Raw genomic sequence first — 72089 nt, 5'->3', positions numbered from 1 at the left:
TAAATGAATGCCCTTGAAACAGTATGTAAACATTCAGTGTATCTCCAGCTATTCTTTGAATAGTTTTCAATTTTAAAAAAGAAATTTAAATTTGTAATTTAATTTAAAAATATTTAATATTTCGTTTTTTGCAGGAGTGAGGGTATTTCAGAGTTGAGCTTAGCATTCCATTCTTGTTTCTCTAAGGTAGTGTACAAAGTATTTATAGGCTAATTTCTTCCGAAACCTTTTAAGTTCTTTTTTATGGCTGTTAATACATCCTTTAAATAATTCTCAATGTTCTCAATAGGTATCTTTTAATTTTATCTTTACATTTTAAATATTACTATTATGTTAAATAATTATTATTCATTTTGATTTGCTATATATCTACATATATATTTGAAATCAATTATGAAACATTTTAAAAAGAAAAGCTTTGCCTATTGCTTGTATGGAATAAATGCATAATGCTGTATTTCCGAGTATTATTATACTTAAAATATTTAGCATTCTTGTATTTTTAACAACTATCTTTTTTAATAATAATCTAACATTTTACAAACAAATTATGTATTTTACATACAAATTATTCTACTCTGCATTTGTAATACAAAGTCAGACTGCTTTTAATTTGTATTAAAGTCATCGAGCATGCAAGTAATGCAAAGCATGCAAGCAATTCTTACCAAATTATTTTGCACATTCATTCATGCAAGCGCCTCCCTTTCTAAGGACAAATTTATTACTCTTCCTCAAGTGCTGTTCACATATGAGCGTAAATTGTTTGCTTGTGCATCCATACATTTGAGATTTCAGGCTCTCAAAAAATAATTTAAAAAAAATACTGCCCAGAGATAACAAAAAGAATGATTCAATGTGGCTGAAAATGTAGGTTGCCAAGGCTAGAAAAATATAAGTCCACCATTAGGGCAGCTCAAAAATAATAAATAAACATCTGCAGGAAAGAGGACACAAAACAACGTGCCTCTAAAAACAAACTCTTTGCAACACATACACATACAGAAGCCTAAAGTTATGCCAAAATAAAAGCCCCAAAATGTCCTGCGGCTAAACAATGTATTAAAGTATTTTGGCATCGCCGACACCCACAAAGTGTTCCTTTTTTTATGTGGCTGTATGCCACTTGGTTATTTGTTTTTTTTTTTTAATTTTTAGATTCTTTCCATAAATTTAGGAGTGAACATCCTGTGGCGTTCTCATTAGAAATACTTCGGCTGTGTGAATTTAATTTGACTCCGCAAAAGTTGATACCAATGGCAATAAAACTCAAAGCAAATAACTTTGTGAATTGCAAAAAAAGAAAATAAATTCATGGCCAAGCAAAGTTTCACTGTACAAATTCTTTTGTGGTGCAACTTTTATTAATCTTGCCATGGATATACATAGGTATTAAATTAGAAATAAGCAAATTTCAATGACTTGCCACAAGTCTCTTATTTGGCTTTCTTATGAATTATCGCTTGTCATTCTTGGCTCATGATTATTCATGTTCAATATATGCCTTAGTTTTCAATATTCCGACGTCATTATCGTTCTATTTTCATTATTACTTTGGCAACAAATATGTTGTTAGACAACCTATTCAAAAACCATTTGTGGGCTGCTGTCGAATCTAAATACTCATAACGCTAAGAAGTTAGGCAACACATATTTCTAAATCATGCACTTGAACATAAACAATTTTTGTGGGTCTAGAGGCGAGGGTTTGTGTGTTTGCGTGTTTGCGAGGCACATTAATTAAAGACTCTCGCAGCTACTGAATGCAAAAATTAATAAGCACAACACGTGCAATATTTTGCTGAGCTGAACAAAATTTGTTGCCAGGACACAAATACAGGCATGGACATGAGCCTGGACTTACAGTTGGCAGCAGCGGTTCAGGCAAGTCGGCTGTTGGACAGTGCGCAGCACAAGTTTGTTGTGCAAAGGGCTTTGAAGTCTAATAGGATTAGCTTTGGCCTACACTTGGTGGTGTTTGTACGCCCAGTGTGCGATGGCAACTGCTGTGGGTGTAAATGTTAGTGTTTTAAAGATGGGACTGACGACGATTTCCAACTTAGTTTCGATATTCACGCATGCTATAAAAAGATATGCTGATATTCGAAATTGTTGAACTCTTTCGCTAACTAGCATTTTATACAATGTATATTATGTTTAGAAGAAAGAATTAATTTTAATTTTAAAATTGCATTCCGGCATTTTATGCATAATATATTTCTAATACTTGTATATATTTACTTGTATTTTAATTTAAAAGAAAATTGTATTCATTATGTCAATCAATTCATTTACCTTTAGTTGTTATATCAAATAAATATTTGTAATTTTCTGCACTTTTCACTATTATTAGCAAACAATGTTGTTATTATTATGCAAATTGCTTTAGATTTATGCTCTTAATTGACATTTCGTTTTCCCAATTAACTGTTCCATATCTATGGCTTTTATTCATTGTCACATGATCTATAATATGTATATTCATAAGAACACAGTTTTATGCAAAATCTGCTAAATGCTGCAGTTTGAAATTCCTGCTCAATTTTCTTTCAATGTCCAACTTAAAGTTCAGCTCATGAACATATAGAATGAAAGAAGAGCGAACCTGGTTTCTTCTGGTATATATTGGATAGATATTAGTAGTAAATATATTATAATCCGGGTTCGTAAAGTGTGCTCACGATCTACGGCTACCCACGGTAGTTTTTTTCGTGGGTCCAAATGGGTCGTGCTCGCATTTTACGAACCCTGAATGTAACAAAAGAGTATAGCAGAGGTGTCATACTATTCATATAAAGATAGTTTATTAATTCCCATAAAATGCTAGAAGTACCTAAAACAAAGAAATCACATTTATTACTTTTTACTAGAAATGCAATTACCTATAGAGTTCCCATTAGGATGTAGTTCCAAATAATGATGGAGTGGATGCTTTTTAAAATGCTCTCAGTGCTGTCAACCATGATGGTTTTTGAGTTTCTCGCATGAGCCGTGCTCATCTCTAATCTGTAAACTTTGCAGGCGGCTTGAAAGGCATGATGAGCAAGTATGCTGAGCACACAAATCATATTGCAATAAATATTATTCAATAAGGTATAGCGAACAAATTGTAAGCAAACATTGCAAGGCATTTCATTTTTATTGCAGCTAATATATTTATCTATAGAGTATATACTATGAGGTGATTGGTGAATGTTGGGTAGTGCATAAGTGGGTCAGGGATAAGGTTAACGCAGCAATATAGTTCCGATAGTGTTGCTTAATTTTGAATAACTCGGTCATTGAAGACAATTTTCAAATCGGTCTTGGCCATATTTGAAAAGGTGTTGCAAAGGGCGTTCAAATCGTCATTGGGCAAACGCCTGTCGAAGGGGAAGCCCATGGTGCGCTTATCTGGATAGAGTTTGTCCTTCAGTCCACAGAAGGAGTAGGCGTCGTTGCACGGATTGGATGGGCTGCAATCAGAAATATGCAAATGTGGCGAAATGTTATTCCATGTAATTGCATTGCGAATAAAGCACTCACGTATTTGGCTGCTGTACTTCGTCCTGTGTGTAGTCAGAAATCATGACGAACAAATCGAATAGCATGCCGCCATCTTTGCCCTTCGGCAGCAGCAAGTGCTGAGGCCAACCGCAACCACAGAAACGGAAACGAGCCAATTCATCTGAGTCCGTGGGCTGATAGCTAGCGCCCACAGCACGGAAGGAGCGCTCAAATGGTATGGCAACTGACGAGCTAGTTGACTCACGACGAATCGTGTTTGTTCCTGGCATCACTGCAAGGACAACATGCAATTTAATCGAACAATCCTATCATTAGCAGAACTTGTCGCTTACATTCCACTTTGAACTTGTCCATCTCAATGGCCAGTAGGCGCTGCTCCTCCAGTCTTAGCGGTGTGTTGCGCTCATCAGCCTTGGGGCAGATAAAGATACGGCAGGTACCGGTACGTTTAGCGTTGCCGGCATTGGTCACATTAAAGCTGTAGGTGAAGGGGGCGTTTTGGAGATGCGTGAATGAGGCATAAATGTTGCCATTGGGGCCAAAGTCAAGGCCAGCTGCCAGGTCGGCGCTGGATTTTTGCAAATAGGTCAAAAGCGTGTTGGGGCTGGCATTGCGTGTACCGATTTTGGCCTCAATGTAGTTCACGGTAACTCCCTGGAAGCCTAGTTGCGACTCGTTGTATGGGGGCAACAAGGTCTTGAACTTGTTAAAGATGTCGTCAATGAAGCTGTGCCATCTGTAGAAAATGGGATCGCGCATGGCAGTCGTAACATCACCCATCACTCCAAAGTCTTCCAAGTGACGGGCATCGGGATCGTGAGCAAACGAAATAACGGTGTGGCCCTGGTTATGCAAGTTACCATAAAATTGACGATTGATGGACAACGAGGAAGCCTCGATCATGTTGCCAAGGATATCAATGCCCCGCACTTCGTCCAGCGGTATACGCGTGCCAGAGGGCTGAAAACACAAAACTCTTAAGAATTTGAAGTCACGGCATTAAGTAAATGCTTTAACTTACGTCCTCGACATAGCCCTGATCGATGGCGCCCAAAACGCGATCACGCCAGCGTTCCAGCTCGGACACCTCGATGCTGGCATCCTCGCGGCTTACATCTTGCAGCACTTGGTTTGTAACACGAGCCGGATACGTGCGATTCTGCACGCTGGCCAAAATCTTTGGGAAATATCCTTCGGGCACGGGTGCACGCAAGTTGTTCAGGGATTGAACGCGCTTCAGATTATTGCAGAAACGCTCCACATTGTAACGGGCAATGATCTGATGATGCATGTAGTAGAAGAGCTCACCACGGCGATCCTTGTCTACCACCTGGCGCGGACCCTCCGTGGGATAAACCAAGTGCCAATGCCAATGATGACTGTTTACGCCAATATCCTCGCGGAAATAGGCCAAACGCTGCTCGTATTCGCGATCCGAGGCGGTGTAGTTTCGTGGTATGTCCACATGAATGCGATCGCCAGGGTTTGTTATGAGCGACGCTTCCTGGCGTGCATCCTGGAAAACAGATGGTTCCACAAAATTGGTTGGGAAAACCTGCGAAATGTTGGGAATGGGCACTTGTTGAGTGTCCGGGCGATGGGAGATGGCCACAGCATAGCAATATTGAAAGAGCACAGGATTCAAGCGATCCCTAAGTGTACATGAAAAATGAGTTTTGATATAAACATCTCTATTCGAATCTCACTTACTTGGTATAGGCAGCTAGTGCCACAAAGTTCTGTACATCAGGCGAGTCCAAGTAGAGTTGAATCAACTGGCTGGCAATTTCCTTGTGACGACTGTTGAACAACGAGAACTGACTCTTGCGTCCCAGTTTCTTGGCAAAGTCTAGATTTGGCTTTTTCGGCAAATCGCGCAGCGGTATCTTCAATTCAACATTATCACCGAAACGACTCTGAAGCTCCACATTGTTGCCACGATAGCGCTCCGAATAGAAGCTATCAGGCAAGTCAAAGGCAGCCTTGCCCTGGTCACGCGAGGTGAATACAGGCTCCAAAGGACGCTGGAAGAGCAGCTCCAAAGCCTTAATGTCGGTGTTGGCCATTTCAATCTATAAACCTCAGATGAGTTGAGTTTACGAAAATGTATAGAGTGTTGTCTTGACAAGCTGACTCTGTCGACTGTCTGCTTTAGTTCTGCATAAACGCCCATTTATAGTAATAGTGCCATAACCGCAAGAATTCCATGTATAGAGATTAGCGCTTCAATGACCACAACGGGGGCATAAGTGTTGTGACAAGGCAAAGGGTTGTCCGACTTGTGTGCCACACTTTAGCAGCAAATGCTGGCTTATCTTTTGTTGCGGCAGACATATGTTAGGAGTTTACGAAAATAGTCTGTAATTGCTTTCCAAAACCTTATCTTTTATAGTAAATAATAATAGTTTTCAAAAAATAAGTCACATAGAATATACTCTCATAAATGTTCATGTACTAACTAAGAGTTTAAAGGTGGAATCATGTGTTTTCTGCTTTTTTTTTGGTGACAAGCTACGCAGATTTTTAGAATTTGTAAATACATGAAACCAATATATGTATTTGCAAACTAGTTTTGAAAGAGAATAACTTTTGAGTGAATTATATTGTTATTATTAATTTAATTACTTTCCAAAACCTTATCTTTTATAGTAAATACCATAATTTGGAAACAATATAGACCACTATTTGCATGTAGAGCTATGAGTTCAAAAGTGGAATAATATTTATTTTATATTTTAATATTAATAAATCAACAATGAGTGCTGTCGATACATATTTTAAGAAACCCTAAAAAAAACTGCACAATAACCTCTATTTGGCTATGCCCCGATTTACAGCAGAAAGTGGTCAGAGATACCTATAAAAGATACATTTTATAGAATAGAGAGAGTTGAGGCACCCTAAGAGCGCAGAGGACTCTACCTCACTGATAACCAGTTTGTGGAGAAAAACTACTCCAAGAACAGTCCTGCGAATTGTTAATGAAGGAAGGTTTATAAGCAACAGTCTGCTAGAATACGATGGCAAGCGAAGATTAGGATCCCAGCTAAGACCACGTAAAGCAAAAACCAAGAATTGCTTCTGAACAGATCCAATACGTTCCTCATGCTTTCTATACTCTAGACACCAGACACAAGAGCAGCATTCAAGCACAGGGCGTACTAGAGAAGTGTAAAGAAGTTAAGTAATATAAGGATCAGTAAATTCCTTGGACCACCGTTTAATCAATCCAAGTACACCCTTGGCTTTATTTATGTTTACAAATATATGTTTATATATGTTTCTGTTTTCATCCTTTTATTTATTTTTTATTTAGTTACCCAGATATTAAGAATTTGTAAATACATAAAACCGATATATTTGCGAATGCAAACTAGTTTTGGAAGAGTATATCTATTTATTAGTGATCTACATAATCTTCTTCTCATTATTATCTTCTTCGTAGACACAAGTGTGTGTTCGGTGCTAATGCTCAATTCCATTATTATTTTATATTTTAAAATAAATAGAATGTTTGGGCTATGAAGTTATTGATATTTAAATATTCTCCTCAGCCTACGTAATAAAATCATCTAATTGAGTGCTTAAGCGCCTTAACATATTAAAAATATATTATTAAATGCTTACATAATTCATGAAATTGCTTGATAATAAATTTATAGTTCAACCCACATATTAAATACCCACAGAATATTTAAGTAGAGCGTTAAAACTTTAAAAAGCTTGATTTAAGCATTTATTAATAGAACTATGCATATGTGAAGTGTTGCTTAAATGGCTGCCTTTAAAATTGCATTTTAGCATTGGGGAAAAAGAAATATGTTTTTTATTTTATGAATTGCCTCAAAGCTTGTTGACTAACAAAAGGGAACATAAAAGGCATAAGTCTTTGGGACAAACCATTATGAGAAACGATTCGCCTCTGTTGTTATTATTGTTGTATATATGGCTGTGGGTTTTATGGTGAAATCCAACCCTATGCCCACTGGCTAGAAAATAAATTAGGGAGCATATTTTGTGCGCCGTTTGCCCGCTCACTGTTTACATACATACATACATAACTTAAAGCACTTGCCACATAAATTTATGCGAAACACAATACCCACAACTCGCATATACATTTAGGTCTGTCAGTATCTGTGTACTATGTTTGTATGTATAGAAGGATGTTTGTGCATGTATATATGTAGTAGTATAACGAGCTGAGGCGTTGGTGATTAAAATAACAGCACTGTAAATCAATTTTTGCGCTTCATGGCCAGACCAAAAGTTTGACCAATTGTCAATAATAAATATCTGTGGAAGTGTGGCTGGACCAGGCTGCTAAACTTAGACATCTGTGTGGGAGATGCGTGCGCATTAATCTGTGAAATTGACAGCGTCAAGAGAACAAAAAACCAACAGCAAACAGCAATTTGTTTTATGCATAGTACGAGCACGCCATTTTGCTGCACACCGGCTGTTGGGGAATTGAAAATATGATTTCTCACACTTTTCTACTTTGGCCATAACAACATGAAAATGACTTTTTGTTTTGGCCTAGACTTTGGATTGGTTGTTGACTTTTCGCCCATGGCGCTTGAGCTCTGCACAATACGTATACATTTATTCAAATTTTTCGCTATATAAGTGTTAGTATTTTAAGTATTTTGCTGTATCTATAAATGTTGCTTAGCAACTGCAAAACTAAAGCCATCCTTCATTTTTAATTCAATTCAAAAATTTGTACAAGTATTTGAAAAATTGCACGTATTCGTATATATGCATATATAGTATAGTATATAGTATATCCATAAACATACTTGATTTGCTGAAAAGTGAAGAGCATAAAAGCTTGTTGTTTGCACGTGTCTACGTGCAAAGTTTAACTTTGAGTTTAATGGCGCCGTCCATGTTATTAAAAGTTATTACCAAAACTTTTTAAAGTCTTAAAAAGCTGAAATTTTGTGTGTCTTGCTTAAAGAGCCTTAGCTAAACCCAAAGAGATATTTAAGTCATAAAGTATATGATAATGTGGACTCATGTGTATTATAATAATGGTCAGACATTTTATTTGCGCAAGAGCCTTGCTTAGCATATACTATACTATATGTTCCAACGAATACTATTTATCATGTGTTTGACAACAATGGTGCATTTTTATTTAGAGCCAAGTGGGTGCTATTGTGGCTGCAAACTATGGTGAGGTGCTGATAGTGTGTACATGAATCTTTTAAGCACGATATATATACTTTTTGCTAGATTTTGAATTTAAGCTTGATGAACAAATTATTAAATTATATGTTAAATCCCGTTTGAGGATTTGTGGAACTGATAAAAAATACGAAAATCTAGATCCAAAAAATTAGATCAAATATCTTGTGCATAGAAATACGAAGCTGAAAATTTACAATGGAGACATATTTTAAAATATATAATCCAAATTTTATAAATATATATTTTGTTTTTGTGAACGTTTCAGTGTGTAATAATATTTTGGCGTTTTAAATATTTAATTTTTTGATGATTTCAAAATTTTGTGAAATGATATTTATTGGGAACTAGAGAAGGGAAGATAGATAGCTAGTTTGATGATCTATATGGCATATGGTCCAACGGATCAAGTCTTTCCAGCTTTTTGTTGGTGGTACCGTTTTGAAGTAGATTTATGACCAATTTGTTTGGAAATAAGTAAATGATTAAATGCATATAAAATTCCACAATTTTTGCGTTTGATAGATTAGTATGCTAGGGATGTAAAGAGGCAGTTTGCGGCAATTCAAAGTACACCTAATTCTGTTTTTACACGGTACGTTTTTACACGGTTTCCATTTAACACTGTTTGAAAATTAAAAATGTTATATATGGTTACACGACTTTATTCCATTTAGAACGATTCATTTCATATGATCAGTGTCTTTTTTTACACGTTTTTTATTTTAACACGACTTTTTAGGAACCAATCTACCGTGTAAAACCAAAATTAGGTGTACACAAGTATACAATTTTTGTGTTGTACTTTTGACATTGCGATCTAGCTCATAGCTATGTATACTATATTGTTTGAGAGATATCACTTGAGAGAAATTAAAAAGCTAACTTGATGTTTGAATATTACTTGAAAGAAATTTAAAAGCTAATTGGAGGGTTAAGTTAAGAACAGAGATACATAATTAAACAAATAACAAGTAAAAAAAGATAAAAATATAAATTTGTTACCAGGCTGTATATTTTATGTAATACATTTTACTTCAAAATAGCTTGAAAGGCGGTTAGACAAATTTTTTTCTTTGCAGCTTCAAAAACCGCAAGCATTTGGTTTTCGCGGTTTAGATAAGTGCGCTGTGCTTATCAATAATTTAAATGCTCGTGTCGAAGTTCACAAAAACAGAATTCAGCACAGTTAATTAAAATTGTATGCTCGAAAAGTATTTGCCAATGGGTGAGTTGTTAACAATATTTATTATGCCGTGGAAGCGGCTATTAACTCAAAATGAGCGTGTAATGAAATACTAATGTGTTAATATATAGTACGTACTCAAGCCAGAGTGTGCTGTTGCATAAATCAAGGCGCACAGATGTACGGTCAAGACAGTTTGCCACAAGAATGCACAATGGCCACAACATTAACAGGACGAAGCAGTGCGGAAGCCTAGGCTGCTAGCAGCCACAGAAGACCAATTAATGTTTTTACATTAATTGGCTGGCTGTGTTCGGTGAGGACGAAAAGGGGTCTATTTGAATTTGAGGCTCTGTGGAAATGTTTGCAATGTTTGTTCCATGTGTCTATTAAAGCGAACTTTTCTGTTCAAGTTTTTTTTTATTTATTTATGTAATGCTAGCCTAAAATTTAAATCTTAAAACTAACAGAAGAGATTATGCTATCAATGGCTTCTAGGGCCTTCAGTTAACTTTGTATGTACATTTAACAGTATTAAAGAAAAAAGTAGGAATACATATGTATGAGCAGTGGGCTTAGATTTTGTGGTAAATGTTTGTGGCTTTTAAATATTTTAATATGAGTTTAGAGTTGTGTCGTCATGGGTTTGTAATTAAGGTGATGGGGTTAATGTTTGGGAGAATTGTCTGCAATGTTTAGTAGCGCTTTATTGCAGAGAGGGCAGTGTTTAGATATAGTTTCGTCCATGTAATGTTTCTGTTAAAGTTAAAGTTGGTGTAAATGCTATAAAAATGTACAGAAAATCGATGACAGTTTCGTGAACTGCTGTTCGGGCATATACTTGTACAGTACATGTAGTTAGCTTTGCGACAGCACACACTGACAGCTGGCTCTAACAATGTTAATTGTAATGAGCACACATTCACACCAGTACACACGAATAGACAACACACACATGCAAATCTCTGATGTCTAATTAAAATGCTATGCACTGAGCAGGTGTGCTGCCATTCCGAAAGGGTAGATGGGATGCTTGTAGCTTTTAATTGTGCTGCCACAGTGGCTGACTGGCAGAAACGAATCCCATGTGCATGTAACGACCATTGTGATAAGTTAAACAAGGTACGAGGGAGCGCGAGTGGCGGGCAGCTTAACAAATCATTAAGCAAACATTTTTACTTGCCACGCAGACAACGTAGTCCACATGTAAAGGATTGCTCGTGGAATACACATAAAAACATTATTAGTTGCTGCTGCCGCCATGCCTTGTCCGCCAAATGCACATATTAGTTGAGCCATATGTGCAGACAGCCAACAATTCTCAGTCAGCAGCCGAGACAGTCAGACAGACAGACAGACACACAGGCAGTTAAATATGTATGTAGGCAGGTTGGGGCTGCCATGTTGTGTGCCAAGAAGGTAATTGAACAGCATTTGTTGAATGGCTTGGAACAAATTGTGAGATATTATGAACATGGCAGACAGCTGGGTACAGATGCCACGAGCTGACTGCTTACTGTCTACTCTGACACATTGACAATTCGCCGGCAACTCATATTTTCACGCACAAGGACTGCTCGCTTATTTTTTGCAATATTCAATATTCATTGTACAGTAAAATTTCACATAATTGGATAACAATTACGAAGTTGCCAGCTTAAAATACTCCTTTAAAGTGCGATCAAAAACTTTGAAATAAAAGCGCTTGCAAAGTTATATATAATTTTGTTCAACTATATGATATTGGCAGACATTTGTCAGAAATAAATAAATATAAATATAATCAATGCTAGCAACTGGTTTGCTAATTACATGCTCGAATATAAAATAGAAGAGAAGTGGGACAGATAAGAAGTTCAGACAGAAGTGAAATATAATAATAAACAAGCTAAGAAGTTATCACATAAAGGATTGCTTCCATTGGCTTCCATTAGCTGCTCATCATTGCTCTAGGGTCTACATTAAACTAATATCAAATTTCAAACAATTTTCCACTTACTCCACGTTTGTGAAATCTCTGAAAGATTGTTTTATTGTTTTTATATTAGGACTTATTTCATAGAATACACTTTGTTAGGTTTGTGTAAAGTATAAAATGTGCCATGCAGGTCCACAAAGTACATATAAAAGACGAGTCGATTTAGTCGTGTGTGTCCATCTGTCCGTCCACCTGTCCTTGTGAACACTTAGATCTCAGAGACTATAAGAGCTGGTGACACAAAATGTTGTACACAGATGTCTTATACTCCTACGTGTGAGCTCTGCCAGTTTATTTAATTTTTTTAATACTCCATCCTCCCTCCCTTCACTCCTCTGACATTAGTGATTTTCTACAACTCCCGTAATTCTTGAAATTTTTAACTCAAATGTGGCGAATACCTGCAGTCAGTGAATATATGTTCGTATGCCAAGTTTAAAAGTTTAAAAGGTTATAGCCATAAATGTAATCTCTGCCTAAGCTCTGCCAGCAGCACTTGTTGTTGCTGATTTGACATAAATACATAAATACAATTGCTATTTAATTGTGCAGTTCCACCCTTACGTGATTTCAAATACCCAAGAATGAATGTTTTATCAATCAAACAATTTTGGTTGAATATTACAATTCCTTTACTTTTTTCTAAATGTTAGTAATCCTTTACATTTTTTAAATTAATCTTCTCATAGGTACAAGTATGTAGGTAGTATTTAAAAGTACTTTACTTTAGTCTTTTCGCTTCTTATAACATCATTACCATAATTTGGCAAATGCACTCGGGGCTATGTAAGGCTTAATGGGACTCTCTGCTGAATATAATTTATTTCTATTGTTGTTCTCGAAAATTAATTCATGTAATAATACATTTGGTTAAAATAAAAATATACTGTCTTAAGAAGAAAGTATTAGAAAGTATTTTAATTTTTACAAAGCATTGCAAATATTGTTGAAAGGGCTTTAACGAAAAATAATCAAAATAGAGCCATAAGATTTAAAACCATAGCGCAATGATGTAATAAGAAACATTTCAAAATATTTTGCTTATGATGTATCCAAAAGCTTGTGTATTTGTTGGTAAGCAAAAAGTTTGTTTTGGTAAAATCAACTTTTCCATTGCTGTTGGTATGTTGTTAAGAAGAGTGTTCGTTATTGAAGTTGGTCCACTATGCGTTTTGCAGATGTTGCTTATGCAGAGTAGCAATACAATTTAATATGATTTTTCTTGGAAACATACATACATAGTAATATACAATATCATGAATAACCACAGCATAGAACTAAAACCTGATTCCATTTACTGCTTTTTCTAAGTCTTATTTTTCTTCCGGCTCTTATTGTTGTTGTTGCTATTGGTTTTGAGCTCAATACGTGCTGTTAGGTATGCCTTCAGTAGATACATGTCCTTCACGTGGTAGCCAAATTGAATGTGCACTGGCGTTTCCATATTTACGGCCGGTATTAGGCTCAGGTCAAAGCGGAAGCCGCGTATATAATAGGTTTTGTCTTTTTCAAAGGGACACTTGCTGGGGTAGTTGCTATAACGTCGGACCAGGTTTCGCGCCATACTGATTAGAGGCACCTGTTTCTTATTGGCCAGCGTGTTGCAGCCATCACCGGTGACATTCAGCAGCACAAAATCTTCTCGACTCCTAGGCATCACAATTGCCATGTAGTGCTCATGTTGGTCCAGTGGTTTCCGCAGGATGAATTCCAAGTTAAAGCTGCGTCGTCTGACATTTTTGCTGAGGCCACAGCTGTAGTTTTTGAGGTGGGAGAGAGCAGTGTCATCACTGGTGCAGGTGAAGTTCTCAAATTGTAGCTCAAACTCCGGCTAAGGCAGAAGATTATTAAAGTACAATTAACACAATACTGTGTACAGATATTACGTATACGCACCTTTGCCATTACATTGTTTAACAAAGTAACACAAATTGCTAGCAATGGCGCGTACATATTTACGCTTAAACCTTAAATGGAAGCTAAAGGGCAATCGTGCCTTGATTGAAAAAAAATGACCATGTTAATGTTTATATAACGACAAATAAATGCGTTGATTATTGAAGCGTATCTGATATAGGCGCGCGTAATAAGTGAGCTGCAAATTAGTTTTACATCTGATTTAACAATTTAATGTATTTTTCATTGCTTATCATGTTGTATGCAATGATTTTGTGGAATTTCAAAAATAATACTTTTATTATTTTCTCATTAAATTAACATAATTTTAAAATGTTTTCATTTTCCGCGTGATATAATACCGTGGGGAGCATATTTTGCATCAGCTACGGTCATTTTCAATTCGTTCAGTATATTCACGTACTTGATCAAGAACTTAATGCAGAGGTAATGCTGGTTAATATGTTAAAACATATTTTTTGTAAAAGTATAAGTCTTAGTGCTGATACTCTGAAGCAATCAGTTGTAGAGCATTTTAATAACCTTTAATTTTATTTTAACTTTAGTTTAACAAATGGAATTTTAATTAACACTCTTTATTTATTTTTTGTAATATTTTGTTAAAAATTTAGTTCTCAAATATGGGCAGAACCTACAAACTCTAAAAAATATTTAGTCGCATCTAATGAGTAAATATTATACAAATTCTATGCTCTAATGTAGTATGTTAGTTAGGATATAATTAATGTGTTTATATGGGAAACAAATTTTAATATTTTTAATACAGCAATACAATTGAGAAAACTTAATTGCAGACCCATTCAGAAATAAAAAATAAATGGATCTGTTGTGGGACATTGTACTTCAAGTTCGACTGCCCTACGAGCATTGAACATTCATGAACCGATAGTTATGAATGATTGCTAAAGCCCTATCTGCTCAGCTCAAGCTATAGTGTTTTTTTCTATTTTATTGTTGTTAAGCCACTTTGTCTTTCAAAGGGTATACCATGCTCTTACATATGCTAATTACATTTTAGGCATAATTACAATACGAAACGAAAATGGTAATTAGTGCGCATGAATACTGTGTGGTTATCCGTTTTGTATAATCGAAAAATCTGTTATTGTTTAGTCAGTTGGGCCGAGTTGGGCAAGAGAAACGTAAATCAAATGAACCTGAAGTTGACGTTTACCATTGTGTGCCTTTTTTACGGCTTACTTCATACATACAATGTTGATGCAAAGGTGGGATATCTGAACTGAATGGAAATTTCAATTATGAACATTTTAATTAAACAGAGTGAGATGGAAATGACGTTCAACAATTGCACGTGCAGCATGGATGATCCTGAGAAGTTACTTACCCATTTGCGTTGCGGTATCAGCAAAAGCATAAAGCGGCGAACATTCTCTATTGAGATAAAATTCAGTCAACCTGTCACCAATTTCTTTATAAACCTGCGTATGGTATTGCCGCGACGTGCGGGCATGGATTTTACAGTTTTCAATTTAACTGATATCGAAGGATGTCGTTTGCTATCGAATACAAAACAAATTCCAATTTTGCAGGTTGGACGCATCCATTTAGATCATTTTAGCAACTTACCAAAAAATTGTCCTTGGAAACCGAATGTGATGTACTATATACGCGGCTTTCGCCCTAATATGGAATCGATGCCAGCTTTCAGTTTTGAAACGGACTTAAATTTGTGGTTTGATTTTGTTGTCAATCATAGTAAGATTATAAAGGGCTTCATGGTCGGCCATGTACAGCGACGTCAGATTGGCAAGAAAACATAAATCTATGCCTGTGGCATTTGAAAAGTTACGCAAATAAACATCATAAACTAAATACATGTCCACGAAGTTTCGTTCGGGTTGAGTTTTCAGATTTTGCGTTCTCTCCTTTCTGTTCAGTGAAGTGTGCGCGGAAACAGATGGATATGATATACTTGTATGTATGTTCCCTCGACACACATGCACATACAAGTAGACGAGCATGTACCTATATAATTGTGCTTTTGGGCATTTTTCCTTTACCGGCACTGTTTTTTTATGTAGCACGTGCCACTCACAATCGCCATATGTATGTGTGTGCTGATATACAAACTTACTTACGAGTATGTAAGTGTATGCTTGAGTATCCCCGAAATTAAAAATGCCACGCGCGTTTTGGTGTTACAAGACATTTTGGCCACTTTAAGTCTAATGTGAATGTTAACGTCGTATTTGGGGCAAATTCTGCTCAAAGTGAAACGTATTCAGTAAATATTTTCCAAATTGATGCACCCAAAAGCCCCGATCCATTGCCTTTGATGTGCATGATTGCATATTTATTTATGCAATTTATTTTTACTGATAAACATTTTTATAGCCAGTTGCTTTTTAGAGAATGCAGGCGAAAGTAATTCAGGTGTACATTTTGATAAATCAATGAAGTTTTAGTTTCTTTGAAAGTGCTGAGTGACACAAGAATAAAACTTGGCAAGAAGTTTGCCTTCAATTTGTGTTATTAATTGCTTTTGGCAGTTAGAAAGTTTTGACTTCTCGCTGCATGCGCCCCAAAGACTTTTCTCTTGTTCTTATACCACATAATTGAATTAAAAGAAATAATCACATACACATAACATACGATTTTATACACCTCCTTTTATATGAACAATTTATTTCTGTCAATTTATTCGTCCTAACTGTTTGTAATGCAGTTAAAGGATTATCACTTTTCTTAATATGTAGTCCTTAAACTGGTCTCTAAAAAAGGTCGACAGCAACAGGAATAAATACATAGATTTAAGCTTAAGATATTCTAATACCCATTTGTGTAAAAGGCATTAAGATGTTGGTGGACCATTTTTCTTCCCAGTCAATAATTTGTGCAGAAAATTATTGTTTGTTTAATTTTAAGAGTAATATTCATGCAAATATTTAAATATTTAAATAAACTTCTTCTTTTGAAGTCAGTTTAAAAATGGGTTTCGATGCTCAAACCATTTATATAATTGTAAATAAAATTCTAAAAGATAAAACTATATTTAACTGAATGTACTTCTTGCAATTTGCAATCAATATTTCGCATCTAATTTGTCGGCAAAAGATTTCTAAATCGTCCATAAAACACATCCAGCTTTTATTTTATTTGTGATTTGTATCCGAGAGAGGATATGTGGTTTGCATTTTATATGCTCATGTAAAATGAGTGTTTTTTTCAAATCACGCAACCGGGACCAGAGTATCATCAGTCTAATCAAGTGAAATAAGCGGAAACGGAAATTACACATACTATATAGTCGTAAATAGTGCAGTCATGTGAGTGCGTGTGTCTGCTTAGCTCAAGCTTCTTGTGTATGTCAATTCATGCAACATGTGTGCCTGGCAGGCTGAGTGTCTCCTATCTGTGCGTTCACAGATTTTAGCAATCATACATATGTTAGTGGTACTTGACTGGTTTGTTGCCTCTGACCGCTTTGCGGAAATGCTGGAAATTCGCAATTTGTGGTTTGTATATTTATGGGCATGCTTGTGCGGATTTTTACTGGATGCGTCGACAGCATAATATATAACATATAGTATGTACGAAAGGAGTGTATAGTAGAAGGAGAAGTTTTCTTAAATTTAAATAAATGTCATGCAAATTGTAAAAATGCTTAGCTTTGAATATCAGTTGTACATACTTTCCACCAAAGTGTTAGGATGTATATATTAGATCGATAGTCAACGATATTGATATTTGATCGTATGTTGATTTAAAGAAATAAGTTTAAAATACAAATATATATGTATTGTTAAATTAAAACACAAATTTAAAAAATGTATATTTGATTTTCCTTAAACTATAAAATACTATAAAAAATATAATTATATATTAGGTTATGAGCCATGACTTCTTATTTAACAAGAGCAACAAACTTAAATAACTTTTTGCTCAGGCGAGTTCTCCCTTCTGAAATAATGTGTCCAGCTTTACTGTGAAATCTTGTAAATAGTCTGTCAATGTTTTAACCCGCTAAAATCCCTTTATTAAATGTACCTTTCTCGCCCTCGTAATGATAAATAATAATAATAAATATAATTATGGTATATTAAATATTAATGAACTCCGTTAAGAAGCTTAACGCAGCCTGAGTTGTGAGTTCTGGACGCCATTTTTTAATGACTCGCTGGAAACTTAGAGTGGGAGGTTCAGATCATCCACCATATAGGTCGGATCTGTCGCCAGCCATTATTAGCTTTTTTATACTATTACATATCGTAACTAAAGCAATCCCTATTAAAAAATTGTGAAATAAGGATGAAAAGGGATTGGATAGCAAAACTAATATAAACAGTTTTGCTGTTTTACTGTTTATATTAAATGTAAATATGTATATACATAAATATATTTTTTGTCTTTATTCCAATGGTTTACACTAAAGATTGAGTCGCAATATTGCGAAGGCTTTCAATAGATTAGGCGTTAACTTATAATATTTATAATCATTACTTCTATTTCAGAGCTTTATTGACAAAAAATAATTGCTGTAATAGTTTATAAGATATAAATATTTTGTACCATATATGTGGGACTTAACATGCATATTCTCTATTTCCACTTGTTTCTAATAAATGACTCCCAAGAAGCAAGAATACTGTAGCTTATGAGAAAGAAAGAGATAGCATTAGAGGATTCGTAAATGAGAGTTTGAGTTTGACTTTTATCTTCGAATCGCATTATATAATTATGATATTATGATTAAATATAAGCCGACATTATATTGTTATAAATAGTAGAAAACAATAATTTGCCAAATGTTTTAAATATTGAATTCTAGTTATATTTTCATGCTGATCGATAGATATTTCACAACAACCCTGCGAGCATGACAAGATATTACCTTACTGACAGCATTACAGAACACTGTTAAATTGGAACTTGCTGGCTCTGCAACCATTTCTCATAGAATTGCGGGAACATGTTGGAAGCGGAAACTCAAATTAGATAGATCTCAGGTCCAATATTATGAGTATTCGGGACTCACCAGTTATTAGAAAAAAATACTAACCTTTCCCAGCTGCAGCACACAAGGAGGGAAAAGTCTTGCGGTAGGGGAAGGTTTGAGTGATGACAGAACCGACAAACCACCGCTTATAGCAACCTAAATACTTATCAGACGTACCTCGTAGAGCAGTATTGATAGGTACACAATGTGCACATTTGTATGCGTTATATACACATGTGGGTATACTATATAGTAAGTAGTTAAGCTTTTATCAGCGCAAATTTTACCTCTTCTGTATTATTATTATTTTTTCGTGACTGTCAGTTGGTGGTGACGGGCGCTATTGACGTTTTTATCACGGCAGCTGCTTTGAGTTTTTGCAATCGCCATTGGTTTCCAATATTAAGGGCGCCCCGAAGCTTTCGCTCACTTTCGATTAATTTAATAAAAGTTGGCGTTAAAGCGACATGCTAAAACGCAACAGCTGTCAGTTGCTGTAGTTGCGGTTATTGCTTTTGTTGTATTTGTTGGTGAATCCGTTTAAAATTAACATGACCGCCACCTGAGTTGTTTGTACGAGTATTGTTGTTGTTGTTGTTCTTGATGCTGGTGGGGCTGCCAGCAGCTCATTCGCTCGGTCAGGAACGTTTAGTGTTATACAAGCTCCTTGGAGAGCAGGAGGGCGAACATGTGCGCGCGTTGTTAGCCTTTGGCTGCAACCATTGAAAAATATTACAAAAATAAAACAAGAAGTAGCAGCAAACATTTATTTATACCACGTTATTGCTGCTGCTGGCTTATTGTGTTAAAACGCTGTCTACGTTAAATGGACTGGCTATGTTGTGCAGGGTTTTCAATTTAAGGCAACATATTTTTTCATTGCTGCAATTTTACGCTGCTGTGTCGAGGCCTCGTTAAACAATGTGTGGCAAATAGACCAAATAAATTTGTACACGTATATTGTCGAGTGGTGCGCAATAAAATTGGACTTTTGTGTTATTTGATATGCATAATTAATAAGCAGCTAATTAAAATGCAATTTGCCACTGTAGAGCAACGAAACCGCAGGAGCGGTCATGACCCAAATTCGAAAGCAAAATGTATGCAAATAGTATATATAATTAGTATTTGAATTGTCTGTGACCTTGTACATTGAATAATATTCTCTAATAATATGTAATTATTTCTAATCTCTTTACAGTTGTATCACACAAAAAGCGCTCATATAAGCGCCCAACCATTTCCATGCCAGCGCGCAAGGGGTTGCTTGCACCCCAAAATACTTTCTTGGATACGATTGCAACACGGTTCGATGGCACGCGTAAGTCGGAATGCTAAACGATTTTCAGGCATTATGCCTTCAAATGTGACTTTTATTCATATGTCAGTTTTATTAAGTGCCAGTGAGTGATGAGCATAGCTTGAAAGGGCTACATGATCCATATACGCGTTTGAATAAATATAGCACACATGTGCGAGCCTACACTTGTCGTTACAAGTATGTTACTCAAGGGCGAACGCGGCACATAAGAATTTTATGCACACACAATCCATTTACGTACATACATACATACATACATACATACATACATACATATACAAATGTCAACGAAATCCCTGCGGCTGGCCTTTGAAAAACAAAAAACTGGCGCATTGTGATGCATACGCCAGAATGGATGTCACAAAATTTATCCTTATTGAAATCTTAAAAGGCGCCTCGAAAACCATACACGTGCCTGTACGCAGGGAAATTAAAACTATGTAGTACCTTCATATCGTTGCCTTTGGGAGTGCTTTTTGGCCCTTTGTCGTTGGTATTGCCAAAAATAAAGGCAAAATCTAAGCGCACAGCATTGTCTGTTATGGCTGTGCTAAATTGATATGCGCTAAAAATATTCTTATTAATATGGACTTTTATAGAACATAAAGCAATATGTAGAAGAGCCTAAGGAATTCCAAATAACAAGTATAATGTATATTTAGAAGCATGTAGGAGTCTGTTATGCAAAGCAACAAAAATAGACTATTAGTTGATATGGTTTCACGATTCTATGTAGCAGAGGGTTCCAAGGATTGTTCGTGGAACATTTTTGCAATAAGGGCAGGTGCATGGCTACCTTTTATATGCTGTACTTAAAAGGTAAGGTAAAAGGGTATACTAGTTAAGTTTAGAGGCGTGGCAAACCTCACAAAGTATACATATACGAGTTCACCTAATTCTGTTTTTACACGCTTTTTTTTATGGTTTTGATTTAACACGGTTTGAAAATAAACAATTTCAAATTTTTGTACACGATTTTATTCCAACACAAATAAATAAAATCGCACACAGCTCACAAACAGCTAGAAACCATTCTTGTATGGGTCGTTGCAAAGAATTATACAAATAAATAATTGGCCAACAACGGCTCATAACAGAGTTTACTGTTACGGAAGAAAGCCAAGCTCAAAATTATTTCAGTAATGCTAGTGAAAGCCTGCGAATTCGAGTAACTGACAGCAATTAAATTTGTGTTCCTGTATTTAAGATAAAGATTTCTTCATTTTATTTCCCTTTACCTTAAAAATTGAAAAACTGATTCTTTTTTGTTTTACATATGTACATTCATAAATGTTTTTAGTTCCTGATCTTCTCATACATTTAATTTACATACATATGTGATTTTATAAAACACACATGAATACTTGTCATAAAATATCATTGTTTTTTCACAAATTTTAATAGGTTTTAGAGATAAGGAACCAATCAACTATATTTGCATAACCTCAATGTCTTTTTTTACATGGTTTTTTACACGGTTTTTCCGGAACCAATCTACCGCGTAAAATTATTAGGTGTATATTCTAGGTTATAATGGCAAAACAAGACGATATAACCATGTCCTTCTTTGTTCAAAAATAAAACTCAAGCTGTAAATTTATCTATTCCATAAGGATAAAGAACAAAAGGGCGAACATTTCTAATTAATTCATTTTTAATTAATCATTCCGTTCATACAGACGAACGGACAGACAGACTGATGGACAGATGGACAGGGCTGTGTCGACTCGTCTTGACATCCTCATCAAGAATATACAAGTATACACTTTGTGTGGCAGACCACACCTCCTTCTGCCTGTTACAAACACTCATATTTGTGAATTAAAAAAACATTAATTAATTAATAAATCAGGGTGAAAATTCCTAGATAATCCTTAAAAAAGGATATCTGTAAATTCCTCGCTTTCTCAAAGCTACTATAGTATAAGTGAATGAATTTTTCGTTTAAAAAAAAAACAAAATAATCATTATTTGCAGTTTTTGGTAAATTCATTAGTTTTATTTAATTAAATAATAACTTTCTACAAATTAACCCATCCTGATAAAACTGGCATCACTAACTGGAGGTATTTGTGGAATTCGATTGAAAAGTTCCAAGATTTTTGGATACTCATGGGAGGGAGAGAGCAAAATTTTGAAACACACTTGTCCTGCTTTCTCACTCTCTAGTTCTTATAGTCGCATAGATATCTTGCACGGTTTGATATTCATTTTCTTAGAAACTGTACTTCTAGACAAACAACGTTTTCGCTTGCCACTTGAGCATTATTTAATTAGTATGAAAATTTAAATTGTCATTTTAGCAGTTTCACTCACACGCCTCACGTGAAACACAAGTGGGGGGCTATTTGCTTTTGTTCATAACCGTCCAAGCAATTAAGCTGAAAGCACCACGATGCGGCACGAGCGCGAATTTGCAGAACGCGTAGCCGTCTGACATTTGTAGTGTGATGTGGGGGGGTGGGGGAGCTAAAACGTCTTGTGTCCTTAGTGGCAGGACGCTTGATGCAACAAAGACGCTTGATGGATTGGCTATTGATTGGACTGGTGCAATGCGATAAGTGTGAGCGTTAAGCAATGTGACTTGGTTGTTGCAGTTGTTGATACTGCTACCACGTACAAAGGACTGTTGTTGGTATTGTTGATATTGTTTCATTGGCAGTAAAGGCAAAGTAATTAATTGACATGCCCGTTTTAGTGCTCTAACTGCTGCCTGTTCCCACTGCTGTTTTATTTACGCACTTGTTGTAATGCCTGGCTGCATGATTGACTTGAGTATAATCGTAAATACACAAGCCAACATGCAGTGACAGCATTAATTGACTTGCTGTTGTCTCTCATACGTGTATATGTACGGTACATATAATATATATGTACACATCTATGTATACACAATTCAGAGAGTTGACGCAAATTACTGCGAACTCTATGTCTACACACGCATTCGTTTAATTTAATATTATCTTTTTTTTTGTTGTCTGTCTGTTCGGTTAAAAAGGTTTTACGAGCCATAAATAATAAAATGAGCATATTAAATGAGCATTCGTCTATGCGCTGCAGGCAAGGGCAATAATTTTTGCTCTGCCTCTAAGTGATTTGTCTAAGCTCGTGCCTTTTTCAGTGCTTTGCCAACATGTCGTATGCGTGATAGACATGAATTTAATTTGCTGCCAACTGCTGTATCTTTGTATCTGTATCTGTATTTGTACATGGACATGCATGCACAGTCAGCATATTAACAAGATAACAGCTTGAACTCCATGCCAGCTGCTTTAAACATACTGTGCACAATTTATTAAGTACGAAGCGTTTACGGCCAGCCCTTTTGCGTGCTCGAAACATAAAACACTTTCCATAAAAGCTACACTCTGCTCAGCATGCATTTGCAATTAGTTGCAGAGAAGAAACGCTGGTTAGAGCAGACAACCAACTTTTTAAATCTTTTTTTAAATCCATGAATATCTATTCGCCGCTGATGAAGCTCACACTTTATTTATGTTACTATTTTTTTGATGGACTTCCTTCCTTTCTCGTACATTAAATGAGTTCAAAAAACTGAGTTTATTTCTTAAAAAGCTGCTTTTATATGTATACTAACAGTCGCATTTTATTTTAATGGCTTATCTATTGGTTACTTAGAGTTGTGTTGTGTAAACCCATCTGTGACTTATCTATTATCCATGTTTATTATCTATCGTACTTAGTATAGCCAGTTATTTTTGGATGTAGTTTTCAAACATGTGTTTTTTGGTGTGAAATATACATGCATGTATGCTTATGCTAAAACATTCTGTCAGGGGCCAATTTTTATTAAAGCCTGCAGATTAAGGATGTTTACTTTTTGAACAAGATTTTATCATTTATACAGTATTTTCTTTTTGTACTAATGAAAATTTAATTTATTTGGTTTCCTTCTCAAAAAATACATATTTAGTTACCAAATGTTGCAATTTGTTTTTTCTTTCTTTTGGGATGAAATAAATTTAGTTTTTATTACGGCCTAGGACATTATGAAGGACATGTGGCTAATAAAGCTTTAGGTAAATCGAAGTTTTTAGATTTTACATAACAGTTAGTGTTTAGAGAGAGATAGAGAGAGAGAGAGAGATTCTACAATACCTTACAACCCGTAATCTCCTCTCTATTCGTTTATCTATTTTAGTATATGATGTACTTGTATATGTAAGCCTATTATCTGGTCATTGTGTATACATATAATATAGCTGCAATCGTTAAGCTATTTATAGCTCACATTTATTCATATTTCTGGAAATGTATTTTTGTATATATTTACGTTGTAGAAGGCAGCTTGCGTGTGCGTGTAATTGTATATTTATAACATACATTTGGTCCACAGCATACATTCTATTCTGTGCAATATTTTGGAGATATTAAATATACACGGATTAAATTCAGATTATATGATTGCTGCTTATTTCTCAATTCTAATATCTGCATTGCATCCTCAACTTGAATTACTACGAACTGTATGCTTGTATATATTTAATTGTCATATTTTTAAAATACATGCACACAAAGGAAAACACATCCTCATTTATTTGTATGTATGGCTCTTATGTTTTCGTTGCTTAGACACATATAAGTAGTATGTGTGCGGATTTTCAATCAAATTGATTACTTTACTTTCTGCGCGGTAAATTATTTATTCAATCACACTTAAGTAGTAATTAGCTTGCATTGTAAAATTCTTTGAAATACTTATCAAATAATCATAGACATAAGTACATAATTATGCATAATTTTTCCATTTCAAAATATATTCATGTTAAGCTTACTATTGACAATAATTAATAGAAAGTATTCACTTTGCTTAATTATTAAATTAACTTAATATTCTTAATTTAATGATATGCTTACGCGTAAATCCGTTCATACAATTTTAGCAATAATCGGCTTAAAACATAACAGTTTTTGTCTTATAATAAATATCTTATTGGTCCACTTAGCGACATCAACGTATTGTGTGTCAAATTACAAATACTTTTAAAGTATAATAGTAATTAATGCAATGATTTCATCTCTAATGGATGCAAGAACACGTCTCGCAGTAATAAGTATTCTGTCAATGGTTGGTCTTTTCTTATTTATAAAGAAATAAACGGTCAGAAATAATCCGGTCAGTTCGTTCACTGTCACACGAACTGGAGTCAGTTGGTTCGTAGACGTCTGTCACTTCACATCGCCCCGCGCAGCGATCATAATCAATACATATTATACCACACAATTGTTCACCAGCTGCAATTATTATATTCAATAAACAATACTACATAAGCAATGCGCGCATATCTAAAACTGGCGACGAGGATGGGATAAAATAAAATATTTAGAGTGCGTACATTGTTTAAAAGTTATGTGTACATACGGCTGTACATACCTCAGTGCATAATTACCCAACAACCGCGTGTTCACGAAATTGGTGCGAAAGGAGAACTCGCAAAAGACATACATACATACTCGTTACCGAGTGAGCGAAAAGCAAGCGGGGTGAAGAGGAATCGAACAAATTCCATATTGTATGCAGCGTGGTCATTGTTGTGCGTAGCCGCAAACATACCAAGAAAAGTGCAGTAATTCGGAGTAACTGTTCTGCTGATAACGCATGGCTAGTCTAGAGAACAGCGAGCAAGCATCGAGTAGTAGCGACGAGGCAGTTGTTAAAAGTGAAGGTGGAGAATCACATGTTACTGATCGAGTGAATGCAAAAATTACTCACATGGCTGGGGTTGGAAGTCTGGAGCCGTTCGACTTGGGTCATCCGCACAAATGGTCAACGTATATGGAGCGCTTTAATTTGTTCCTGCTGGCCAATGATGTTAAAGAGGAAGAGCGGAAAAAGGCGGCATTTCTTACGCTTGCCGGAGCGCCCTTATACGACCTTTTGACATCATTGGCATCTCCTAAACAGGTCAGTGAATTGAAATTAGCCGATATTTACAAAACTCTAACCGACCATTTGTCTCCACGTCCCTCCGAAATCGCCGCATTCTACCACTTTCACAAACGAGACCAACACGTGGATGAGTCCGTTAGCAACTATATGGCAGCACTTCGTACATTAGCAGTCGATTGCAAATTTGGAGCGGCGTTAGATCGGATGTTGCGCGACCGATTCGTATGTGGGTTAAGAGATGAAGGTCTGCAGAAAGGGTTCTTGGCAGATAAGGATTTGACTGTGCAACGAGCCTTAGAACGCGCCATGTCTAATGAAGCAGCAGCGATCAGTGCCATGGCTATTAGACAAACTGGCGAGGCCGTTCATATTATTAAGATGAATCGTTACCGGCATTCTCAGCGCGGTACAGTCAACAACAAATACGATGGACAAGTATGTGGCGGCTGCGGAGGCCGACATTCCCGCAAGCAGTGCCCCCACCATGATACTGTGTGCCATGCCTGCGGTCATAAAGGGCATCTTAAACGAGTCTGCCGTAGCCCTGACGCAGCGAAGTCGACTAGATCTATATCAACACCCAACTCACAGCAAAGACATCGAGGGATGTCAACACACAGATCGTCTCGTGGAGAATCTGTCAACAAAATCGTGCCGTTGGTAAATCAGAAGAGGTCAATTTCTCTTGTCATCAATGGGTGCACGTGTTCTTTTGAAGTGGATTCAGGGTCGCCAGTGACCATAATGACGGAAACCACGTTCAACAATATCTGGGCTCAAGGACAGCCAGATCTCGCCAAGTGTGACTTGGACCTAACGGATTACCAACGCAACCAAATTCCGATTAAGGGTGTCATTGATGTGTCAATTCGTTACAATCGTCGTAAAATTGACAATCTGCCACTGATCATCGCCAATGTAGGAGGCTCAAATTTGGTAGGATGCAACTGGTTCGACGCACTGGGCATACGCATCGAAGGCGTGTTTGCAGTCAACAGTGGCGTCAACATAAAATCCGTGCTCAGTGAGTATGAGCATTTATTCGCTACAGAACTGGGGCGCCATAACGGTCCGCCAGTTACACTGCATATCGATACGAGCGTCGCCCCTGTGCGTCTGTCACCGCGCCGTATACCTTTCGCAATCAAGGGTCTGGTCGAAGAAGAGATCGAGCGATTATGCAAACAAGGCATTTTGGAGCCAGTAGAATACTCTGACTGGGCAACACCAATCGTGCCAGTCGTCAAGAAGGATGGATCCATACGCATCTGCGGCGACTATAAATCAACATTAAATAAAGCAATCAAACCTCATTGCTATCAAATTCCAGGCGTCAATACCCTATTAGCTTCGATCGAAGGAGGATCGATTTTTGCAAAAATAGATTTAGCACAAGCTTACCAACAGCTTGTAGTCGATAACAATTCAGCATTGCTTCAAACGGTATGCACACACAAGGGAGCATACAAAGTAACACGGCTACAATTTGGCATATCATCAGCGCCAGGGATTTTCCAGAGTTTCATCGAGAATCTTCTACAAAATATCCACGGCATTTTGCCCTATTTTGATGATATAGTCGTAATGGGAAAAACAGAAGAAGAGCTTGCGGAAAGGCTCATACAAATGTTCTCGCGTTTTGACAAGGCAGGGTTACGCCTACGCAGAGACAAATGTCAGTTTGGAGTGCCATCAATAGAATTTTTGGGCTTCAAGATCGATGCATGTGGAATTCGGCCAACTACTGACAAGGTAAAGGCAATTCACGACGCACCAGCACCCAACGACAAGAAGCAATTACAGTCATTCTTGGGACTGCTAAACTTTTACCATGCATTCTTGCCACAAAAAGCAACCGTGGCGGAACCTTTGCATCGCCTCCTAGATAAGCATGCGCGCTGGAAATGGGACGGAGAACATCAGAGAGCTTTCGAAGAACTAAAGAGTTTAGTTACATCGAGCGACGTGTTAGTACACTACAATGAGGAACTACCATTAATACTAACATGTGACGCATCGCCTTACGGACTCGGAGCAGTCCTAAGTCATAAATTACCAGACGGCACTGAGAAACCAATAGCGTTTTATTCTAGAACGTTGTCAAAAGCTGAACGGAACTACTCGCAAATTGATAGAGAAGCCGTAGCGCTTATATCAGGAGTCAAAAAATTCCACAATTATCTGTATGGCCGTTCTTTTACGTTAGTTACAGATCATCGTCCACTATTGGGAATTTTCAACGCGTCGAAAAGAGTACCGGATGTCATTTCATCAGTTATGCTGCGAAGATCAATCTTTCTCAATGCCTATAGTTATACACTGATACATCGTGCTGGATCAAAAATTGGAAATGCAGACTTCTTGAGTCGTTGTCCAGTACCATCAGAAGTAGAAACAGCAACTAGCGAGGACGTATTAATGATTGAACTGGTAGCAAAGCCAATCGTGAGTGCTGAACTGATTGCGTCCCAAACTTCGAAAGATATCAATCTCTCGAAAGTTTTAAACTGGGTGTTAAGGGGATAAGGAATTGAAAGAACTCCTATTATTTCTGAAACCCAAATACATATCCAACCACTTAAAAATTGTATCAGGCAATGGCTAAGATGTTAACCTATTGTCTTCTTTGTATCTGAAACTTAGGCCTTAAGTTCTCAGACCTCGGCACTGAAAAAGAATATACATATAGTCCTATTGCAGATGTATTACATCTCTGCCAGAAATGTTTTAATATTGGCAATATTCTTCTTCTTTTACAGACTCGAACTTTGTGCTTGGCAATGCGCAGGCAAATGGCAATCCAATTGTTTATTGCTCGGATGGGTTCGTGGATTTGACAGGATATTCACGCGCTCAAATTATGCAAAAGGGTAAGACAGACGTGCCAACAAACCGACGGGCAGACGAACAAACAGTTACACAGGCAAACGGGAGATAAACGAGAGACAAACGGACTGACAGAAAGACAGCGGCAACTTATTTTACACTTGAATACTCATTTCAATGTTTTGTACGTTTTATTCAATTGTTTGCTGATGACGAAAACAACAACGATGACTACGACAATGCCAAACAAAATGGCCATACCTTAACAAAAACCCAGGCTGCTCCTGCCATTTTCTCTACGGACCGGATACGAAGGATGAGCACAAACAGCAAATTGAGAAAAGCCTCTCAAATAAAACGGAACTAAAGTTGGAGGTTATTTTCTACAAAAAGGAAGGTAAGCACAACAAGAAATTTGTTTCTTAGGAAAAATGTTTTTGGGTGCAAGTTACAAACATCGGGAAGCGTAACAAATAGAGATAAAAAAAGCAAGAGAGAGAGAGAGAGAGAGAGAGAGAGAAGGAATAAAAAACACAGAACGAATGTGAGCAAAATGTGAAATAAATTGTTTTCGTTTTAATTAAAAATTCGTGAAAGTTCATTTGGCATTTGGCAAGTGTGGTAATTTGTGTTAAGCAGACAGGAAATTATGCGTGCATCCGTGTGTGTATGTGTGTCCGTGTTTGTGTGTGTTTGTGTCCGTGTTTGTGTGTGTGTGTGTGTGTGGAGGGTATTCGCACTAAGCCAAGGCGCAACACGTTGGGACTGTTTGCTTGCAGCTAAGTAGAAAATTACGTGCCTGGCAAAGTGAAACTAATTTTAAATGAGCGGCTTTCGAAAGTTAAAGCCGCAGCAAGCAAATTGTGTTTGTGGCCAAAGAAAAGCCAACTTTATCACAAATACACCAACATACGAGTATACATACATACATACAAGTATATATATTTATGCGCAAACTGTTATCTTTGGAAAGTTGAACATTGAGGTTGAAAATTTCCAATGCCAGTGTGATATCAAATGAAATGTTAACCACATAAGAGAAAAAAGTTTTATTATTTGCGCTCATTGTTTTGCGTTGCCAACCATAAGTGGAAGCACTAATCCAGAAGCCGCAGCCACAGCAAAGGATTATAACAATTACTGGCCACATGCTGGTGTGGCTGCTGTTGCTGCTGCATGTCGAAGTTGAAGGACAGCAATTGTGGTACCACGTGTCGAGCATGCTTCTCAGCAGCTCGTAGTAGGAAAACCCATGGCAGGAGTGAGCTCTTATCTTGCCGATACGATTCTCCCATATTGACCCTTAATTCCTCACATAAAATGTGGGTAAGAAAAGTGCAAGCAGGCCATTTCCTGTGTGCATTAAGACAGTGTATATTATCAGGTTTTATTGAGTTAACGACGAGCAGCTTCTTGCCTTGAACTACTTTTGCCAGTCCCCCATGACTAGCCTCCTTCTTCTCTCACAGGACACAAAGTCCTGCCAACACTTGTTGAAATGCTCTCATGAGCCTTCCGTTTTGTCCGTGCGCTGTGTGGGTATGTGTGTGTGTGTGTTTCTGTACTCATAAATACTGTCACGTTAGCATGAGGCAGACAACTATAGAATCCACTCGGCTATACAGACGACACAACAATAAATTTGCTCGTGGCATTCTTGCACGTTCGTGTCGCGGCATTTTGTTCTTTAATGAGGTCACGATTAATCAGACTTCCAGCCCAGAGTGATTCCGTGGCCAACCACTGCGCTTTTGATATACATATACATATATTTCATATTTCCTGCTGATATTAGCTTGTTAATAAGTTTTCTAATTAGCGTTGCGCTCAAAACTTTTAAACGTTCGTCCTTAATGTGTGTATGTGTTTAGTAATTCTGAATTGGTTTCCTTTGCCTCGAGCATCGTATACCCGTACTCAATTATTTCGCTAATTAAAACGCAGCCTACATAATTTTCCTCTAATTGAGTTGCTATGCAATTTATTTTTGCATTGTGCGTTTAATAGGCGTTTAAACTTTTATTAGTTTGTAGGTTAAGGTATAGAAAATAGGGTATGCCTAAAAGGAGACACTGTTTATTTTTATACATTATTATTAAATAAATAAGTTTTAATAAATAAATAATAATAGTTTGTTTCTTGCAATTAGCATAGAAGGTGCCACAATTGAAAGCAGTGAAGGAATTGTTAGGCTGTCGAATAATAAAGGCTTAGATTAATTAATAAAAAATAAAAACGAGTTGAGTCTAATTTGAAAGCAGTTTTTTTTTTAAATAATCGTTGCGTAAATTCTTTAACACTTTTCTTTAGAGCAATGCGCAATCGCATTAATATTGAGTCGACTCACTGTCCCGGGGTATGCTTTCTACCAAATTCTTAGTGTATTCGATTGGAAGCAATTACCAAATTCGTCAAATTTGCCGGCAGAATTGTTGTCAAGTTAATACCCGATTTCACTTAGGCTTATGCTTTATACATATCCAAATGTTTTCCCTTTGATTGGCATTCGGTGACTGTTACTGAAAGACGGCTGCGATGCTTGTGAACGTTACCCTTTTGTAGGATCCATTCCCCAGTTGTTGGTATCTTTTGGCGGTCAGCATATTTTTGTGTGGACCAAAATCCGCAAAGAGAAGTTTCACTCACGGTCAATATTGTCCTTTCCCCATGCGATACGTTTGTTGACGTGTTGTTGATGCCGCATTGGTTTTTCCGGCGAAGCACATCGCCATTTTAAATTATTTCCACGTAATTTTCCTGGATACTCGCATGTATATCAAGTCCGGTTTGCTATAATTTTATTTGTATTTGACACAAGGACAAGCGAGAATTCCTTGATTCCTTAGCTTTTCGACATTTGTAGTTTTCTTTGTCAATGAAAAACAGGTGTTAATATTCAATTTTTCCAAAGACAAAAGCTCTAGCTAACGGTATAAAATCTATTGTTGATCACGTGATCTAATCGCAAGTAATTCTCTAAACGTTCTTACATATTTATGTACTTGTGAAAAAATTATAAACATTTATCTTATAATTTAAATTCAGATCTGTGGGTTATTTGTGCCAATAAATAAACAAAGTATTTAATTGATTAAATTATTTATCGCAGTTGCTACTTAAGCACGCCAATTATTGTTATTTATTTCCCTTGTTCCAATACTAGATTAAATATATGGAATTTCAATTTATTGGTCAAGTATTTACACATGGCTATCTGGGCAATTTTCTGGGAGCTATTACAATGAGCTGTGTCACGAACTATGTACCATTTTAATTTAAATTACTTTAAAACGGTTGGTATTTTGGTAATTAATTAGAAAAATAAACTTGAATGAAATACAACAGCAAGACTGCTGCTCCATTTCAGTTAAAATGATTGGAAAAGTTTATTTGCATGCAGAGCTCAATATGGAAATATTCAGTAAATATATTTGTGGGTCTCAAACAAATGCAATTCGGTTGATGCAGCAGACTGTAAATTACTCATAAATACGAAACTATTGCACATGATGTTGAACATTATATTGCCACTTGCAGCACCTGTGCTATAACGTGTGTGTGTGTGTGTGAGTGTGGATGGTGTGTATGCATGAAAGTAATTGAAATTAAAATTGGACTCTTTTCATGTACACTTATTTTTGTAGGTGCTCCATTTTGGTGTCTCTTCGATATTGTGCCCATTAAAAATGAGAAGCGCGATGTTGTCCTGTTCTTGGCATCGCACAAGGACATTACGCATACGAAAATGCTGGAGATGAATGTGAACGAGGAATGTGATAGCGGTAAGTATATATATATATATTTAAATATAAAAAAGCGAAGCCATGCTCGTCCTGGCAATAAAGAATCAAATCACTGCCAGCATATTAATATAAGTAATGCATTTTTCATTTGATATAAAAAAGAGATTTTAAAAACTGCGCGCACAAAGTAACAAGCCAATTAACAAGACCACACATCCGCACACCACACCCACATACAAGTATCCACATATCCACACTACAAAATGATCAAAAGGCACAAGAATGTATAAAACATAGTGTTGTGTTGTGTAAAAAAAATAGATTGGAACCACCTACACACGCTTGATTATTACAAATGGAAATAACATTGCAAAATAATGGTTAACCAACACCCACTCTTGAAATAATAAACAAGCGCGCTTGTGGCCGCTGTGTTGCTGAATTAACATTTCACTTTTTGGTGTATGTGTCAGCATGTCAATATATTCACAACTTATGACCCTCACTGCCCTACTACTTCACAGAATTGTAGAAATGTTCACCACCTTCCTTTTTTTGTTTTTTGGTTAGTCTGGCCAAGGTTTGTTTGTTATTTTGGCGTTTGACGCTTCTGCGTGACAAGAAAGTGTATTTGCATTGCCACGGCAAACTCACTTTTCAACCTGCAGTTTCTGTTTGTGGCTCTCTGTGCGCAAGCCGTATAATAAATAGTACGCTACTTCGAAACTAAGTTTGGGTTCTTAGAATTACAATTAACCTTCACTCAAGTTATGAAAACTGAATTAGAATTACAGTTCCTAGAAGTAGAATTGATTTCGCTTAACTTATTAGAGCTAGTTATGCTGTGAAATCAAACGTATACATGCAATACATTTCTGTATGTTTCATTGTTCTGAAATATTGGTATTTCAGCTGGATCTTCATCACTTGTTAGCTAATCTGAAAATGTTTTGGCCTGTATTTTACTTCGGAAAAACTTTGACACCTGGATCTTTGATTAGTCCTCTGCTCAATAGTCTGTTATTTGTCGTTTCAATTCCTCGAGATAATCTTCTCAAAAGCGTTTATAGCAGGTTCTGTGATTGCTATACATTATTGCCTATTGTTATATAATAGAGGACCACTCACAATTCAGCCTGTCACTATAAATATGTTCATTACAAGTTTGATAACTCATTTAATAATTGTTTGTTTCGTTGTCAGTCATTTAATTATAAAAAGAGAGGCTCTCAAATCATTTTTGATCGTTTGGCGTTTGGTAGTTGTTGCCCAAATTATATTGCCTTTTAAATTATTCATTTAAAAATCATAGCAACTACAAGTACGTTGCTGTTATCAGAAAGTTTTGTCAATTTATCTAAGCTTGTGATAGCTATGTAGTTTTCTTCATTATCTCTTACACCAATGGGCATAATTTTCCATGAATAGCTTTATTTGGCTTAAGTATCATGGCTTGAGTGTCTCTTTCAAATATTCGTCTATACCACAGAATCAAATATGCGAACAATCTAATTAAGCAAATTAGTTTGTCAAAGAACTTTTTGAGTGGCTGAAAGCACCGCAGGGAAAAGAGAAAAATTTCTTTAGTTTAGTTTTTTTTTTTTCTTTAAATATTGATAGAAGCTGAGACAGCAGTGGTCCCAACAATTCAATTATGTGAAGTGAAAATAAACAACAGGTAAAGCATTCTCCGAGTACAAGTACATCGAAGCAGTCGTACAAATAAATTTATGCGTGTAGGTCATTGCACATTCAACTAATTCGCATTTCTACGCATGCAGAAGCTTGTGAGCAAGCTTTGTGGAGCACTCTGAACTGTGGAAGTCTGGAACTCTGGCATTTTGAGCATCTTTCATTTGCAGTTTTATTACCTTCATTATTCATGAAATGTTGTTGCCGTGCTTGTTTGTGGTTGTGCAGCCATGGAAAAGCCAGAACATGAACAGAAAATTGGAAGAAAAATGTTCAAAATGCTGCGCTTGAGTGTCAGAAGCATTTTTCTCACACCAGCTTCATTCATGTCAACATTAAAGGCCAGATTCAAGACCAGCGAGCACATGCTTTAGCTCTAAATTTGATTTGATGTGTCGGTCAAAACAATATACTTGTATGTAGTTTCACTGAATAAAGATTTAAGCGAGTTTTTCATTTCAAATTTGCATTTAACGCTCGACTTGTGCATGCAAATTTATATGTGTTACCCATATATGGATGAATATATTTGCACAAGCTGACAACGAGCCCGTATGTTTATTACACATAACACACTGATGGCACTCGTGTATTTTTTCATACAAGTATACACCATCTCGTAGATGTGAAGTGTTTCTGGGTAAATGGCATGTACAAGTAGTACTAAAAAAATTTGCATTTTACGAGGCACAAGATTTTGTAATAAATCTCATTAATTCCAGTAAGGCGCACAAGTATAAAATAATTACAATGTTGACGTGAAGATCAGGTGCTGATTATGTCAAATAATACGAGTACGCAATTAAAAATAAATCATTCCAAGCAACCGCTGCGTATACGCAACAGTCTTGTTGTGAATTCGTGCTATTTGCGATTTTATGCAAATGAAATTAAATCTTTGCTAATAAAGCTTGACATTGCGCAACGCATTTCTGGCATGGGACTGAGTCAATGCCCAAAGCAAATCCAACTGTGTGCGCACCGAGTGGAAAATTGAGTGCTGATCCACATCAATTGGAAATTAATGCGTGTCAAAATGCCACGGAGCGAGTGGGGCGCTGACAGGCGCGTGCGGCATAACAATGGAACGGGAAAATAAGCAGAACCGTTACTGTGGGCAGCGAGTTAATGAGCAGCATTAGGAAAATGGAAAAGCATTTCAGCGACTGAACGAGTATCACAAACATTTTCTTTTGCTTTATTATGCATAAACTGTAGCATAGAATTATGGGCAACTGCTTAATCTTTGACTTGACATTAGCAGACATCGCTTTATACTTGTACTGCTGGTAAATATATTTATATTCTACTATTTCGATTGAGCCAAATTATGAGATCAATTTAAGTGTCAAATGCCGCCATACTCAACACTTGGCTGACCAGCGGCATTTCACACATCATTAGTCACTATCAGAATTTTATACTTACCGGAAAAGTGTCTCAACATTACGCCCGTCAGTTTTGCTGTTTTTGTTGTTGTAAATGGCATTAAGCCCACGTGCAACAAATGTCCCAACGCGTACATTGCCGCCTGCTGTTTGGCATCCGCTTCGTTCCACTCGAATGATTCGCGCATATTTTGCATTTGCTTTCCTTCATTTTTTTCTGTTTACCGAAAAGCTTCGAGTAAATGTGTCCTGATGTTCGCTGATAATCAAATAAAACCGTTTCTGAGCGCATCGAATGAAGTATCTTGAATGTAAGATGACACTTCGGACTGACTGCTTTCAATTTCAAACCTTTGACGTCATCTTGACTAGTTGTATGAACAAATTATTTAAATATGGCAGTTAGTTATTTCAACAAATAAATTGCTTAAAAATTGAAAACAATTATTTTTAAAGGAAATTTTTAAAAAAATTTAAAAAATGGTTTTGAAAAAAAAAAACTAAAGACTTCATTTTACAAAATTGTTTAAATTGTTGACAAATACCACATAGGGGCATTTAACTTTCGGTGACGAGGACTTATAGGACATTTTTCTATGAAATATGCGCACTCTACTTGCCTTTTCAGCTGGAAACCTTGGCGAACTTTAACATGTAGACATTTTTTTTGCTCGTCCAGGTAACTTATGGGATCATTGTAGACAGTCCGGCTTGCTTAATTGGCATTTTGATATGACAGGCCGATACTCTGGGTGCCAGGAAAACGGCTTCAAAATGGAAAATAACTTTCAGCTTGGGTCGTTGGTTGTAAAAGCCCGTCAGCAAGGAACGTTGGCGTACAATTTGCAAAGAATTTTCTTTGCTTTTGTTTTTTGTGTTTATTTTATGAATTTTGTCAGTAACATGGCAAATTAAATCCTTTTAATTAATATGGTCGGGTAGAGAAGGTATAAAAAAATTTGAGTAATCTTATGTAGGACTCTTGCTTCCTGCTTCTCGCCTTTTTTTGTTTTTCTCTTTTAGTGCAATTTTTCACAATCAGGCTAATTGTAATTTATAGCATTATGCGCAATACGACGCTGCCTCAAGGTGGACACAAATAGAATTAAGTTAAATTTAATGGTCAGCTTGCTTGAACTTACTTGTGTTGTTGTGTTGTGCCTTTGCATAGCCCACGCTTCATTTCAGTCTATTTACATATCAAATATATTTTCAGAAATTTGTGTTCTCTGAAAACTGAAGCGACAAGTCCTTTTTATGCCCTTCTATTTTCCGCAATTTGGTTTTAGGGCGCAAATTGTTGAGTTTATTAGCCTGATTTTCAATTCCTATTTACGGCACACGTTATTTTTAGCCTCTTTGGGGTTTTGTTTGCCTGCTTGGGCAAGCATACCATTATTGGCCTGAATTGTGGCAGTTCGAACTACAAATAAGCTATAAACAAATATGAGTGTTGCTTTAGTTCTTGGAACTTGTTGAAAATATAAAATAAAACATTTTAAGTCTATTCGTTAAGCTACGTAATTAAATATTTGTAACATCAAACGGATACTAATTACATATTTAGCCTAAAATATTTAGCTGGAATGGCAAAAATGGCGTTTAAAGCCTACTTTGTTTGAAAGAATATTTGTATATAAATATACTTCGTTTGGCCTGATTTATCAAAATCTAGTTAATTACCTGTCTGCTCATTTTTGACAAAATATAGAATTGAATTCAATTGAACTTGCTACAGAAGCACATCTGCAAACAATGTGTGTTTTTTAATATTTCTGACCAATAGCTAGGACGAAATTAAATTTTTTGTTTCTGAATTACATAACTATAAATTAAATTCAAATTTTAAATTGTTGGTGTGTAATATTACAATTGTTTCAAAACTGATACAGTATTTTTGGGAACAGGACTCATTTAAAAGCGAGTGAAGTATTAAAGTTATCTCAGCCCGACTCTGGAGTATATTGAATATATCCCTTTACTCGCTGCTGCCATTCAACCAATTATTCGCATGTCAGCCGTATAGTAAGGGAGATAGCTTAAGGTGATAAATAGGAGGCGTATAAAAAGATTACACTTTGTTTGTCTTATCAAGTTTGATTTTCGAAGCTGAAGAGTAGAGGGCTTACAAATGATCATAAAATAAGTGAATAAATCAGTTTAGACAATCAGAAAAAATAAGGAAACTGAACTTTTCATCAAGACGCTCAGTCTTTCAACCATGGCTATCATTAAAAAATTTACGCACAACAACACGCTCTTATATACATTTTTATATTACATTACATTACACAGGAGCAGAAACATACAGAAACAAAAATATTCAGTGTTCTTTGTGCCTAAAATATCAAATTTATAAATATACAAATATATGTCTATTTCTTTAAATATGTATGTAGTTGCAATTGTTGACGTTTAAATATGCATTTAATTAATTAAATACATGCAAAATAAATAGATATACGTATCAAAATTTTAAATATATTTGATTCAAAAGTATTTGTAAAATTTTCGTATTTTCTTTCTTTTCGCTCTTTTTCCCACTCTATACGTAATCTTTGTATTGTTCGAAACACATTTCACTTCACCACCCACATGATTGCTAAAATAACAAAAAAAAAAAAAAATGAAATTAATTGATATACCCACAACTTTTGCGCTCATTACTTCGATTTTATGTTATTTTTGGTTGCGACTCTCTAAGTTTTTGCCCTTACAGCTGCACTGTTGGGAGCGCGATTTCGCGCCGGTTCCAATGCTGGTATGCTTGGATTGGGCGGCTTGCCTGGCTTGGGTGGCGCTGCGGCTGGGGACAGTGATGCGGAGGGTGGTGAAGGAAATAATTTGGATGTACCTGCTGGCTGTAACATGGGGCGACGGCGAAGTCGAGCGGTTCTGTATCAGTTATCCGGTCATTACAAGCCCGAAAAGGGCGGTGTCAAAACCAAATTGAAGCTGGGCAATGTAAGTATGACAAGCGTAGAAGGAGCAAGAACACTAACAACGAAATCGTTGGCCTTAGTTTAAATGGCGGCGTCAGATTCAATTAACTGTGAATCAGTTTAAATTTGGGTTCGCCTTTAAATTTGCCGGTCCTACGTGAAGTTTTGTTTGCTAGTGGACTGACGAGCCCATATTCCATTCATTTTAATGCGTGCATTGAATTAAGACTGTATGCCAAACTAATCCTTTTGTACAGTGAATTTTATTTACCTTTGAAAACTTTCCACTTGTAGAACTTCATGCATTCGACCGAGGCTCCATTTCCTGAATACAAAACGCAATCGATAAAAAAGTCACGCTTGATTTTGCCCCATTATGGCGTTTTTAAAGGCATCTGGGACTGGATAATACTGGTAGCGACATTCTATGTGGCTCTTATGGTGCCCTATAACGCGGCCTTTGCCAAAGCGGATCGTCAGACGATGGTCTCCGATGTGATTGTGGAGGCTCTATTCATTGTTGGTATGTATTAGTTGAGGCAATGGCAACTGGCTCAGTCATTTATGGTTTGTTGATGTGTTTTCCTTTCTGGCCCTTTTGTTCTTTGCATTTTCATTTGCCTTGTTGGCCTTTTGTTACATTTACGGCCAACCTGTTGTGTCCGCTCATCTTCATCAGTACAAGTATCATCATCAGCATCATTCTTAGCCTTCAGCTTCAGTGCTTCTGTATTCATTTATGTTCATTGGGGAAATTGAATTTGTTTCTTGTTGCTTAATAAACGTTTATGTTGTACTCCCCCTGCTGCACGTCTTGATATCACGCATTGCTCTTATTTTTATTGCTCTTTTATTGCAGATATTTTGTTGAATTTTCGCACGACCTTTGTCTCGCGCAAAGGTGAAGTTGTCTCCAATTCCAAACAGATTGCAATCAATTATTTTCGTGGCTGGTTTGCTCTTGATTTATTAGCAGCTTTACCCTTTGATCATCTGTATGCTTCTGACTTGTACGATGGCGAGGTAAGTTTTCATTATTATTATTAATCTATCGAACTGACTCGTTTATTATTCGGTATTTACGTTACTCTTTTAATTAAAGAGCAATATGTAATGAGTAGAAAATGTATTTTATCGAATATAATTGTATAATTATTGAATGCGTGGGATTTATGAAGGGACATTTAATGTGTTATAAAATGTCATTCACTTATGCGGGACTTCATTGCTGTTCAGTTGAATTGTTTATACCGGCAGACAGCACTGAGCGTCTCTGGTTGGAATTAAAAAGGAAGGGAAGTAAACAATTTAATTAAATATGGCATAAGAAGTAGGTATAAATAATAATGAGAAGGTATTAAAAATGAAATGGATAATAATGTTTGATACATTTCGACCAGTGATACGACTTCCAGAACGGTCTTCAAAAGATAAATAAGTAAAGCACCTACATATGTCACCTTTTGGATTTTTGGTTGAACTAACACTTTAAAAGATTTGTTAAATGTCATGAATAGTGATTTATTTATTTACTTAACATTTAATATAACTTTATATTATACACTTTGAGCATTGTCATCCTTTGCCGTTAAATTCTGTTTCTGCCCAAGGGTTTCCTACTGCTTATTTACTTGACGCTTTAAATATATAATTTATGAAAGAAATCCTGTTTCTATGTTACGTTTTTGTTTATGTTGAATAATTCAACTTGTGATCATAAGCAACTACTTACTTAACATTTAAGCCACACTTTAAGTAAGTTTCATCGTTTAGTAAATGGCATTTAGGTGATTTGCATAAAACAGTTTGTCGCATGCATAATTCTTGGTTGCCAGCTGTCAACTCCTGGCAGTTTTGTCACAGGAGGGACCAAATTGTGTACGAAATAAAGTCAAAACTCGTTTATCATGCATAGCCGCAGAGCTTGTTGGATGTTCGCATTTGAAATGTGCTTGCCTGTCAAAGAAATTTTCACTTTTTCAGCGATACAAATCATTTTTAATTCACATTCCAGAGGCTTCTCTTCCTTGTCCCTTTTACGACAGTGCGATACGCGCCAACTGAACTGGATACTCAGCAATTTTAGAGTGCACTTGCGGTCATTAAGCTGATTACTTGGCCCCATGGACAACGCGTTTCCCGCCATGGCGACCTCTTTCGCTATTGTGCTGTTTAATATAATTATAAACTGCGACTACCATAGTGCACTAAGAATAGCGCCGACGGTGGCGCAACTAGTACGGTGTGACCTAAATGTACGAAAATTGAATTTACCCTGAAAAGTATGCTATGAATAATATATTTAAGAATCAAACGCTTCGAAGTATTATCACATTGAAAGAAGCAGTAGTGCATTGTGCAATTAAAACGCAATTGCTGATGTCTGCTATCTGCCCAGCACGGCAGCTACGACTGCTAGAAGCCTTGGTCGCGCAACACTTGAGGCAATATGCGGTACTTTGCTTTTATTACATTTCATTGTTATTTTATTTGTCAATCTTCTCTCTTTCTTTGCACAGTTGTTGCGTGCTTGAAGTGGTCAACGTTGTCGCGTTGATTGTCTGAGACACTGTCTGGTAAAAAACTAACAAAACAAAAAATTAAAAGAATGGAAAAATAAAGAGAAAAACCGCGCTGGCGCCTTTATTGACGTTTCAAGGGCATTGTAACAGCGCCTAAGCTGGTGTCTCTTAGCTTCCCTCTGTCCGTCTAGATAGAAAAGAAAAAACACAGAAATGTAATCAAAAGCATAGTTGTTGGTGCGTTATGCCATTGTGCTCTAATGCGTCGCGAATTTGCTAAATTTAAACACATTTTTCTCATCGATTTTTCGAATTCTCAAGGCTCGGACAGAAAATATTTACTCTGCCCACATTGCTTGCTTTTGCTGCCTTTTGATAAAATAAAATGATATTAAATAGAAATCATTTTAGTTGCTTCGTTGACTTCCGCATTTATTCGTGACAGATACATTCTTTGTACTTAAACTAAATCACAGAAATCAGAAAAGTAAAAAAGAGACAAAGCTTGTTGCTTACTTTGTGAAAAACCTCCCGCGGCAAGGCAACGGAGACCATTCACTTAAATCTCAGTGTCTGCTAAGCTGTCCGGTATTTTCCTAACTTTAAACAAATCCTTAATGTGCTCTAATTGCAAATATTGTATGCCGGAAAGTTATAAAGTAGTAAAAACACATTTAAACCTCGACACAGCTCAAGGCGAAAAACATTTTGAACGTGCGTGCAGAACTTTGTAATATTCTTGCGTGTATCTTCCATTTTCTGCCCAACATGTAAGCCAGCTTTTTATTTTTTCAGCTTTCCGTGAATAATATTTAAGCTAATGCACCCGAAACGTGGTATAAATTTAGTTCGTTCCAAAGTTTTAATTATTTTGGAGACATAAGTGGCAACAGGCACCGAGACTGCGAGTAAATCGTGCCTTTGACAACTGAGTTGGTGTATGTGGCTGTGCTTGTGCGTGTCCTTGGTACCGGAAACGGAAGTTTCCATGACACCGACTCAACTTGGTCACAAAGTAAATGTTGTAAAAGGCGAAGCGGCACGAAAGTTTTTTAAGAAAGCAAAACTGAAGCAACACAAATGCAACATGAATTGCAATTATATTACATGCGAGGGCAGTTCAAAATGTTTCTAGCCACGCCATGAAGAGGACCTCTTATATTAACCCAAAATTAATAAAAAATCAACATTTGATTATTTAAGTCGACATCAGTGCTTGTGTAAAAGTGGATAAAATGGAATATCAAGAGTTCAATATCAGTCAAGAGATATTTGTTTGAAAAGTTTTTCTTAAAACCAAATTTTGCTTGGATACAGAAAACAACCGTTTTGAGGAGCATAATAATTTTTGGACGTGTTGAAGAGGTGAGAGCATCCCTGGAAGAATTGTATTGTGTAAGAAGGAAGCTACTTTGAAACTGTTGTATCATGGTCAGGTTGCAAACACTTAGGGCTGCCCTCGTATTATACTATATAACGTGTAGGATTTGCCGCTTTAATGTCTGTCGCCCACACTTTTGTATGTCAAACGCTTAAAGGAAAAATCATATGTACACATGTATTCTACCATGACGCGTTTTTTTCTAAAGAAAGCTTTATTTTTCAAATGGCAATAGTTGAGGAGTAGAGGAAGTGAGCTTTAAAAAATTTACTTTGAATTATTATTTATTTTTTCTTATAAAAAAATGATTTACAATTTATTGAACCAGTATTCTGCTACCAATGTGTCAGATTTTGCTATTCCATAGTTCACATCTAAAGGACACACTTAAATTTATGTAAATACTATATATAATGAAAAATTAAAATATTATTAAATTAGATATGAAACATATTTTATGATATTATATATTTTACACTAGAGATCTCGTGGGAGATCCTTTTTCATAATCTTCGCATTCCGGGTCTGGAGAGCAGCCGTCTCGCTAGTGCAGGAGAACCAAAATAGTGAAACTAATAGATTTTTGGGATTATTTGAGACCTCTCTGAATTCGCTGCATGCGCTCGTCACATAGTCCTTTTATGTTCTGATGCTGCTGCTGGTGTAGTTGCTATTCAAGGAAAAGCCGCTTGACAAGCCCGCTTGCTACCATTTTATTCGTGCTTTGTACATTTTCAGTACGTTTATTGAATTTGTTGCAGGGCAGCTGCTTTTGGGTTTATTTCAGTGCCTCAGTTGATAATGCTTCAAACGCTATACGTACGAGTATATTAAAAAAAAAACGTTGCTGACGGCAGCGTCCAATTTGAACGCACATTAGGCAACGCCTCGTCAGTTTCACGACTTAACTTTATAATCATAAAAGTACAAAAAATTGGTCTGTAGTTGGCAGCCAAGCAACTGTCGGACGACCAGTTCGTAACTGGCCATAATTTTAAATGGCGACAACGGGGGCGTAATGTTGTTTATGTCTGTCAGTGTTGGCCACCTCTGTGCGTGTGTCTGTGTGTAAATTAACCTTCATTCTGCTCAACGTAAAAGGTTGCCCTTTTTCTGGGTAACTATGCCTTGATTTTGCGCCACAGCACTCGTTTAGTTTGTTCTGTCGTTATGATCGTTTCCTTTTTGATTTGTGTTGATACCTTTTATGAAGTAAATAGAAAGGCCGGAAGTATATTTTGTATGTGTCTATTTATAATTTAACAGGAATTTATAATATATAACTAAAGATCCAATAAGCGTGTAAAAATGTGAGCTAATTAAATTTATATTAATTTCGAAGTGACATAAATTTGGAGCCCTAAAAGTAAGGCACAAATATATTTCGCTTAACTGCGCAAAATCTCAATGGATAGCTGAAATTTTGACAAAGCTGGTGAACCTTCTGTAAGGTACAAAATTAACGAATTAAGCAGACATTTTTTGGGCGCGCTTAAAGGTCAACTGTTGTTTGACATGAAAGTTACATACGCCTTTATTTGCATGGTCAACATGGCTGGCTTTTACAGAATGTCTGAAAAGTCCTTTGAAACTGTCCGTATCGTGTACCATCAACACGAGCCCATGCAAAATGGCGTATCGAAAATGCGTACACTTGAAGAAAAATTATCAAAGTAATAGATAGTGTTTTGTTTACAACTTCTCACCATACGTTGCTTGTTGTTTGCTTTTATGTTTAGGAACCTCGGTCCATTTCGATGGGTAACTTACTATACTTGTTATGTCACTGCTCTCAGAAAGAAATGGTTGAATTCTCAAGATATTATATCATAAGTATAACCATCATCAGTCGACGTTTTCGAAAAGAACTCTAGAATTGAGCTGCGAGAATATTCGGCTTCAATAAAGTTAATCATAATCTGCTAATTGTTTCGAGCCTTTAATAGTTGTTGGATGGAAAATTTTGGCTATAATAAAAATAGATTTAAATATGTTTTTATTTGTTTTTAAAATTATTAATTAATAATAAATACAAAAATAAAAATAGTAAAAGATTAAAAATGCTTGACTGTTTTTAAAAATAGTCGCATTAGTCTAAAAATGAAAACAAAAGGGTCAGCATTATTTCGTTTTGTACTCATGGCATTCAAAACTAAAATAAATATGTTTTGTTTCTAACGACCAGATATTTACATATTAGTGGCAGAGAGTATGAGTACTAGTTTTATAAGTACGTGTACATTGTTCAGCAATTATTGGCAGAATATTGATATTTTACAATTGCTCTTCTTTCTATATTTTTTCGTTAAATAGCATTATTAACTTGGTCCAAGTTGATTAATGTTTGCTCGAAAACAATCTTGAAATTGGAGTGTACATTTGCGTATTTTGATGGGAGATGTTTTTTTTTCTCTTTTGACATTTTCCATGCTTGTTTACCACCATGGATACATAGTGTTCGCTTTACTATTAACGATGCATCTTTCATCCTACACACATAGGAATCACACATTCATCTTGTCAAATTGACGCGTTTGTTGCGCCTGGCGCGGCTGCTGCAAAAAATTGATCGATACTCTCAGCACACGGCCATGATTTTGACGCTTCTGATGTTTTCATTTACGTTGGCGGCCCACTGGCTGGCCTGCATTTGGTACATCATAGCGGTAAAGGAGTACGAATGGTTTCCCGAGAGCAACATCGGTGAGTATGGACATGACTAAGGGCTGGGCATCCAACATAGTCAGGATGGGCACACTGTCACACGGTCACACATGTTGACTTGTTTAGGTCCCTTAGTTGGACAGTAATTTGGTTAGTTGGCCGGCAGACTGGCCAACGGCGTTGATTGTGTTTGCACTGCACGTCAAATGTCGAAATTGTATAGCTTCGGGCATAAGCACCACACACAGCTACAGGTACATACATACATACATACATATACTATACACATACGAGTACGTACTACATAAGGTACTAGAGCTGCAGCCTTGGCATTGACTTTGGCTTTCAAATGCGCAGCGCGCCGCAAAGTTTAAAGCATGCATAGCTTTTTTGATTAGACCCATTTAAATGCAAAGTTTTGTGTTTTGAGGCAGCCGCTTGCTAGAAACTTCCACATAAAATCAAATTAGCTTTTATTGTAATTTAAATGCATGTGCCTGTGTGTGTGTGTATTTGTGTGTGTGGACTTGAAAAGTTTTTATTGTAATTTGCACATTTATTTATGCGTTTGCCACTTGTGCGCTCCAGTTGTTCTTACTGTTCCTGCCTTACCAAGCAAACAACAACAGAAGTTAGCGAACATGCCCCCAGATACTAGGCGGGAAAACGCTCCCCATGTGTGTGTGTGTGTGTGTGTGTGTGTGTGTGTGCGAGCCTGCCTTGGAACAAGCAACAAATTGCCAGTTACTTTTCACGTCAATATGCTGCAAGCATGATACATTCGTGTGATAGTATCTTTTGTGCTAGAGAAAGATGGAAGATTAAAGCAACAAATGTCAGCGGCAGAGCGAAGTTGTTTTTCTTTCTTTTTTGGTAAACACCAAGGGATTTGTCATGCTCTATATACATACATACATACCTATGTGTATATGTACGAGTATATATATATATAAATACATATTTGGGAGATGTCGTGACATCTTACAGTCCGCTGACTAGCTAACTGACTGGCAGACTGAAGGATACAAGCATACAAAAGTATATACATATACATATATACATACTCAATAATATAGACGCTAGGCCAAAACTTATACCAATTACGCTGCAGATTTTCATTTCATTTTGGCCAACTCATCACAACTTTGGAAATCGTGCGTCAATTTAATAACTGCAATTCGTTTCCCGCATTACCATTAATCTACTCGCATGTGCCTTCCACGTTCGGCACGTATATAAGTACTAACATACATATGTACATATAAATATAAATTCATACATATATGCTTTTCGTATATATGTGACTTACTAAATGATTTCTTTCGATTTTCTTTTTCTGCTCATTAAAATCTTCAAGTGTTGCTTACAGGTTGGCTGCAGTTGCTTGCCGAACGTAAGAATGTCACCGTGGGGATGTTGACAACGGCTGAGACTTATTCTACGGCGCTATATTTTACCTTTACGAGTCTGACATCGGTGGGTTTTGGCAATGTCTCGGCGAATACAACGGCTGAGAAAGTGTTTACTATAATTATGATGTTGATTGGTGGTAAGTAGAGATCTTCTCCAATAGTTAGCAATACACTTGGCGTTTGATTTATCGTCGAGATGTGGAAGTGGGTATATACATACTAAATGTACATGTATATAGATAAATACATATACAACATGAATGTATTTCCTTTAGTAACATTAGAAGATTATCAGAAATCACACGAAATGTCAAGATGTTTCTAGAGCCATTGCGAAAAGTTTAAAGACACCTGATGGGGATAAAAATCTTTAAGATTTTGACAATTAACTTAAAGTGAAGAACTTTCGTTAATTTATATTTTTTTATTTATTATTTTTAAGACAGACCTGAATTTTGGCATTTGTTTTTTAATTTTCAACAATGGACTGCAGTTTTCCTCAGAAGACACATCAAAATATAGTATGTTTGGTGGAATTTGAACAAATCATTATTAATAACAGAAAAAGATAATTAATAATTACAAAATTGGGAAAATTGAAAGGAAAATACTTATGTGTATAAATAAGTCATCCGGTTAGAGAACGTTACATAAACTATTTATATTTTATTCAATAAAATTAAACAAATTAAATTCCTTGTATTAAGGAAATTGGAAATTGTTGTAGACGGTCGTAGTAAATTGATTTTTAACTCGATTTTCTGACTCAGCCGGTAGTTTCACTGAGGATGCTGTAAATAAGGATTGCAAGCTTTTATTTCAAGCCATATACTTAATGAGTATTGCTGGCCCTTTTCAATTTATTTATTATTATTTATTAATTTTAAGACAGACCTGAATTTTGGATTATGTTTTTAGTTTTCAACAACAGACTGCCGTTTTCCTCAGAAGACAAATCCAAACATGTTTGGTTGAATTTGATTAAACCATTATTAATTACAGAAAAAGATAAATATAATTACAAAGTTGAGAAATTGAAAGCATAAAGAACGATAAATAAACTGTTTATAGGATATTCAATTAAATTAAAAAAAAAATTCGTTGTGTTATGGAGGATATTGATGCAGACGGTCGTAGTAAATGAATTTTTAACTCGATTTTCTGACTCAGCCGGTAGTTTCACTGAGGATTACAGATGCTGTAAATATGGATTGGAATCATATATTTCAAGCCATATTAAGCTTATGTGTATGTGTATTGCTGGCCCTTTTCATACACAAGTAGTGTGGCCAATTGTGGACAAGGGAAAGCAATAACCTGGTTGTGAAATGTGCTAACTTAAACGAATCATATTTGCACATAAATCATTTATAAGTTTCCTTGCTTTTATTTCCCATTTCCCAGCGCTCATGCATGCCGTTGTTTTCGGTAACGTGACGGCCATAATACAACGCATGTATTCACGACGTTCGCTCTATGAGAGCAAGTGGCGTGACTTAAAGGATTTCGTTGCATTGCATAACGTAAGTAGAAAAGGCTCTGTGCGTGGGTGGGTGCAGCTCATCAACTCTCAATAGCTATGCACAAGTGGGTTTAGGAGCAGCACACCAACAACAACAATACTATACAGCTCAGCAACAACTGTGCCGTTATGAAATCTGCTATCGCAAATCAATTTGCAAAATCACCGGCCATACCAAGAGCGATACGCGTACTTGTATAACCATTTCAACCGTAACCCTCGATGGCCGCCCAAGTGTCGGCTCCTGCACGTGTCCATGGGTTCGCAATATGCGGTCGTCGAGAGCTGAAGTGTTCATCTCTGTTCTTCTCTATTGGATTGCACGGCCCTGTTTGGCAAATGCCATGCAACATTAGGCACAGGCAGGACGATCAGAATTGCGCTTGCAATATGAAACGCAGACGCTTAAGGCCTTCATGAGAGCATTGCTGTGGTCCTGGCTGGAGCAACTCAATGGCATGAATCGAGTACAAATCAATAATTTATTAGAATAGCAGACAGAGACACTCACGATATCAATAGAATACACTCGTTCTTTTGCTGTCCAATTTTATTGCGTTTCAAGGAAATTAAAGTTAGCTCAAATAAACAATTGCTCGGATCGACCTTGAAATATAACTAATTATAGAAACTAAGAATGGAAATGGATGAAGAGAAGTTTTTTGCTGTTGCCAGGTCTGCATGCCTGAGTGGTCGGGTAACTTTTGAGTTATTCAGAGTGCCACCATAATCTGAAGTTTTATAAACATATAGTATATTTCTGCTGTCACAAAAGTAATTTTTTGTATAACTTTACTGAAGCTTACTAACTTAATAAACAAGTTGAGTAGTTCTTTTCAGTTTTTTGAAGAAAATTAAATATTTCATTAATGTTGCAATTCCGTTTACTCATTCATTTCTCTTCATTTCTCTACTAATTCTTGCAACGTTGTTTTCGTTTATTAAAAATTCGGATTGGCTATCGTTCGTTTTCGTTTAACAATGATATAACTGATTTACCTATTTACTGCTTACTATTTAAAAAAAAAAAAAAAAAAAAAAACAACAGAAGGAAGGGTTAAGTGAACAAGTCCACTCTGGGCTATGCTCGGATTAAGGTTTTTGATTTTAAGCAAGTTCAAGGGACCTAATGGTTGGAGTTTTCAATATTAGGTGGGCATGATTAGTATTTTTATTGGCCAAATGGATATTGCGTTTTCATATTCTTCTGATAAGGTGCTAAACTTAAATGCACGGATTTAATGCTTATATTAAATACAGAAAAATATTCTTCTGATACTCAGCTGTAGAAATAGATGTGAAGAGATTGGACCAATCATAGCACTTTTTAAAGCCATTTAATATTACCTGTATTAGTTGAAATGCGACTAAAAGACATCCCTTGGTTTCCCCAAATATGTTTCATTCATTCTCGTCATAATAAAATTCAATAGAATTAAATAAAACTCAATTCACTACTGGGCCAGTGCCGTAAAAAGGATGTGTGTACACGTATACGTGATGGTTGCGTAATCAAGAACCTTGCATTTCATACTGCCCTTAAGCGAATACGGTTGCATGCAAATTAAGGAAACCTGTACAAAATGCAATTTACATTTACGGCTAATTACAGAATATAGTTGTTAATTCTGTTGTACATTTTGTGTTGTTGTTGCCACTGGCAAAGGGCCAAACCAAATTAGAAGCCATTGTTAGAGAACACAATCTTAGTTAAATACTGATATTTGTTCCCTTCTTCTTTTACACTAACAGATGCCCAAAGAGCTGAAACAACGCATCGAAGATTACTTTCAAACTTCATGGTCACTCAGTCATGGCATTGACATTTACGAGGTGAGTAAACAGCACAATACGAGTCTGTATAGCATGAAGCATATATATGTGGAATTGTAATACACATAGGGAAAAAGTAATAAAGAAACCATAAGATCAAGAGATGTAAAGCAATAAGAACAGCATCGAAAGTAAAACACAACTTATTCAAGTAAAAATAATTTTCTGGAACATTAAAATAGTTTTTTCCAATACCAAGAATTTATATTCTAAGATCAAAGATTATTTGTCTTAGATTATTAGATTTCTTTTGACAAAGTATAAGTTCGATCTCAAAAATTTAAGGTGATTGCTTTGGAAATAATAAAAAGATTTTTAATGATTTAAAATTATTTTATTATTTTAAGATTGAATGAATATTTCACTATTTATATTAAACAAACATTAAACATCGGAATAAAATATTTGTTCGTTTATTAAAATTTTAGAATATATTTATATTTAGCTTGATTGCAAACTGAATTAAGTGATTTATTAGAAGCTGATATGTATGTATAAATTTAAGAAATTTAAAATATTTTTTCTGAGTGTACTTGTACACTTGTATGTTTGTATGCCATTTAAGGGACCATTAATGCTTTTTGCGGAATCGGAAAGTTTCTGCCTGAGCGCCAAATCTTCAGATAAAGGCGCTGCCCTCTTGATTTTCGAATTTCTCTATATATGAGTGAGCTGTTTGTCTGTCCATCACTCCATTTGTCTTCCAGGCCGTCTCTGGCTGTTGTTAATTAAACGAATGCTGGTAGCCGGCCATTCCGTATTGACAGACTGGCTTGTATATCATATTGATTGGCATGCGCAGGCTAAAAGTCAGTCTGGCTCGAGGATGGACCTTTGATTGCTCACATGTATCCATATTTCTGTGCGTATGTGTGTGTAGTATATGTGCATGTATTTGTTTTATTGTCCGTGCTTCTGACAGAGCATCTGCTATCTGCATCATTCAAAAATTCATATTTATACTCGTATGCGCCGTTGGAAATTTTTCATGAAAATACATTTTAATAAAATACTTATGCGGGCATATTGATTAATTGATATCGGCAATACACTTTTAATGCAGGTTCGATTGAACTTTAAGTTGAACATTTTTTGGTTATGAAGTCTGCACGTTACAAACCATACTATTTAGTAGCCCTTTATAGGGTTTTGGAGAACTACAAGAATATACTATAACTATTAAATCCGAATAGAACCACCGTTTGTTCTTCTTAGATCAGGCTGTTTATGAGGGGTTCGTCGATTGTCTATCTTCATATAGAACCTCATTAAAACACAATATTAATAGTTAAAAATAAAAATGAATTTAAATTGTTTAAAATATAACTGCTTTAATACATAAGTATATGTATGTATGTCTTGTCTTTTTGGTAGAGCTGCAAAAAGAAACGATACATAATCGATTTAAAAACTGCCAACAGCATTTTTATAATGGAAAAAACATAACACCAGTATCTTTATTTATTTTATTTATGAAGAAGCCATATACTATGTTTAAATTAATATGACTTAAGTATTATATTTCCTGAACTTTCGTCTCTTTATTATCTACGAAATAAATAAAATGTCCTATCAATTCTTCCCCTCCACATCTTATTCATATTTAAAATTGTATTGTGATATTTAAAAACATAGTTCAGTCATTTTTACTGCTTCTCATTGCATTGCTGTTGGACTTTTCCTTTGCGAAAACACTAATGTGTAACAAAAACACAGTTGTTTATGTTTCTAATGTGAACTTTGTTGCGCGAAAGAGCCGGCGTGGCACGCTCTTTTTGAGTGCAGTTCAGGACAAAGTTCGTCTTCCTCTGAAGAGCTAATACAGTTAGAGAACTTTTAGTTGCATCGGGCATGCAAAGGAGCATACAACCTGGTAGTGCTTTTGTAAAGTTTCAATTGCGAGGTGTGATTGGGGCTCAGGCAGCAGGGGAGCAATGCATTCAATTGGCAACACCACAAATTGCCACAAAGCGTGGAAAACTTTTCTTTCCAGAACTTTTCCGCATAAAAAGTAAAGGAAAAATGGTGAACAACAAAGCGCGCGCGCATTTAATAAATGAGTTGCATTTAGAGCCCTGCATTGTGGTATGACAGGTAAGAAGTCATTAATAAATTGCAAACTGCTAATGACTATAATCGTTAGCATGAAAGCAAACAGATACACGCATGGAAATTAAAAGTTGTAAAAAATTACTTCTTGCTTAAGCTTTGGGATTACAGTGCATACAAATGATCTTTGATGCCAAATTCTGCAAATAAATTGGTGCATTAGCTTGTTACCTGCCATTCAAACATTATAATAAGTTATGTTTGTGAATTGAATGGGAAGGAGTACCGTGAACAGTATCTCTCAACTTAACTCTTTTCCTGCTTTTGAAGTTGGCTTAATTCGCACTTGGCAGCTGCTACTTCCTGGTAAAAGAGCTTACCATGCTAAGAGGCAACAAGTTCATTTGTACTTCTAAGTCTGCAAGGCACACACTCGACTGATATACATAACTTCAATAAGACGTTGTGCAGGATTTGTGCACAAGCTGCTAATTACTGAAGTTGCTTATGTGCACGTGTATATCATATGTGAACTCACTTGCAGTCTATACCCTTCTATAAATAAACTTTGTAGTTTGGTTTAGGCATGAATGGATTTGCATGTAGTAAGAAGCCTCACAGTTGGAAGTTGAGGAACGCTAATACCACCTAATTAGTTGAGTTATATTACAAAGTTTCCGTTAATGCTTCAGGCATTACATAATAAAAACCGATATGTATGCTTGAGTTTTGCAGACGTATTGGATGGGAAAGGCGCACATCGTTACAATTATAACAGTCAATAGTACATTTATAGTAGTCGTGTGTTTGTTGCTTAGAAATTGTTTAAACAAAATTGAATTTAATTACGTTGAAAACATGAATTATTGTAATACGCCCACGGGCGTAACAAGCTGACACGTACAGACACAATAACATATTTATACGCATACATTTTCCAAACAGACATCAACAAAATGTTCGAGCAATATGCACAATGGCGCAAACTTTTCAAGCCGGCAGACAGCATGTTGGCAGTAAATTAAATTGTTAATTTATTGCGCACGAAAATTAACTGGCGAAACGTCAGACAGCCAACAACGCTCTTTCGCCACAATTCAAATACAGTAAAAATTCTTTAGCTGATATTAGAATATGTTGCTTTTCAATTTTATGCTCTTGCTGAGCTACCACAATTTTTTGTATTCATAACAAATGTCACAAACAAAAGTCACTTGACTGATTGAACATTTTAAGATATAATTTTAAGATATAATTTAAATTAAAATATTAAATATCTAATAAAATGAAAAAGAATTCAAATCAAATATTTGTATGAAAACATCCTTAAAAGCAACCAATTGTATTACGAATTTAAGATTCATCCGATTGATAGTCCACAAAGAACAAATATCAATCAATTTTACGATAAATTATTGGTTTATTTAAAAGAACCAACATTACTATTATTTCTGGAATAGTACGATTTCATTATTGATTCTGGCTAGCTTTGCAGAAGCGCATTCTGCTAACATAGTTTTCCAAGACCTTGGTGACAGTTTCGGGCTCTATCTCACGAAAGGCGACATTGAAATGTGTGATATATAGAATTTAAAGTTGAATACAAAGCGCGAAACTAAAGCGCCTCCAGATAATCATCATCATTCATCAGGTCAACATGCTTTTAATTTATTATTCGAGAAGTGCATAGAGTCTATCACATCTTCTGGTATATGGACCACAGGATCTGTCAATTCCACACCGAATAAAAACTCTATCAGCGATTTGGGTGTCAAATACAGTCACCACGATACATCCACAAGGGGAATAATATTGAAATTCTAAAATAAAGAAATCGGTGAGCACGCTTCTAATTCAGCCCCGAGAGTCTTGGATTGGGTGCGCAAGATTTTATGAGTAGAGTGGAAAAATTAAGTTAGAATTTTCAATCAGATTTCCGAAAGATACATGAAATTGTTTTTCTCAATTAATTACCAATTGTTTGCAAATAAAACAAGAGAGAACGCTACAGTCGAGAAAGCCCGACAGTGTAATACCCTGTACCCAGGTAAACTTCCGTCACTGAGTTATATGCACCCATAGCAGCAGCAAAAAGAGGAAGAAGAAGAGCGAACTTGTTGCTGCAGTTTGTGGGGTTGTACTGGCGAGAATTTGTTTCGCTAATAACTTTTCTTAGAATTGACCGAATTGAATAAAATTTTAAACAACAGTAGATATTTATTTATAAATTATGTGTGCAAAGTTTGGTTGAGGTAGCATTTGAAATGTGAACGCTATTGACGAAATTCTGCAGCGGGGGAAGGGGGGGAAAATTAAAAAAAAAAATAAACTCGTCCTTACTCGGATCTAGGAGAATCTGGATGCCAACTTTGGTTATTCTAGCTTTTATAGTTTCTGAGATCCTCGCGTTCATCCAGACGGACAGACGGACGGACATGTCTAGATCGATTTCTCTCGTCATGCTGATCAAGAATATATACTTTATGGGGTCGGAGATGCTTCCTTCTGTATGTTACATACTTTGCACAAACCTAATATACCCTTTTTACCCTACGGGTACAGGGTATAAAAACATACCATTTATTTTTATTTTTATTGAATTTGATTTTTGTTTTAGGACTGTTTACTTTTAATTATTTTTTTCTTAATTCTTTATTAGTGGTCTTCACTGTAATGAAGTCTGCATTTATTCGATTTTGTATATGATAAGTCGCATGTCAAATTTGCGCTAGTCGGACAAATGCACGCCCATTATTTACACAAGGAACATTGTATACATAGTGGACCTTGTGCAAGGATCACAACCCAACTGTTGCTTGGAAAACTTTTGCATTTGCTGCACGCAATTAATTTTAAATATTTCACAATTTGGTGAAATTTTTAACTACTCGTGCCACCATCCTGTGTTTTTTTTATTTAGTAAGGCTGCCGTAAATAATTGTTTGTCCCCTTGTGTTGTCCTCAACAGGCGCCTGGGGAAAATTTGCATTATGAAAGTAAATGGAAAATATATTTCAGGCCATTCGTGGGTCGTAAATTTCACATATTTGGCATTCTACTTGTAGCATAACTAAGATTTAAATGGAAATATATTTTAGGCATGCAAATAATTAAAGTTGGTTGATTAAATTAATTAAAAGTTGAAAATAGCAACGTTGAAGAATTTTCGCTGTTTTACATAATGTTAAGTTACTTAAACTATTGAGCAACATGAAGTTGGAGGAAATCTGTCTCATGCCATATAATATAAAATGTAGCACGGAATGACTCTTCATGAATCCAGAGCCATGTAAAATATTTTGTCATTTCGCGTATACGTAATATTCATTCATAAAGGTAAGGGATACGAGTAGAAAACAGACAGGGATATGCAAATAAAAGAACAATATGTGTCAAACAAAACACAGTCCACTTATATATGTACACACACACTTATACACAATACACACATGTAAAATAAACAAAGAGTATGGGAAGCCTTTTCAATTTTCATATTAATCCCCACAACAACTTCAACAAATACACTTGGCTACCCCTGAGCCAAAACACAATGCGCGAAAAACCACAGGGTCTGAGAAGATGGCAGACAAACAGAACCTCAGGTAAAAATATAGAAAAACAACAGAGGCCAGATATTTATTTTGTACATGATATGAATATTACAAAAAATAAAAAAATACAAAAAAGAAGAGAAAAGTAGTGACAAAAAAATTGCACATTTCCCCAATGTGAAACATTTCCTCACAATTTCATTCAATTCACTTGCCATATTTATGCGAATACTGATGCAAAAGGATACACACACACACACGTACTTACTTTTGTATGAGGTATGTGCGTGTGTGTATGGGGATTTTTGTTATTTGTACGGGTACCTGTGTGGCTTCACCTTCAATATACATTTGGGCTTTTTCCATCTATTTGCCAATTTTCATGTATAGTATATAGTATATATGCTTATATTTGTATTTACATGTTCCCTTATTTTCCAGACGCTGCGCGAATTTCCCGAGGAGCTGCGAGGCGACGTCTCCATGCATCTACATCGTGAAATATTACAGTTACCCATATTCGAGGCGGCCTCACAGGTGCGTGAAAATCGATTTTGTTATTCGGTGCTTTGCGTTTGGCGATTTAAAAGCGATTCGGCTCAGTGAATGGTGGCGAATGAGCGGCAAAGCGCAGCAGCGGCAGAGAAAGTGTCACGCAAAAGTCAACTGCGGACCAACATGAGTGTTTACTTTCTCTTTAAGTCTGAGTTGGGTAATGGAATGTGTTTGGCTATGTGAGTGTGTGTGTCTATGTCCTTACAGTTGACGGCTTCGTCATAGTTTCAACCACTCGTCCAAATGGAAAATGACTTTCAAACACACTCATGAACCTGGCTACAGGTAAACTTTTTGACACACTAAATTTATGTGCGAATGTGGGGCCCAAAGCTGTTTGGCTTGAGTAGTTGGAGCGTATAAATAAAGTTTTTATTTTTTTTACCCAAAACTTGTCTTGTGGATGTGAAAGTAATGCACATAAAATGTGGGGAGCCGAAGGGTCAATACCCATGTCACTTGAATGCCAAACTCTGCAGGAACTGCAGCTCTTCGTCACGTAGGGATGAGGAAAATCATTTTGGCAAGGTGTTAAAAGTTAATCGGCCTTTGGCATTAACTGTTTGGCTAGAGTAATTGATTTTGCAATTAAGCTGAAGGTTGATTTCCGTATATGAAAACTGGCAGGTTGTTGGTAGAAAGCTCTGCAGGGGGCGAATGTGGAGTGCTTAGTGGATTATCGACTTGGGTTGGTCTGCAAAGTGCTTGTGGCTAATAATCTTTTGCCAAGCTGTGGCTTCCAGCTCATAAGGCAAAATAATAGAATAAGCGTTCAGACGAGATGGATGGAGATATAAGTTTGGAGGTTGCTTCACTCGATAATGAGTATATGAGAAAATTAAGACGTTGCAGGATTCTGTTCTGTATGTATTATACCATATATTTTATTTTGTGGTAAGAAAAGTAAATTACCTATACTTTAATTACGATGGTATAAACGAATTTTAAATTATATATTTGAAGCACAAAAGTTGTGAGCGATGGACTTATAATAATTTCTATCACAAGCCCTGGTAGTCCTCAAAATGATATTGATTTGAATAGTATAAATAAGTGCATAAATGTTTTTGTTTCTTTTTATTCAGTTAATTCAAAAAAATAGTTGTATATTTTGACAAAATATTTGTTAAGTATTTTTAGGCGTGACTTTAAAAATTTTCGCTAGCACTTAGTAAGCTAAGCTATTTATTTAAAGCTTTGTTTGTGAAAAGTAGATTAATGCAGCAGCTTAAAAGTGACAAAAAGACGAGCCACAAAACAAAACAATGGCAAATAATAACAACGCGCAACATTTTTTATTGAAAGGGCAAGCAAATGCAAACAAAAACCACTTAACAAGCATAAGCGGGCTTTAAGCCACTTTTCGAAAACCAACTGAACAAGCGGGTAGACGTTGGCCAGACCAAAACATGACCTAGCACAGCTGTGTCGACACGTCTATATGCTTTATGCCGTCATTTTGTTTTATGGGAGCAGCCGACAACCGATGCGCTTAACGCTCTTGCAGGGCCAACTCTAGAAATCTGAAATTGTACAATATACAATATATAGTACATACCCGTATATAATCGTCACTTATATTTGTGTTGTTGTTGTTGTTGCTGTTTGGCCTCATTTAGGGCTGCCTGAAACTGCTCTCCTTGCACATCAAGACAAACTTTTGCGCGCCCGGCGAATATCTAATACACAAAGGCGATGCGCTCAACTATATTTATTATCTGTGCAACGGTTCCATGGAAGTTATCAAGGACGATATGGTTGTGGCCATTTTGGGTAAGTTTGCTAAGCACTTAAATGTTAAAGTACTTTTTGTTTATTTCTCTAAATACGAATAGGAATACGAATACGCACTGAGTTCAATGAACCAGCAGTTCGTTCGCTTATACCCATATACTTGTACTATATATGTACTCGTATTGTGCAGCTGCTTATTTATTCATTCCAGTCAGGAGCTGCGGCTGTCATCAACGTTGTCTCTGCCTAGACAAATAGTAGCTATTTTTATGCTTATTGATTCTTTGTTTTTGTGCCTCGGTCCGACCTGAAAAGAGAATAGGCCCGCCCCATTCCATTCTGTAAACATAAACATAATAAAAATGCTCTATGCTGACCTTTCGCTTTCCGTTAAATGCTTTCTACAGGTAAAGGTGATCTGGTTGGCTCCGACATAAATGTGCATCTGGTTGCCACCAGCAATGGACAAATGACGGCCACAACAAACAGCGCAGGACAGGATGTTGTGGTGAGGAGCAGTAGTGACATAAAGGTGCGTAAATGCTCTTTAGTATTCAAATGCTGACGCAGCTTGCGTGCTAGCGTTGATGTGGGTTTTTGCTTTATGGTATATGTGCGTGTGTGTGGGTGTGTGGGTGTGTGTGGGTGTGTATCAGCCCACTCGTGCGATATCAAATAGAATGCCCTGTAATTAAATAGAATTTATTTTCGTTTTTATATGCAAGAATGCCAGAAGTGCACTTTAATTATTTTTTATAGCAGCATCAAGGGGTCTGTTTGTATACTCTGCTCGCTCCTTAAAGCTCAAAGGGACTTTAAGGTGACTGCACTGGCTGTTATTCGGTATTGTCGTTAAATTTAAGGCAAATATCGCGTACATGTTTCGCGTGTGGAGCATTTGCCGTACAGCGACACGCCCAGAAAACTACCGTCTTTCTAGACAGTTACGTGAAGAAAGAAAGACACCTAGGGGTCTCTCAATTCTCCTTGACTGCACAATATTTGCGTCTCACGGCGTTTGTTTCGCTTGGCGCGTCCATATACTTTTATTTGAATTTAATATAGCGCCAAACAACGATGCCATTGCACCCTCGAACACAAAAGCCAATGAGCCCTAAGTGCTTGTTTGTGACGTGGTATGTATGTGTTGTGTGCATGTGATTATGTGTGTGTGTGTGTGTGTGTGTGTGAGTGTGCGTGGCTCTAATTAAAGCAATAATGTTTTCTGCTTTTCAGTTTGAAGAGGCTTAACGCATAATTAATTCGTTGAAAATGTTTTTGGCAATGCCAATTGTTATGCACACCACAGACACGTTCTTGTGTCTTGCCGCAAAATTATGAATATTTAATTGCATTCATATTTTACAAATTAATGATCCCTTAAATAGTTCAAAGTCCTTAAATATGCACGGTTTTTAATGCTATGATAGATATTTTTCATTCATCTGTGGATAGATAATTAATCTTTGTATTGTGTTTTTCTTAATACATGCAGTTTTTTTAAAAATTTTATATTAGTAATTGAATTATGTAACTATTTTAATTTAATGAATTAAAATTGTACATGGGACTAGAATATATGTATTAGGTTAAGATAAACAGGTGGACTATTGTTGGCAGTCCCATATCACACCAGATTAGTGCTTAGCGTTGCCGTATGTTGGAAATCAATTGGGAAGGCGGTTTATTAACCCGGAAGCATTTTTTTGTGTGTTGGGGGAGCACTTTGCTTCTGAGTAGGCCAGACTTCCTTTCACTGGAGTTGCAGGAGGAATCGGAAGAGTTTTTGGTCTCCACCCTTGCGACTTGCTCGATTTTGCAGTTGGCAGTAATTTTCTGTTTACCAGCTTCTTTGCAGAGCTAATGCTCTCATCTACTGGGGAGCGCTCTAATTAATATAGGTATGTAGTCCATCTAGGCTAGCTTTGTTCCACTGCCAGAGTGTTCCTCATCTTGTTGCGCCGGTGGCCGGGAATCCATTAAATGTGCACCGTTTTCTCGGCGCTTAGCACATCTATCGCCAGCCGGTTCCGCAGAATAGTGTTTGAGCAGATGATGGACGCCTGCAAGAATCTTATAGCTGTAGAACGTTCTCCGCAGCTTGTGGCGAAGGCGGGGTCTTGGAAGATACTACAGCAGTCAGGTAACTTAAACTGCTATTCAAGTTCAGGATCAGGGCAGGGCCTTCAGTGCGTGTTAGTTCAGTCCCCTACACTATCCATCTGGTCCCATGGATGTTTATGGAGCAGTGCACCTTATAGGGCAAATATAATAACATCATTTCAATTCAAGTTTTTAAGGGTGAAGATGGTAGAGGCTTAAATGCTGCTTATCCTGTTTTATATGTATCTTTTCGAAAAATATTTAAGCAAGAATAATTATTTGGGAACTTAATGTAAAAGTTAAATTCTGCTAAGTTTTAAACTACATGTATGTTTAGATTCATAATAATGAGTTTTTTATTTAAGTTTTCTTTTTTGGAAAATTGTCTTTGCATATTCCGCTAAATCACTTATTACTTTCGAATTAATTTGTTTTAGTGAAAAATGCTTGTCAAATGCTTTAATCACATGAAATTGGAAGAAATCTTTAAAAGAATATTGGTATTTACATAAAATTGCTCATTTTTTATGTGTTGCTTCAATTTAAAAGTCAGGTACGCTTTGGCATTTTGAAAAGTAATGAATTTATAGACACGAAAAGAAAATGGCTTTGGTCTAGCGTTCATAAATGAAAATACCAATTCTGAGGGCAGTAGCATCAGCATTGTGTATCAATTTTTTGTTGCCTGCTTGTGTCTTACTTTTTGCTGGCATGTGTCTGCCATGACAAGTGTCGCACTTAAAGAGCAGACATGTTAATATATGCTCAAGCGAACACCAGCCGGTAAAGTTGCAGCGCCCACTTTATGTTAACAAGAAATGCCAACAACGGCGACAACAACAACTACAAGCGAGGACTACGGGGCGTATGAGTGCTGCTTCAGCATATAAACGTGTGTTTGCATGCGTTTGCGCACATTTTAGTATGCGCGTGTGTAAATAAACACAAGCACTTCGTTTTAAACGCCAAGATGGCGCACTTGAATTTGTAAAGATGAAGACGAAGCCATGGTGTCAAGGCGGCGTGTAGAAATGTGTAAACGAACCTATGTTAAATGCTCTTCGAAAATATTTTATGAATGAAGTATTGTATGCTATAGCTAATGAAATTGATCTGATGATGTGATGATATTTCTGACTTGTGCCATAATTTCTGTAAAATAATATGCTTTCCTCTTGAATTGGGTGTGCTTTTAAGCAGAGATATAATGAAATTGTGTTGAACTAGACCATAAGATTGTTTCCGTTCAAATTAGTATCTAAGAGAGTGTCCGTTAAGTCGTTATGTAATAACCAGTCGTTGAAAGGGTATAAAAAGTGCATGCACACCCAACGACCTACCCAACCCACCTTCGTTCTCTTTGAGTGCATAATCGCTTAAGCTTAATGCCTTTGACTTACTTTTGCAGGCACTCACCTACTGCGACTTGAAGTGCATCCACATGGGCGGTCTGGTGGAAGTGCTGCGCTTGTATCCGGAATATCAGCAGCAGTTTGCCAACGACATTCAACACGATTTGACCTTTAATCTGCGCGAAGGCTACGAGAACCAGGACTCAGACATTGGACCATCATTTCCGTTGCCCAGCATTAGTGAGGACGATGAAAACCGTGAAGAAGCTGAGGGTAGTGAGGTGGACAAAGAAATTGGCACAGCAGGCGGAGCCGCCTCAACGACAGCCTCGCCACATCACAGCATCAATTCGCCCTCACCGTTGCATGCCCGTTCCCCACTTCTCGGCATGAATAGCCCCCGGCACCAGCGACTGCATCAGCGTGGACGCTTCTTGATTACAATGCGCGAGACTGGAGGAAATAGGCGTCAGCGTACCTTGAATGCCGCCAGCAGCTTGGACCGTGGTTCTTTTGAGGAGACCGAAGCCGAGGAGGACCCGGCAGCACCCACCAAGCGACCCTCACTGGAGCGTCTCGACTCGCAAGTCTCCACTTTGCATCAGGATGTCGCCCAACTAAGTGTTGAGGTGCGCAACGCCATAACAGCACTGCAGGAGATGACATACTCGACAGCTGTAACGCCCCAAATGTCGCATAAATTCGCACCCGCCCGGTCCATACCCAACATCAGTGGAGCGGCCGCCATGCGCAGTGGCATGGGCAGCGTAGACGTCGTCAACCGTGGCATGAACGTGGGAATGCCCGGCACGGAGGTAGCCGCAGCCATGCAGCGCAGCTCCTCTCATCCACCGGAGATTTGGGGACGCGAATTGCATTTACCCGTTGGCGATGTGGCGAATAGTGCACCCAGCTCCAAGGCTGCTTCACCGGCCAGCTTTGAAACAGAAAAACGTACACGCAGCTGTCAGACGGACTTCTATCGCATTGATTTTCCCACCTTTGAGCGCTTTGTGCTGGCCAATCCGCGTCTTGTATTGGGTCTTTTGGGCATTGAGCCCGCCATCAAGACCGAAATGGAGCTGTTGCAGCAGAAGCAGACCTTACAAATATCACCACTGAATACCATAGATGAGTGCGCTTCGCCGGCAGACCCCACGCTGTGCAGCTCCAAGGAGCATCTGTTGGACACCCAATCCCGAGCACGAACTTATCCGCCATTGGATGATGAGAACTCAAATGATTTTCGCTGGACTATGAAACATTCCAGCAGCCAGCAGAGCTGCTGCAAAAGCACAGACACATTAGTGACTTTGGATGAGCAGGCACCACCGCCACCACCATCCACCATAGCCGTAGACTTGAATGCCAGCAATTATCCACAGCAGCAACAGGTTCAGCAGCAGCAGCAGCAGCAGCAACAACATCATCATCAGCAGCAGGTGCCGGAGCAACGCATGCATAAGCGGTCCCATTTGCGTCGCAGTGGCAGTGCCAGTGGAAGCAGCGGCAGCGGCAGCGGCAGTGGAGGGCAACTACACCATAGTAATTCCAGCCTGTCCAGTAGCTCGAGCTCCAACTATATTGTTTCGCAGAGCACGGGCAATTTGGCCACCACATCGGCGGCAGTGCATTGCAGTAATAGCGGCAATAGCATGACGGGTATGACGAACACGCGGCGCGCCTCTTGGAAGCTGCACCACTCACGCAGTGGGGAGTATCGACGTTTGTCGGAAGCCACCGCCGAGTACTCGCCACCAGCCAAGACACCTGCTCCATCCGCCAACACTTATGGACGAGATGAGGAGGAGAGTGTAGAGCTTTTGGGTTCGCGGCGGGGCTCACGTACAAGTGTTGGCGGTGGTGGTGGTGTTGGTGGTGGAGGTGGTGGAGGTGGAGGTGGGGGTGGAAGCGGGGGTGGAGGCAGTGTGGGAGGTATCATAGATGGGAAGTGCCCTGTTGCAACCACTGTTGCAGTTGCAAAGTCCAGCATCAACAGCAAGCGCGGCGTGTGTGCGACCACGCGCGTGTTGTTAGGTGTTAGTAGCGCATCGCAGGCCCAAGGACAGGCCCTGAATTTCCGCTTTTCAGCCGGCGATGCCGACAAATTAGAGAAGGGACTGCGTGGGCTGCCCTCCACGCGTTCGTTGCGCGATCCCAGCCTTAAATAAGGGGGTTGTGGCGAGCTGCATTTTTTGTTAGGACATTGTTTTCAATTGGGGTTTCGGGTTTTGTTTTAGTAGCTGGCATTTCTGTGTGGCTATAGATGCATGGATAGGCTGTTTGTGTATGTGTGTGTGTGTGTGTGTGTGTGTGTGTGTGTGTGTGTGGGTCTGAATGATGGTGGATGGATGTGGATGGCTACCAGCTACACGTATATATATCTCTATTTACACACGCCACCATGCGTGATTTATTTCCTAATTAATACTGAAATACGAAGACGCTTGTACTTTTAATATCTTTAAGATACACACCTACGTACATATTGTTCTAATTTGGTTGTTATTTCTATGCAATTAAGTTTGTTTTATAGTTATAAGCTGAGAAGAGTCAAACTATAGTTATTGAGTTGCTCATCCATTGAATTTTAAAGTGCAACACAAAACAAAAACCAATATTAAAAAGGGAAAATTTAAATCAATAATCATATGGGAATGCTAAATTTAAATAATACATATTTTAAGGCATATCAGAGCAGAATCTATTTTTGTAACTGAAACGAGTATTGAAATGTAACTCAGAGTGCAAACTAATTTGCTCTTATCATGTGAATGTGAGGCTGTCAACAGGAAGTGCAAAACTCGAACTGGGAATGAATTTTACAAAACATGTGTGAAGGTCTATTTTACAAGGGGAATAGAAGAAGGAAATACATACTATACATACATGTTGCAAAATAAATATATCAAATAAAATATACATACCTACATATTAACCATATACAACCAAATAAATACATACTATCAGTGTATCAATTATGCACTACAACCAATTATATATCAATGTTATTTGTGAATTACAGAATTTCAGTGTATTTAGATGTCACAAAGAAAAGATTACATTATTGTGCAGTCAAATAAGATTTAAAGAAATCTGAGCAAATCATTAATACTAATGTTTAAATAAACAGACATTTCCCCACATCTGAAATACATTGAAACTACTTTTCACATCTGCAAAGAAAAATTTAAAAAAAAAAATACAATTTTTGAACGACGAGTTTGTGGAATGACAGTTTTCTAAACACAAACCAAAAATGTTCAATGCATCAAAGTCAAGTTATAAGCAAAAGAGGAACTTAAAGTTAAGCTAAATAAATGAGCAGAACATGAAGTCAAAGCATAAACTCGCAGCTAAAGTCTTCAAAATATTACAATTAGAGCGCCAAAAATATGTAACAAACAATTTTGAACAAAAAAGTTGTAATAATTACAGCCAGGTGAATACGTTCTAACACAAAGCTACAACATAAATATTACTTCCCATTTTAAACGACATAATAAAAATGGGTTTCAATAAAAATACCAACATGTTTTTTTGACAGAGAGTGTAAGAATGGTGTTACAATAAAAAAGAAAGATAATTAAAATGAAAACGCGATTACAATTTATTGCAGGAATATTGACATTCATTAAGTCAATAAATGTACAATTCCAGCTACGCTCTAAAGTTTAAAGTCATGCCATTTGTATTTTTATAGAAAGGATGGAAAGGGAGCATTTAAAAAAGCTAGCACTGGCTGAGCAGACATGAAATGATATCGGATTGAATTAAATGCAGTTTCAGGAAAAGGAAATGCCTGCCCGATAAATATGCCATCACAACAGCAGATGGCAAGAAGGAGAAAATATGATTGCAAAGTGGTTTTCAATGACAATCGTGTATACTAAAGCTATGCACTTGTAAGATATGCAAGGTGAACTTCCCACAGAATACCTTTGTGCTGGGTTCGATGATTATAAATAGAAATTTGTGATGCCATGCAAAATATTGTATGCAAATGATGAGATATGAGTTGACGGAATATTTTTTCATAGAAATATCGAGTAGTGTATGAAAATGCAAATGGGAAAGCAGACAAAATGAAAATAAATGAAAAAAGTGTTTAAATTAGCATTAAGTTGAAAGGTTTATGTGTAATTGTTTTAAGGTTATAATTATAAATCAAAAGAACTCTGTAAACTTCAAGTGGTGTCTACATGCAAAATCACAGAATGTGTGTGTGCATGTATGTACTTGTAGCTATACATATGTAAATGTTCCCAACAACTATAAAGACTTGTGCTTCAATCTATCTTTGATGTAAGCATTCTATGATAATAAGTGTATAAGTATGTGACTTTTATATGTGGCAAATGTTTTAAAAAATGAATACATGTTTTTGAAAATAAGCAGAATTTATTGTAAAGTAGTCAAACCGTTTTGATTTCATGGGATATACTTATATATGTATGTTAAATTAGAAATATTTACTGGAAATGCAGCAAGTCAGGAGATTGGCCTGCCACGTGAATTGTAGAAGGCAGGTAATGTGAGGACTAAATCGAAGGAACTACTATGTATGAGAATTGCGGTTTTTAAATGTTTTAAATAATGTTACCTAAGGCTATTTACTTGTAGTTATATACTAAAAGTACAGCAAAATATTCAATATTTAAATAAAATAAAAGAAATTGATGTCAAACTCAAAAGCTGCATTTTATTTATTTTTTCACAATTTCTCTATACAAAGATTGAAAACTCTACCAATGAAAGCTGTTGTTTTTTGGTTTATTCAATACCAATGAAATATTTAAGGTTATCTTGTTTTGGGTATATACGTGTCTAATATCAAGCATGAAGAATTTTAGAGTTCATTAGAGGTACATTTATTATCTGCATGACGAGACGAATCCTGACTGACATAGAATATTTATTTATTTATCATTGATTGTTCACATAGAAGAACAATACTATATATAAAAGTTATAAAAATAATCTTATAAGCTGGGAAAGCCTAAGTAGGAGAAATTTAATCAAATTATAATAATATCTAATAAATAATAAGCAAATAATGAAGTATTTCGAGATCAACTATAGTATATCAGACTACTGGGGGGTGTGTGAGAAAGAAACACAATTTCATACATTTCGGCATTAGGTAATACGTTTGGTCATTGTAGCTCTTTTATTTTCCGAGACCCTATGTGGGTTTGTCACGCCTCCTGCTGTGTGGGCATAAAAATAAAATAATCTAGAAACTAGTCGTGGTATGTGAGTTTGGTTAATGTTTGTTTCCAAGCGGTTATGCGCGACGAGTATTTACTTAATAGGATCCGAAATGCGTCCTCTTGCTTTTTAGACCCATCGTACACAAGGCTAATATGAAGTTGTTATCTTTCAGGGCACAGGGTATTCTATAAAAATATTAAATCAGATTAGCACCCTTTTTTGATGTCAAGTGTAACGAAAGCTTTTCATATTTTTGACAGCTTCAGCTTTCATTATATTTTCAGTTGGTTTGTGTAAAAATATTTGATTTGTTCTAAATAGAAAAGTTGTTTAGCTTATAATTATTTGCATGAACCATTTAAGCTCACGAGCTTGGAGCTTTTTGAACACAATTTGTGAACAGCAAGTGCTAGCGCCAATGGCTTCCTGGAAAAGCTTTTCCAGGATTTTTTTGGTTGTCGTTTGTAGTTATTTGGGATATTTTGAGCTTTAGGTTTTGGGTTTAAGTCTTAATTTAAAGCCCTTTACTTTGATTCCGTTACACCGAGTGCGTTTTGCAATGTCTTCCCTTTTTGTGCAGCGTTTAAAGTTAATAAATTTAATGCAATTTTCTTTATGGTGTCACCTTGATTTTTTTTCTTTGTATGCTTTTATCTAATCGCATAGAAAGCACAGAAATCGTAATTGCATATTTTGACATAATTTACATAAAAAGCAGTTGGAGTTTCTGAAAAGTTTTTAATCTAACATTAAAACATTTAATAATTACAAAAGAAACTTTTCAAATTTACTGATAGATATATATATATAGATCCACTATGTATATAAACATTCATACACATTCGTAGATATATTTTCCATCTTGGTAGACAAAAACTTAAAGTATGGCAATTAGGTTAATAATTGCAAACTATTATCAAACTCATTGCCGCGATTTCAAGGCAATACTTGCTGTAGTTAGAAGAATGAGAATTCCATAATTTAGGAAAAATTGTATTTTGGTTCATTATGAGATTTTAATGCAACTACACTCAAATTTCTGTGCTGCTGCCAAAGTTGTGCAAGAGTTTCGGAGAAAGGAAAACGGAAAGCTACAGTTCGCATTTGCACAACTTTTTTGAATGCAATTTGATGTTTGAATTTTCAATGAAAATACTTAAACCACTTAATAAGCTTAGCTAAGTTGATGTTGTGCCTAATTTTTTGATGGCAATTAATGTTGCTTGGCCTAACCAATACTAAGGCGGGTGGTCTTACAATGCCAGCGATATTTGATATGGCTACTTAATGTATTGCCGTCGGTCACTGGCATTGTTTTAATCGGAATTGTTATTGCGAGCGCCGGACAAATTACAGACTGGTGTGCAGGCAAACGCCAAATGTGGCTTGTGTGTTAATTGCAATTGCACAAATTGGAGTTGGCCTGTCTGATATAGATTCGGAATTCGTACTATTGGTTGATCATTAAATGCATGTGCATTGTTATCCCTAATGCGATTGGTATTGTATTTTCCAAATTATGTATACAAATTACTAACTAGCAGCGGCTATGTGACGCTATAATACGAGTATGTATGCATCGGTATTGATACGGATATGTACTTATATACATACATGGGTTGGCTGTAACAGACCATGACCAGTCTATGTTGTTGGAATTCCTATTCTATTACACTGAGAAAAATGCAATCAATATAATGCTTCGTCAGAATTCATGCCTGTTAAAAGACACTGACTCACTATTCTGCGCAAAACACTTATTAAATAGTCTAATGCAGCCCAACTGGTATTTATAATAGAGAACTGCATTTTTTCATTGAGTTTAAATTTAACCAAACAAAATCAGAACAAATGGTATTTAATTATTTCATGTACAATTTTGGACAAATTCAAGTCAAATCGATCTAGAATTATTTATTTATCTATTTATCCCCAAGTGTATTGTTCACTATGCACTCTGTCTATAGTGATGATGCTATTTTCCGCTCTAGTTCTGGTCATGTGCGTATTTAGTACTTGCCGCTGCTGAAGTTGCAGTTGCAATGGCATGTTGCATTAGAGCGAGTTGCAGCTGTTTTGCTACCATTGTTTCTGTTTAATTGCGCTGAAAACATTAAACCGCATGGCACGTCGCTAAAGATGGGAATATACAGTGAGATGTTAAAGACAAGATTGGATTTGGTTTACTGGCAACAGCAATAGAATTACAACGTTTTGTATCAAAGTCAATTATTGTGTCCAAATAGTTCTTACCTGCTTGTTCGTCGACTAGCATTTCTGAATATTTGAATAATATCTAAAATATAATCAAGTTGAAGCCTTGAAAAATCGTCCTAATAATATGAAGCTTCTATTAATCATACTTTATTAATTAATAACTGAAAGGCCACATTTTGATGATAGTTTTCAAAAAGTTAATAAATTGTTAATTATAATATTGATTTCCACACATTGTTTTTTTTTTTTGCCAAAAATAAGACATCAATAGCTAAACCAGTTGACAACAGTTAATAGCTTTTACGCGCGGTTGACACAATACAATAATAAAACAAGAGAGAACGCTACAGTCGAGCAAGCCCGACAGTGTAATACCCTGTACCCAGGTAAACTTCCGTCGCTGAGTTATATGCGCCCATAGCAGCAGCAAAAAGAGGAAGAAGAAGAGCGAACTTGTTGCTGCAGTTTGTGGGGGTTGTACAGGCGAGAATTTGTTTCGCTAATAACTTTTCTTAGAAGTGACCAAATTGAATAAAATTTTGAAAAACAGTAGAAAAAAAGTTTGGTTTAGGTAGCATTTGAAATGTGGACGCTATTGACGAAATTCTGCAGCAGGGGAAGGGGGGGAAAATTCCAAAAAATAAAATAAACTCGTCCTTTCTCGGACCTAGGAGAATCTGGATGCCAACTTTGGTTATTCTAGCTTTTATAGTTTCTGAGAACCTCGCGTTCATCCAGACGGACAGACGGACGGACGGACGGACGGACGGACGGACATGTCTAGATCGATTTCTCTCGTCATGCTGATTCAGAATATATATACTTTATGGGGTCGGAGATGCTTCCTTCTGCATGTTACATACTTTGCACAAACCTAATATACCCTTTTTACCCTACGGGTACAGGGTATAAAAACTTTGTTTTTACAAATATATTGTTAGTCCAACATTGCTTCTGTGTCTCACCTAACATATTATTAAGACAAATTACCAACGAAATACAAAAATTAAAAGTGTCCTTTCTAACGTAACGTTTTAATCTTTAACCGTTCATCTGTTTGTTAAATTTGAACAACTTTGAAAGCCTATAGCTTAAATTTCAAGGTCGCAGCGGCAACAATGAAACTTTGTTGACTCTTTCAACTTAATAAAATTAATAGTTTTGAGCAGATGAGCCCACACTTGTTGACCTTTAAAAGTTTTGTCCAGTCTGAAGCTTGCGGATAAAATTCTAGTACGTGCAACTCGAAAAAAAGGAGAAACATCGTATACTTAATTTTAGTTCATCATCATCATGCCAGGTACTAAACGCAGCTTTGTTTATCTTGTGTGTAGTTTTAAGTAGAAATCGTGAAACTACGCGTTTACAAAGCTGTTGCATATTTTATTATCCTCCATATTAGGTATGAAAATATGTATATATAAAAAAGAAGCCGAATTAATGTATGTACATTAATTATTATATTTATACATATTAATACATTTAATTTATTGTGTTATTTTTGATTGAGGACGGAAAGCAAGATGTTGGTGAATAGTGAGTATATCCTGAACAGTAAATTCACAATCAGTAACCAACTGTTAATAAAGTTGTAGTACACTTAAACTTTCCGTTGCACAGCAATTTTGATTAAACTCTATTCATGCTCATAACAAATTTATGGGCAAACTCAAAATCAATTGGCAGCATGCTGGGTGTAACCACAACAGTCTTATTTCACTAGCCAAAATGCTCCAATAATTTCTAATTTATTTTAAGTAAAGGCAAAGCAAATGCACATAAAGCAAATTACCAGCCGTAATCGATGAAGCGGCACCGTTAGGCGCGGAGGGTTGTGGAAACAGAAGAAGGGGGAAAGACGAAGCGGACAATCGCGGGGAAAAACTTCTGTGCAGAAAATAAAAGAAAAGCATGCCCGGTCTAAGACTATAATTGTGTGTGTGTGTGTTTGTTGGCGGGGTGGGGGTTTCGGGTGTGCGAGCGTAGGATTGCTTATGACTGTGTGTGGGCTGCAAAAGTTTTACACTGAAATTCAATTGGAGTGCAACAGCAGCCAGTAAGCCACCGAACCAGCCAACCAGCCAACTAGTCAGCCCAGTCAACCCGTCGGCAGTCAACCAGTCAGTCAAGCCAGCAGTGTGTGGGCGAGGTGGCAGGTTGCGGGCATTGGCCCATGGAATCGTCAGTGGCAGCAGGAAGGAACCGAGCCTTGGCAGGCCGGCATTTGCTCTACATAGTAATTTCTGGTGCGAGCGTTAAATGCATTTGAAAGAAGGGCCAATAAGTCAGCATAGCAAGTGTCGAGAATGTTCTATGTATACTATAGTATGTACTATATGTGGACTTGAATGTGTATGCGGGTTGGAAGTATAGATGGAAACAAGAGTAGCCTTCAGTTACCCCATCAGGCGATCGTCTGTCAAATGCGCGCCTCCTCTAATGCGCGGTTCATTAGATAAAGTTGACCACAGAGCGCCGACAGACGAAGTCTGTGGGAGGCCCCTCCAATAAGTGCTCAGTCAATGCTCGTAATCGCATTAAAAGGATTCATGGGAGTAATTAGCAAGGCAGCTACACTGGTCTGTCGTTGCAAAGAGTAGCAACTGCCAGAGGGAAAGTATTATTCAGGTGTTCGATTAGCTAATGACACTTCAATCTTTATGTTCATGTAACTACAAGTAGAACTGCTATAAAACGACAAAATTGCACCCATTTCGAGTTTTTTATTTTAAAATGGTAATTTTATTTCTTTAAGCTCTTGGAAACTTTTCATACGCCGTGTGGAAATCAAAAGAGCCACAAAAGTTGCTATTAAAGCTCTTGCCACTTTTCTTTTCTCGTGTAGAAATTTGTCTTTGTGTTTACAAAAGCCTTTGAGTTTTTCGAAGCAAATGCCATTCACAAAGTCATCAGTTAATACGCACTTAATAGTCAAGTCATAAATTTTAAATACTGCTAAATGGTTGCTTCAAGATATGTTTAAGTGTGCTTATATGCATAATATGTGAACTGACATACATATATCAACCACACTCGTGTTGTGGACCAGTCTGTATGTACAGACAAGGAAAAATGTTGGCTTATAAATTGAAAAATGTCTAGTACTCGCACAAACTAAATGGCTTTGGTTGGGGACTTAAAATTGATGTTCAGATGTCGTTGAAAATTTATGAAAGTAGCTTTGAAAGGACATTTGTTTATTCTACAAATATGTAGAATTATTTTATTTTTTGTTACATATTCACTCATAAACTGTAAAACCACACTTTATATATTATTAAGTTGATAAGGTCTTATAACCGCACACACACAAATTTATGAGTTAATTTTTGTCAATAAGTGATAAATAAATAAATAAATAAAAATTTTATTTTTACCAAAAAATTAAAATGTTGATTAAAAAAATATCTTATGCATGT

The 72089-nt window shown here is 36.6% G+C and overlaps 4 protein-coding genes across 5 annotated transcripts; 2 read left to right on the top strand and 2 right to left on the bottom strand.

Annotated features, from left to right (window-relative positions):
• Positions 1–2157: 2157 nt before the first annotated feature.
• On the bottom strand, positions 2158–5573 carry LOC115632673 (phenoloxidase 2). The gene is given in 6 exon segments (XM_030529945.1): positions 2158–2247; positions 3275–3455; positions 3526–3778; positions 3840–4467; positions 4529–5159; positions 5218–5573. Coding segments are annotated over 6 exon segments (2139 nt in total).
• Positions 5574–13170: 7597 nt separating this feature from the next.
• LOC115632571 lies at positions 13171–13769 on the bottom strand. Its single transcript, XM_030529830.1, has 2 exons — positions 13761–13769; positions 13171–13695 (listed from the first exon to the last, which is right to left on the bottom strand). Exons 1-2 carry the CDS (start codon positions 13767–13769, stop codon positions 13171–13173), a joined length of 534 nt encoding a protein of 177 aa, XP_030385690.1.
• Positions 13770–15073: 1304 nt separating this feature from the next.
• On the top strand, positions 15074–15562 carry LOC115632493. Its single transcript, XM_030529712.1, has one exon. It carries the CDS (start codon positions 15074–15076, stop codon positions 15560–15562), a length of 489 nt encoding a protein of 162 aa, XP_030385572.1.
• A 4393-nt stretch (positions 15563–19955) lies between these two features.
• On the top strand, positions 19956–63410 carry LOC115632258 (potassium voltage-gated channel subfamily H member 8). 2 transcript variants are annotated; one of them, XM_030529343.1, is made up of 17 exons: positions 19956–20059; positions 28730–28840; positions 29074–29193; positions 32441–32578; positions 38339–38583; positions 38856–39084; positions 39421–39584; positions 44966–45167; positions 46486–46677; positions 47945–48063; positions 49815–49895; positions 55937–56032; positions 57670–57823; positions 58192–58316; positions 61296–62633; positions 62691–63099; positions 63277–63410. In XM_030529343.1, exons 1-17 carry the CDS (start codon positions 19984–19986, stop codon positions 63408–63410), a joined length of 3933 nt encoding a protein of 1310 aa, XP_030385203.1. In that variant the 5' UTR covers positions 19956–19983. The 2 variants fall into 2 exon arrangements, with proteins under 2 accessions (XP_030385203.1, XP_030385195.1); XM_030529335.1 differs by having other exon boundaries at positions 38324–38583; positions 46498–46677.
• Positions 63411–72089: the final 8679 nt, after the last annotated feature.

Source organism: Scaptodrosophila lebanonensis, unplaced genomic scaffold, assembly GCF_003285725.1.
Source record: "Scaptodrosophila lebanonensis strain 11010-0011.00,11010-0021.00 unplaced genomic scaffold, SlebRS2 tig00000001-arrow-pilon, whole genome shotgun sequence".
Lineage (NCBI taxonomy): Eukaryota > Metazoa > Arthropoda > Insecta > Diptera > Drosophilidae > Scaptodrosophila > Scaptodrosophila lebanonensis.
This window is presented reverse-complemented; position numbering and strand designations above follow the sequence as displayed.

Excerpts from the sequence above, each read along its gene's own strand:
- LOC115632493 (XM_030529712.1), top strand. The coding sequence starts at position 15,074 with ATGACGTTCAACAATTGCACGTGCAGCATGGATGATCCTGAGAAGTTA.
- LOC115632258 (XM_030529335.1), top strand. The coding sequence starts at position 19,984 with ATGCCAGCGCGCAAGGGGTTGCTTGCACCCCAAAATACTTTCTTGGAT. Across the intron at positions 39,085-39,420 it reads GGAGGCTCTATTCATTGTTG|ATATTTTGTTGAATTTTCGC; the intron begins GTATGTATTAGT and ends CTTTTATTGCAG. Across the intron at positions 46,678-47,944 it reads AATTATGATGTTGATTGGTG|CGCTCATGCATGCCGTTGTT; the intron begins GTAAGTAGAGAT and ends CCCATTTCCCAG.